Source organism: Tachypleus tridentatus, chromosome 9 (assembly GCF_004210375.1).
Source record: "Tachypleus tridentatus isolate NWPU-2018 chromosome 9, ASM421037v1, whole genome shotgun sequence".
NCBI lineage: Eukaryota > Metazoa > Arthropoda > Merostomata > Xiphosura > Limulidae > Tachypleus > Tachypleus tridentatus.
Window position 1 is genome coordinate 168,852,569 of NC_134833.1, and position 63,445 is coordinate 168,916,013.

Sequence of the window (63,445 nt, forward strand, 5' to 3'; positions counted from 1 at the left end):
CACTTTGTATGAGAAAATGTTACTAAAATCATAAAAGTTCAGCAGGTGTACATCACTTTGTGTGAGAAAATGTAACTAAAATCATGAAAAGTTCAGCAGGTGTACCACACCATGTATGAGAAAATGTAACTAAAATCATATAAAGTTCAGTAGGTGTGCAGCACATTGTATGAGAAAATGTAACTAAATCATATAACGTTCAGCAGGTGTACAGCACTTTGTATGAGAAAATGTAACTAAAATCATAAAATGTTCAGCAGGTGTGCAGCACTTTGTATGAGAAAATGTAACTAAAATCATATGAAAAGTTCAGTAGGTGTGCCACACTTTGTATGAGAAAATGTAACTAAAATCATATAAAGTTCAGCAGGTGTACAGCACTTTGTGTGAGAAAATGTAACTAAAATCATATAAAGTTAAGCAGGTGTACAGCACTTTGTGTGAGAAAATGTAACTAAAATCATATAAAGTTCAGCAGGTGTGCAGCACTTTGTATCAGAAAATGTAACTAAAATCATGAAAAGTTCAGCAGGTGTGCCACACCATGTATGAGAAAATGTAACTAAAATCATATAAAGTTCAGTAGGTGTGGAGCACATTGTATGAGAAAATGTAATTAAATCATATAACGTTCAGCAGGTGTACAGCACTTTGTATGAGAAAATGTAACTAAAATCATAAAATGTTCAGCAGGTGTGCAGCACTTTGTGTGAGAAAATGTAACTAAAATCATGAAAAGTTCAGTAGGTGTGCCGCACTTTGTATGAGAAAATGTAACTAAAATCATATAAAGTTCAGCAGGTGTGCCGCACTTTGTATGAGAAAATGTAACTAAAATCATATAAAATTCAGCAGGTGTGTAGCACTTTGTATGAGAGAATGTAACTAAAATCATAAAAGGTTCAGCAGGTGTGTAGAACTTTGTGTGAGAAAATGTAACTAAAATCATAAAAAGTTCAGCAGGTGTACAGCACTTTGTATGAGAAAATGTAACTAAAATCATAAAAGGTTCAGCAGGTGTACAGCACTTTATGTGAAAAAATGTAACTAAAATCATATAAAGTTCAGCAGGTGTACAGCACTTTGTGTGAGAAAATGTAACTAAAATCATAAAAGGTTCAGCAGGTGTACAACACTTTGTATGAGAAAATGTAACTAAAATCATAAAAGGTTCAACAGGTGTACAGCACTTTATGTGAAAAAATGTAACTAAAATCATAAAAAGTTCAGCAGGTGTACAGCACTTTGTATGAGAAAATGTAACTAAAATCATAAAATGTTCAGCAGGTGTAAAGCACTTTATGTGAAAAAATGTAACTAAACTCATAAAAAGTTCAGCAGGTGTACAGCACTTTGTATGAGAAAATGTAACTAAAATCATAAAAGGTTCAGCAGGTGTACAGCACTTTATGTGAAAAAATGTAACTAAAATCATAAAATGTTCAGCAGGTGTACAGCACTTTGTGTGAGAAAATGTAACTAAAATTATATAAAGTTCAGCAGGTGTACAGCACTTTGTGTGAGAAAATGTAACTAAAATCATAAAATGTTCAGTAGGTGTGCAGCACTTTGTATGAGAAAATGTAACTAAAATCATAAAAAATTCACAGCTGTAGAGCACTTTGTATGAGAAAATATTACTAAAATCATAAAAAGTTCAGCAGGTGTACAGCACTTTGTGTGAGAAAATGTAACTAAAACCATAAAAGTTCAGCAGGTGTACAGCACTTTGTGTGAGAAAATGTAACTAAAATCATATAAAGTTAAGCAGGTGTACAGCACTTTGTGTGAGAAAATGTAACTAAAATCATATAAAGTTCAGCAGGTGTGCAGCACTTTGTATCAGAAAATGTAACTAAAATCATGAAAAGTTCAGCAGGTGTGCCACACCATGTATGAGAAAATGTAACTAAAATCATATAAAGTTCAGTAGGTGTGCAGCACATTGTATGAGAAAATGTAACTAAATCATATAACGTTCAGCAGGTGTACAGCACTTTGTATGAGAAAATGTAACTAAAATCATAAAATGTTCAGCAGGTGTGCAGCACTTTGTATGAGAAAATGTAACTAAAATCATGAAAAGTTCAGTAGGTGTGCCGCACTTTGTATGAGAAAATGTAACTAAAATCATATAAAGTTCAGTAGGTGTACAGCACTTTGTATGAGAAAATGTAACTAAATCATATAACGTTCAGCAGGTGTACAGCACTTTGTATAAGAAAATGTAACTAAAATCATATAAAGTTCAGCAGGTGTGCCGCACTTTGTATGAGAAAATGTAACTAAAATCATAAAATGTTCAGCAGGTGTGCAGCACTTTGTTTGAGAAAATGTACCTAAAGTCATATAAAGTTCAGCAGTTGTGTAGCACTTTGTATGAGAAAATGTAACTAAAATCATAAAATGTTCAGCAGGTGTGCAGCGCTTTGTGTGAGAAAATGTAACTAAAACACATAAAGTTCAGCAGGTGTACAGCACTTTGTGTGAGAAAATGTAACTAAAATCATGAAAAGTTCAGTAGGTGTGCCGCACTTTGTATGAGAAAATGTAACTAAAATCATATAAAGTTCAGCAGGTGTGCCGCACTTTGTATGAGAAAATGTAACTAAAATCATAAAATGTTCAGCAGGTGTGCAGCAATTGGATGAGAAAATGTAACTAAAATCATAAAAATTCACACCTGTAGAGCACTTTGTGTGAGAAAATGTAACTAAAATCATGAAAAGTTCAGCAGGTGTGCCACACCTTGTGTGAGAAAATGTAACTAAAATCATGAAAGTTCAGCAGGTGTGCCACACCATGTATGAGAAAATGTAACTAAAATCATATAAAGTTCAGTAGGTGTGCAGCACATTGTATGAGAAAATGTAACTAAATCATATAACGTTCAGCAGGTGTACAGCACTTTGTATGAGAAAATGTAACTAAAATCATAAAATGTTCAGCAGGTGTGCAGCACTTTGTATGAGAAAATGTAACTAAAATCATGAAAAGTTCAGTAGGTGTGCCGCACTTTGTATGAGAAAATGTAACTAAAATCATATAAAGTTCAGCAGGTGTACAGCACTTTGTGTGAGAAAATGTAACTAAAATCATATAAAGTTAAGCAGGTGTACAGCACTTTGTGTGAGAAAATGTAACTAAAATCATATAAAGTTCAGCAGGTGTGCAGCACTTTGTATCAGAAAATGTAACTAAAATCATGAAAAGTTCAGCAGGTGTGCCACACCATGTATGAGAAAATGTAACTAAAATCATATAAAGTTCAGTAGGTGTGGAGCACATTGTATGAGAAAATGTAATTAAATCATATAACGTTCAGCAGGTGTACAGCACTTTGTATGAGAAAATGTAACTAAAATCATAAAATGTTCAGCAGGTGTGCAGCACTTTGTGTGAGAAAATGTAACTAAAATCATGAAAAGTTCAGTAGGTGTGCCGCACTTTGTATGAGAAAATGTAACTAAAATCATATAAAGTTCAGCAGGTGTGCCGCACTTTGTATGAGAAAATGTAACTAAAATCATAAAATGTTCAGCAGGTGTGCAGCACTTTGTTTGAGAAAATGTACCTAAAGTCATATAAAGTTCAGCAGTTGTGTAGCACTTTGTATGAGAAAATGTAACTAAAATCATAAAATGTTCAGCAGGTGTGCAGCGCTTTGTGTGAGAAAATGTAACTAAAACATATAAAGTTCAGCAGGTGTACAGCACTTTGTGTGAGAAAATGTAACTAAAATCATGAAAAGTTCAGTAGGTGTGCCGCACTTTGTATGAGAAAATGTAACTAAAATTATATAAAGTTCAGCAGGTGTAGAGCACTTTGTGTGAGAAAATGTAACTAAAATCATAAAATGTTCAGTAGGTGTGCAGCAATTGGATGAGAAAATGTAACTAAAATCATAAAAAATTCACAGCTGTAGAGCACTTTGTATGAGAAAATGTTACTAAAATCATAAAAAGTTCAGCAGGTGTACAGCACTTTGTATGAGAAAATATAACTAAAATCATAAAAGGTTCAGCAGGTGTACAGCACTTTATGTGAAAAAATGTAACTAAAATCATAAAATGTTCAGCAGGTGTACAGCACTTTGTGTGAGAAAATGTAACTAAAATCATATAAAGTTCAGCAGCTGTACAGCACTTTGTGTGAGAAAATGTAACTAAAATTATATAAAGTTCAGCAGGTGTACAGCACTTTGTGTGAGAAAATGTAACTAAAATCATAAAATGTTCAGTAGGTGTGCAGCACTTTGTATGAGAAAATGTAACTAAAATCATAAAAAATTCACAGCTGTAGAGCACTTTGTATGAGAAATTGTTACTAAAATCATAAAAAGTTCAGCAGGTGTACAGCACTTTGTGTGAGAAAATGTAACTAAAATCATAAAAAGTTCAGCAGGTGTACAGCACTTTGTGTGAGAAAATGTAACTAAAATCATATAAAGTTAAGCAGGTGTACAGCACTTTGTGTGAGAAAATGTAACTAAAATCATATAAAGTTCAGCAGGTGTGCAGCACTTTGTATCAGAAAATGTAACTAAAATCATGAAAAGTTCAGCAGGTGTGCCACACCATGTATGAGAAAATGTAACTAAAATCGTATAAAGTTCAGCAGGTGTGCAGCACATTGTATGAGAAAATGTAACTAAATCATATAACGTTCAGCAGGTGTACAGCACTTTGTATGAGAAAATGTAACTAAAATCATAAAATGTTCAGCAGGTGTGCAGCACTTTGTATGAGAAAATGTAACTAAAATCATGAAAAGTTCAGTAGGTGTGCCGCACTTTGTATGAGAAAATGTAACTAAAATCATATAAAGTTCAGTAGGTGTGCAGCATTTTGTATGAGAAAATGTAACTAAAATCATATAAAGTTCAGTAGGTGTGCAGCACTTTGTATGAGAAAATGTAACTAAATCATATAACGTTCAGCAGGTGTACAGCACTTTGTATAAGAAAATGTAACTAAAATCATATAAAGTTCAGCAGGTGTGCCGCACTTTGTATGAGAAAATGTAACTAAAATCATAAAATGTTCAGCAGGTGTGCAGCACTTTGTTTGAGAAAATGTAACCTAAAGTCATATAAAGTTCAGCAGTTGTGTAGCACTTTGTATGAGAAAATGTAACTAAAATCATAAAATGTTCAGCAGGTGTGCAGCGCTTTGTGTGAGAAAATGTAACTAAAACACATAAAGTTCAGCAGGTGTACAGCACTTTGTGTGAGAAAATGTAACTAAAATCATGAAAAGTTCAGTAGGTGTGCCGCACTTTGTATGAGAAAATGTAACTAAAATCATATAAAGTTCAGCAGGTGTGCCGCACTTTGTATGAGAAAATGTAACTAAAATCATAAAATGTTCAGCAGGTGTGCAGCACTTTGTTTGAGAAAATGTACCTAAAGTCATATAAAGTTCAGCAGTTGTGTAGCACTTTGTATGAGAAAATGTAACTAAAATCATAAAATGTTCAGCAGGTGTGCAGCGCTTTGTGTGAGAAAATGTAACTAAAACATATAAAGTTCAGCAGGTGTACAGCACTTTGTGTGAGAAAATGTAACTAAAATCATGAAAAGTTCAGTAGGTGTGCCGCACTTTGTATGAGAAAATGTAACTAAAATTATATAAAGTTCAGCAGGTGTAGAGCACTTTGTGTGAGAAAATGTAACTAAAATCATAAAATGTTCAGTAGGTGTGCAGCAATTGGATGAGAAAATGTAACTAAAATCATAAAAAATTCACAGCTGTAGAGCACTTTGTATGAGAAAATGTTACTAAAATCATAAAAAGTTCAGCAGTTGTACAGCACTTTGTGTGAGAAAATGTAACTAAAATCATATAAAGTTCAGCAGGTGTGCCGCACTTTGTATGAGAAAATGTAACTAAAATCATAAAATGTTCAGCAGGTGTGCAGCACTTTGTTTGAGAAAATGTACCTAAAGTCATATAAAGTTCAGCAGTTGTGTAGCACTTTGAATGAGAAAATGTAACTAAAATCATAAAATGTTCAGCAGGTGTGCAGCACTTTGTATAAGAAAATGTAACTAAAATCATAAAATGTTCAGCAGGTGTGAAGCACTTTGTGTGAGAAAATGTAACTAAAATCATATAAAGTTAAGCAGGTGTACAGCACTTTGTGTGAGAAAATGTAACTAAAATCATATAAAGTTCAGCAGGTGTACAGCACTTTGTATGAGAAAATGTAACTAAAATCATGAAAAGTTCAGTAGGTGTGCCGCACTTTGTATGAGAAAATGTAACTAAAATCATATAAAGTTCAGTAGGTGTGCAGCGCTTTGTGTGAGAAAATGTAACTAAAATCATGAAAAGTTCAGTAGGTGTGCCGCACTTTGTATGAGAAAATGTAACTAAAATCATAAAATGTTCAGCAGGTGTGCAGCACTTTGTGTGAGAAAATGTAACTAAAACACATAAAGTTCAGCAGGTGTACAGCACTTTGTGTGAGAAAATGTAACTAAAATCATGAAAAGTTCAGTAGGTGTGCCGCACTTTGTATGAGAAAATGTAACTAAAATCATATAAAGTTCAGCAGGTGTGCCGCACTTTGTATGAGAAAATGTAACTAAAATCATAAAATGTTCAGCAGGTGTGCAGCACTTTGTTTGAGAAAATGTACCTAAAGTCATATAAAGTTCAGCAGTTGTGTAGCACTTTGTATGAGAAAATGTAACTAAAATCATAAAATGTTCAGCAGGTGTGCAGCGCTTTGTGTGAGAAAATGTAACTAAAACATATAAAGTTCAGCAGGTGTACAGCACTTTGTGTGAGAAAATGTAACTAAAATCATAAAATGTTCAGTAGGTGTGCAGCAATTGGATGAGAAAATGTAACTAAAATCATAAAAAATTCACAGCTGTAGAGCACTTTGTATGAGAAAATGTTACTAAAATCATAAAAAGTTCAGTAGTTGTACAGCACTTTGTGTGAGAAAATGTAACTAAAATCATATAAAGTTCAGCAGGTGTGCCGCACTTTGTATGAGAAAATGTAACTAAAATCATAAAATGTTCAGCAGGTGTGCAGCACTTTGTGTGAGAAAATGTAACTAAAATCATAAAATGTTCAGCAGGTGTGCAGCGCTTTGTGTGAGAAAATGTAACTAAAACACATAAAGTTCAGCAGGTGTACAGCACTTTGTATAAGAAAATGTAACTAAAATCATAAAATGTTCAGCAGGTGTGCAGCACTTTGTGTGAGAAAATGTAACTAAAATCATATAAAGTTCAGCAGGTGTACAGCACTTTGTGTGAGAAAATGTAACTAAAATCATATAAAGTTCAGCAGGTGTACAGCACTTTGTATGAGAAAATGTAACTAAAATCATGAAAAGTTCAGTAGGTGTGCCGCACTTTGTATGAGAAAATGTAACTAAAATCATATAAAGTTCAGTAGGTGTGCAGCACTTTGTATCAGAAAATGTAACTAAATCATATAACGTTCAGCAGGTGTACAGCACTTTGTGTGAGAAAATGTAACTAAAATCATATAAAGTTCAGCAGGTGTACAGCACTTTGTATAAGAAAATGTAACTAAAATCATAAAAGGTTCAGCAGGTGTACAGCACTTTGTGTGAGAAAATGTAACTAAAATCATAAAAAGTTCAGCAGCTGTATAGCACTTTGTATGAGAAAATGTAACTAAAATCATATAAAGTTCAGCAGGTGTGTCGCACTTTGTATGAGAAAATGTAACTAAAATCATAAAATGTTCAGCAGGTGTGCAGCACTTTGTTTGAGAAAATGTACCTAAAGTCATATAAAGTTCAGCAGTTGTGTAGCACTTTGTATGAGAAAATGTAACTAAAATCATAAAATGTTCAGCAGGTGTGCAGCGCTTTGTGTGAGAAAATGTAACTAAAAGATATAAAGTTCAGCAGGTGTACAGCACTTTGTGTGAGAAAATGTAACTAAAATCATATAAAGTTCAGCAGGTGTGCCGCACTTTGTATGAGAAAATGTAACTAAAATCATAAAATGTTCAGCAGGTGTGAAGCACTTTGTTTGAGAAAATGTACCTAAAGTCATATAAAGTTCAGCAGTTGTGCAGCACTTTGTATGAGAAAATGTAACTAAAATCATAAAATGTTCAGCAGGTGTGCAGCGCTTTCTGTGAGAAAATGTAACTAAAACATATAAAGTTCAGCAGGTGTACAGCACTTTGTGTGAGAAAATGTAACTAAAATCATAAAATGTTCAGTAGGTGTGCAGCAATTGGATGAGAAAATGTAACTAAAATCATAAAAAGTTCACAGGTGTAGAGCACTTTGTATGAGAAAATGTTACTAAAATCATAAAAAGTTCAGTAGTTGTACAGCACTTTGTGTGAGAAAATGTAACTAAAATCATATAAAGTTCAGCAGGTGTGCCGCACTTTGTATGAGAAAATGTAACTAAAATCATAAAATGTTCAGCAGGTGTGCAGCACTTTGTTTGAGAAAATGTAACTAAAGTCATATAAAGTTCAGCAGTTGTGTAGCACTTTGTATGAGAAAATGTAACTAAAATCATAAAATGTTCAGCAGGTGCAGCACTTTGTGTGAGAAAATGTAACTAAAACACATAAAGTTCAGCAGGTGTACAGCACTTTGTATAAGAAAATGTAACTAAAATCATAAAATGTTCAGCAGGTGTGCAGCACTTGTGTGAGAAAATGTAACTAAAATCATATAAAGTTAAGCAGGTGTGTAGCACTTTGTGTGAGAAAATGTAACTAAAATCATAAAAAGTTCAGCAGCTGTACAGCACTTTGTATGAGAAAATGTAACTAAAATCATAAAATGTTCAGCAGGTGTGCAGCACTTTGTATGAGAAAATGTAACTAAAATCATCAAAAGTTCAGTAGGTGTGCCGCACTTTGTATGAGAAAATGTAACTAAAATCATATAAAGTTCAGTAGGTGTGCAGCATTTTGTATGAGAAAATGTAACTAAATCATATAACGTTCAGCAGTTGTACAGCACTTTGTGTGAGAAAATGTAACTAAAATCATATAAAGTTCAGCAGGTGTACAGCACTTTGTATGAGAAAATGTAACTAAAATCATAAAAGGTTCAGCAGGTGTACAGCACTTTGTGTGAGAAAATGTAACTAAAATCATAAAAAGTTCAGCAGCTGTACAGCACTTTGTATGAGAAAATGTAACTAAAATCATATAAAGTTCAGCAGGTGTGTCGCACTTTGTATGAGAAAATGTAACTAAAATCATAAAATGTTCAGCAGGTGTGCAGCACTTTGTTTGAGAAAATGTAACTAAAATCATATAAAGTTCAGCAGTTGTGTAGCACTTTGTATGAGAAAATGTAACTAAAATCATAAAATGTTCAGCAGGTGTGCAGCACTTTGTGTGAGAAAATGTAACTAAAATCATATAAAGTTCAGCAGGTGTACAGCACTTTGTGTGAGAAAATGTAACTAAAATCATATAAAGTTCAGCAGGTGTACAGCACTTTGTATGAGAAAATGTAACTAAAATCATAAAATGTTCAGCAGGTGTGAAGCACTTTGTTTGAGAAAATGTAACTAAAATCATATAAAGTTCAGCAGTTGTGCAGCACTTTGTATGAGAAAATGTAACTAAAATCATAAAATGTTCAGCAGGTGTGCAGCGCTTTTGTGAGAAAATGTAACTAAAACATATAAAGTTCAGCAGGTGTACAGCACTTTGTGTGAGAAAATGTAACTAAAATCATAAAAGTTCAGTAGGTGTGCCGCAATTTGTATGAGAAAATGTAACTAAAATCATATAAAGTTCAGCAGGTGTAGAGCACTTTGTGTGAGAAAATGTAACTAAAATCATAAAATGTTCAGTAGGTGTGCAGCAATTGATGAGAAAATGTAACTAAAATCATAAAAAGTTCACAGGTGTAGAGCACTTTGTATGAGAAAATGTAACTAAAATCATAAAAGTTCAGTAGGTGTACAGCACTTTGTGAGAAAATGTAACTAAAATCATATAAAGTTCAGCAGGTGTGCAGCACTTTGTATGAGAAAATGTAACTAAAATCATAAAATGTTCAGCAGGTGTGCAGCACTTTGTTTGAGAAAATGTACCTAAAGTCATATAAAGTTCAGCAGTTGTGTAGCACTTTGTATGAGAAAATGTAACTAAAATCATAAAATGTTCAGCAGGTGTGCAGCAGCTTTGTGTGAGAAAATGTAACTAAAACACATAAAGTTCAGCAGGTGTACAGCACTTTGTATAAGAAAATATAACTAAAATCATAAAATGTTCAGCAGGTGTGCAGCACTTTGTGTGAGAAAATGTAACTAAAATTATATAAAGTTCAGCAGGTGTAGAGCACTTTGTGTGAGAAAATGTAACTAAAATCATAAAAGGTTCAGCATGTGTACAGCACTTTGTGTGAGAAAATGTAACTAAAATCATAAAAAGTTCAGCAGCTGTATAGCACTTTGTATGAGAAAATGTAACTAAAATCATATAAAGTTCAGCAGGTGTGTCGCACTTTGTATGAGAAAATGTAACTAAAATCATAAAATGTTCAGCAGGTGTGCAGCACTTTGTTTGAGAAAATGTACCTAAAGTCATATAAAGTTCAGCAGTTGTGTAGCACTTTGTATGAGAAAATGTAACTAAAATCATAAAATGTTCAGCAGGTGTGCAGCGCTTTGTGTGAGAAAATGTAACTAAAATCATATAAAGTTCAGCAGGTGTACAGCACTTTTTGTGAGAAAATGTAACTAAAATCATATAAAGTTCAGCAGGTGTGCCGCACTTTGTATGAGAAAATGTAACTAAAATCATAAAATGTTCAGCAGGTGTGAAGCACTTTGTTTGAGAAAATGTACCTAAAGTCATATAAAGTTCAGCAGTTGTGCAGCACTTTGTATGAGAAAATGTAACTAAAATCATAAAATGTTCAGCAGGTGTGCAGCACTTTGTGTGAGAAAATGTAACTAAAACATATAAAGTTCAGCAGGTGTACAGCACTTTGTGTGAGAAAATGTAACTAAAATCATGAAAAGTTCAGTAGGTGTGCCGCACTTTGTATGAGAAAATGTAACTAAAATTATATAAAGTTCAGCAGGTGTAGAGCACTTTGTGTGAGAAAATGTAACTAAAATCATAAATGTTCAGTAGGTGTGCAGCAATTGGATGAGAAAATGTAACTAAAATCATAAAATTCACAGCTGTAGAGCACTTTGTATGAGAAAATGTAACTAAAATCATAAAAGTTCAGTAGTTGTACAGCACTTTGTGTGAGAAAATGTAACTAAAATCATATAAAGTTCAGCAGGTGTGCCGCACTTTGTATGAGAAAATGTAACTAAAATCATAAAATGTTCAGCAGGTGTGCAGCACTTTGTTTGAGAAAATGTACCTAAAGTCATATAAAGTTCAGCAGTTGTGTAGCACTTTGTATGAGAAAATGTAACTAAAATCATAAAATGTTCAGCAGGTGTGCAGCGCTTTGTGTGAGAAAATGTAACTAAAACACATAAAGTTCAGCAGGTGTACAGCACTTTGTATAAGAAAATGTAACTAAAATCATAAAATGTTCAGCAGGTGTGCAGCACTTTGTGTGAGAAAATGTAACTAAAATCATATAAAGTTCAGCAGGTGTGTAGCACTTTGTGTGAGAAAATGTAACTAAAATCATAAAAGTTCAGCAGGTGTATAGCACTTTGTATGAGAAAATGTAACTAAAATCATATAAAGTTCAGTAGGTGTGCAGCACTTTGTATCAGAAAATGTAACTAAATCATATAACGTTCAGCAGGTGTACAGCACTTTGTGTGAGAAAATGTAACTAAAATCATATAAAGTTCAGCAGGTGTACAGCACTTTGTATGAGAAAATGTAACTAAAATCATAAAATGTTCAGCAGGTGTGCAGCACTTTGTATGAGAAAATGTAACTAAAATCATAAAAAGTTCAGTAGGTGTGCCGCACTTTGTATGAGAAAATGTAACTAAAATCATATAAAGTTCAGTAGGTGTGCAGCATTTTGTATGAGAAAATGTAACTAAATCATATAACGTTCAGCAGTTGTACAGCACTTTGTGTGAGAAAATGTAACTAAAATCATATAAAGTTCAGCAGGTGTACAGCACTTTGTATAAGAAAATGTAACTAAAATCATAAAAGGTTCAGCAGGTGGACAGCACTTTGTGTGAGAAAATGTAACTAAAATCATAAAAAGTTCAGCAGCTGTATAGCACTTTGTATGAGAAAATGTAACTAAAATCATAAAATGTTCAGCAGGTGTGCAGCGCTTTGTGTGAGAAAATGTAACTAAAAAATCATAAAGTTCAGCAGGTGTACAGCACTTTGTGTGAGAAAATGTAACTAAAATCATAAAAGTTCAGCAGGTGTGCCGCACTTTGTATGAGAAAATGTAACTAAAATCATATAAAGTTCAGCAGGTGTGCAGCACTTTGTATGAGAAAATGTAACTAAAATCATAAAATGTTCAGCAGTGTGCAGCACTTTGTTTGAGAAAATGTAACTAAAATCATATAAAGTTCAGCAGGTGTGTAGCACTTTGTATGAGAAAATGTAACTAAAATCATAAAATGTTCAGCAGGTGTGCAGCACTTTGTGTGAGAAAATGTAACTAAAATCATATAAAGTTCAGCAGGTGTAGAGCACTTTGTGTGAGAAAATGTAACTAAAATCATAAAATGTTCAGTAGGTGTGCAGCACTTGATGAGAAAATGTAACTAAAATCATAAAAAATTCACAGCTGTACAGCACTTTGTATGAGAAAATGTAACTAAAATCATAAAAGTTCAGTAGGTTGTACAGCACTTTGTGTGAGAAAATGTAACTAAAATCATATAAAGTTCAGCAGGTGTGCAGCACTTTGTATGAGAAAATGTAACTAAAATCATAAAATGTTCAGCAGGTGTGCAGCACTTTGTTTGAGAAAATGTAACTAAAATCATATAAAGTTCAGCAGGTGTGTAGCACTTTGTATGAGAAAATGTAACTAAAATCATAAAATGTTCAGCAGGTGTGCAGCACTTTGTTTGAGAAAATGTACCTAAAGTCATATAAAGTTCAGCAGTTGTGTAGCACTTTGTATGAGAAAATGTAACTAAAATCATAAAATGTTCAGCAGGTGTGCAGCGCTTTGTGTGAGAAAATGTAACTAAAAGATATAAAGTTCAGCAGGTGTACAGCACCTTTGTGAGAAAATGTAACTAAAATCATATAAAGTTCAGCAGGTGTGCCGCACTTTGTATGAGAAAATGTAACTAAAATCATAAAATGTTCAGCAGGTGTGAAGCACTTTGTTTGAGAAAATGTACCTAAAGTCATATAAAGTTCAGCAGTTGTGCAGCACTTTGTATGAGAAAATGTAACTAAAATCATAAAATGTTCAGCAGGTGTGCAGCGCTTTCTGTGAGAAAATGTAACTAAAACATATAAAGTTCAGCAGGTGTACAGCACTTTGTGTGAGAAAATGTAACTAAAATCATGAAAAGTTCAGTAGGTGTGCCGCAATTTGTATGAGAAAATGTAAATAAAATTATATAAAGTTCAGCAGGTGTAGAGCACTTTGTGTGAGAAAATGTAACTAAAATCATAAAATGTTCAGTAGGTGTGCAGCAATTGATGAGAAAATGTAACTAAAATCATAAAAAATTCACAGCTGTAGAGCACTTTGTATGAGAAAATGTTACTAAAATCATAAAAAGTTCAGTAGTTGTACAGCACTTTGTGTGAGAAAATGTAACTAAAATCATATAAAGTTCAGCAGGTGTGCCGCACTTTGTATGAGAAAATGTAACTAAAATCATAAAATGTTCAGCAGGTGTGCAGCACTTTGTTTGAGAAAATGTACCTAAAGTCATATAAAGTTCAGCAGTTGTGTAGCACTTTGTATGAGAAAATGTAACTAAAATCATAAAATGTTCAGCAGGCGTGCAGCGCTTTGTGTGAGAAAATGTAACTAAAACACATAAAGTTCAGCAGGTGTACAGCACTTTGTATAAGAAAATGTAACTAAAATCATAAAATGTTCAGCAGGTGTGCAGCACTTTGTGTGAGAAAATGTAACTAAAATCATATAAAGTTCAGCAGGTGTGTAGCACTTTGTGTGAGAAAATGTAACTAAAATCATAAAAGTTCAGCAGCTGTATAGCACTTTGTATGAGAAAATGTAACTAAAATCATATAAAGTTCAGTAGGTGTGCAGCACTTTGTATGAGAAAATGTAATTAAATCATATAACGTTCAGCAGGTGTACAGCACTTTGTGTGAGAAAATGTAACTAAAATCATATAAAGTTCAGCAGGTGTACAGCACTTTGTATGAGAAAATGTAACTAAAATCATAAAATGTTCAGCAGGTGTGCAGCACTTTGTATGAGAAAATGTAACTAAAATCATCAAAAGTTCAGTAGGTGTGCCGCACTTTGTATGAGAAAATGTAACTAAAATCATATAAAGTTCAGTATGTGTGCAGCATTTTGTATGAGAAAATGTAACTAAATCATATAACGTTCAGCAGTTCTACAGCACTTGTGTGAGAAAATGTAACTAAAATCATATAAAGTTCAGCAGGTGTACAGCACTTTGTATAAGAAAATGTAACTAAAATCATAAAAGGTTCAGCAGGTGGACAGCACTTTGTGTGAGAAAATGTAACTAAAATCATAAAAAGTTCAGCAGCTGTATAGCACTTTGTATGAGAAAATGTAACTAAAATCATAAAATGTTCAGCAGGTGTGCAGCGCTTTGTGTGAGAAAATGTAACTAAAACACATAAAGTTCAGCAGGTGTACAGCACTTTGTGTGAGAAAATGTAACTAAAATCATGAAAAGTTCAGTAGGTGTGCCGCACTTTGTATGAGAAAATGTAACTAAAATCATATAAAGTTCAGCAGGTGTGCCGCACTTTGTATGAGAAAATGTAACTAAAATCATAAAATGTTCAGCAGGTGTGCAGCACTTTGTTTGAGAAAATGTACCTAAAGTCATATAAAGTTCAGCAGTTGTGTAGCACTTTGTATGAGAAAATGTAACTAAAATCATAAAATGTTCAGCAGGTGTGCAGCGCTTTGTGTGAGAAAATGTAACTAAAATTATATAAAGTTCAGCAGGTGTAGAGCACTTTGTGTGAGAAAATGTAACTAAAATCATAAAATGTTCAGTAGGTGTGCAGCAATTGGATGAGAAAATGTAACTAAAATCATAAAAAATTCACAGCTGTACAGCACTTTGTATGAGAAAATGTTACTAAAATCATAAAAAGTTCAGTAGTTGTACAGCACTTTGTGTGAGAAAATGTAACTAAAATCATATAAAGTTCAGCAGGTGTGCCGCACTTTGTATGAGAAAATGTAACTAAAATCATAAAATGTTCAGCAGGTGTGCAGCACTTTGTTTGAGAAAATGTACCTAAAGTCATATAAAGTTCAGCAGTTGTGTAGCACTTTGTATGAGAAAATGTAACTAAAATCATAAAATGTTCAGCAGGTGTGCAGCGCTTTGTGTGAGAAAATGTAACTAAAACACATAAAGTTCAGCAGGTGTACAGCACTTTGTATAAGAAAATGTAACTAAAATCATAAAATGTTCAGCAGGTGTGCAGCACTTTGTGTGAGAAAATGTAACTAAAATCATATAAAGTTAAGCAGGTGTACAGCACTTTGTGAGAAAATGTAACTAAAATCATATAAAGTTCAGCAGGTGTACAGCACTTTGTATGAGAAAATGTAACTAAAATCATGAAAAGTTCAGTAGGTGTGCCGCACTTTGTATGAGAAAATGTAACTAAAATCATATAAAGTTCAGTAGGTGTGCAGCACTTTGTGTGAGAAAATGTAACTAAATCATAAAACGTTCAGCAGGTGTACAGCACTTTGTGTGAGAAAATGTAACTAAAATCATATAAAGTTCAGCAGGTGTACAGCACTTTGTATGAGAAAATGTAACTAAAATCATAAAATGTTCAGCAGGTGTGCAGCGCTTTGTGTGAGAAAATGTAACTAAAAAGATATAAAGTTCAGCAGGTGTACAGCACTTTGTGTGAGAAAATGTAACTAAAATCATGAAAAGTTCAGTAGGTGTGCCGCACTTTGTATGAGAAAATGTAACTAAAATCATATAAAGTTCAGCAGGTGTGCCGCACTTTGTATGAGAAAATGTAACTAAAATCATAAAATGTTCAGCAGGTGTGCAGCACTTTGTTTGAGAAAATGTACCTAAAGTCATATAAAGTTCAGCAGTTGTGCAGCACTTTGTATGAGAAAATGTAACTAAAATCATAAAATGTTCAGCAGGTGTGCAGCGCTTTGTTTGAAAATGTAACTAAAACATATAAAGTTCAGCAGGTGTACAGCACTTTGTGTGAGAAAATGTAACTAAAATCATGAAAAGTTCAGTAGGTGTGCCGCACTTTGTATGAGAAAATGTAAATAAAATTATATAAAGTTCAGCAGGTGTAGAGCACTTTGTGTGAGAAAATGTAACTAAAATCATAAAATGTTCAGTAGGTGTGCAGCAATTGGATGAGAAAATGTAACTAAAATCATAAAAATTCACAGCTGTAGAGCACTTTGTATGAGAAAATGTTACTAAAATCATAAAAGTTCAGCAGGTGTGCCGCACTTTGTATGAGAAAATGTAACTAAAATCATAAAATGTTCAGCAGGTGTGCAGCACTTTGTTTGAGAAAATGTACCTAAAGTCATATAAAGTTCAGCAGTTGTGTAGCACTTTGTATGAGAAAATGTAACTAAAATCATAAAATGTTCAGCAGGTGTGCAGCGCTTTGTGTGAGAAAATGTAACTAAAACACATAAAGTTCAGCAGGTGTACAGCACTTTGTATAAGAAAATGTAACTAAAATCATAAAATGTTCAGCAGGTGTGCAGCACTTTGTGTGAGAAAATGTAACTAAAATCATATAAAGTTAAGCAGGTGTGTAGCACTTTGTGTGAGAAAATGTAACTAAAATCATAAAAAGTTCAGCAGCTGTATAGCACTTTGTATGAGAAAATGTAACTAAAATCATATAAAGTTCAGTAGGTGTGCAGCACTTTGTATGAGAAAATGTAATTAAATCATATAACGTTCAGCAGGTGTACAGCACTTTGTGTGAGAAAATGTAACTAAAATCATATAAAGTTCAGCAGGTGTACAGCACTTTGTATGAGAAAATGTAACTAAAATCATAAAATGTTCAGCAGGTGTGCAGCACTTTGTATGAGAAAATGTAACTAAAATCATCAAAAGTTCAGTAGGTGTGCCGCACTTTGTATGAGAAAATGTAACTAAAATCATATAAAGTTCAGTATGTGTGCAGCATTTTGTATGAGAAAATGTAACTAAATCATATAACGTTCAGCAGTTGTACAGCACTTTGTGTGAGAAAATGTAACTAAAATCATATAAAGTTCAGCAGGTGTACAGCACTTTGTATAAGAAAATGTAACTAAAATCATAAAAGGTTCAGCAGGTGGACAGCACTTTGTGTGAGAAAATGTAACTAAAATCATAAAAAGTTCAGCAGCTGTATAGCACTTTGTATGAGAAAATGTAATTAAAGTCATATAAAGTTCAGCAGGTGTGTCGCACTTTGTATGAGAAAATGTAACTAAAATCATAAAATGTTCAGCAGGTGTGCAGCACTTTGTTTGAGAAAATGTACCTAAAGTCATATAAAGTTCAGCAGTTGTGTAGCACTTTGTATGAGAAAATGTAACTAAAATCATAAAATGTTCAGCAGGTGTGCAGCGCTTTGTGTGAGAAAATGTAACTAAAACATATAAAGTTCAGCAGGTGTACAGCACTTTGTGTGAGAAAATGTAACTAAAATCATATAAAGTTCAGCAGGTGTGCCGCACTTTGTATGAGAAAATGTAACTAAAATCATAAAATGTTCAGCAGGTGTGCAGCACTTTGTTTGAGAAAATGTACCTAAAGTCATATAAAGTTCAGCAGTTGTGCAGCACTTTGTATGAGAAAATGTAACTAAAATCATAAAATGTTCAGCAGGTGTGCAGCGCTTTCTGTGAGAAAATGTAACTAAAACATATAAAGTTCAGCAGGTGTACAGCACTTTGTGTGAGAAAATGTAACTAAAATCATGAAAAGTTCAGTAGGTGTGTCGCACTTTGTATGAGAAAATGTAACTAAAATCATAAAAATTCAGCAGGTGTACAGCACTTTGTATGAGAAAATGTAACTAAAATCATATAAAGTTCAGCAGGTGTGCCGCACTTTGTATGAGAAAATGTAACTAAAATCATAAAATGTTCAGCAGGTGTGCAGCACTTTGTTTGAGAAAATGTACCTAAAGTCATATAAAGTTCAGCAGTTGTGCAGCACTTTGTATGAGAAAATGTAACTAAAATCATAAAATGTTCAGCAGGTGTGCAGCGCTTTGTGTGAGAAAATGTAACTAAAACATATAAAGTTCAGCAGGTGTACAGCACTTTGTGTGAGAAAATGTAACTAAAATCATGAAAAGTTCAGTAGGTGTGTCGCACTTTGTATGAGAAAATGTAACTAAAATCATATAAAGTTCAGCAGGTGTACAGCACTTTGTATGAGAAAATGTAACTAAAATCATAAAGAATTCAACAGGTGTACAACACTTTGTATGAGAAAATGTTACTAAAATCATAAAAGTTCAGCAGGTGTACAGCACTTTGTGTGAGAAAATGTAACTAAAATCATATAAAGTTCAGCAGGTGTACAGCACTTTGTATGAGAAAATGTAACTAAAATCATAAAGAATTCGACAGGTGTACAACACTTTGTATGAGAAAATGTTACTAAAATCATAAAAGTTCAGCAGGTGTACAGCACTTTGTGTGAGAAAATGTAACTAAAATCATATAAAGTTCAGGAGGTGTACAGCACTTTGTGTGAGAAAATGTAACTAAAATCATAAAAGTTCAGCAGGTGTACAGCTCTTTGTGTGAGAAAATGTTACTAAAATCATAAAAGTTCAGCAGGTGTACAGCTCTTTGTGTGAGAAAATGTAACTAAAATCATATAAAGTTAAGCAGCTGTACAGCACTTTGTGTGAGAAAATGTAACTAAAATCATATAAAGTTCAGCAGGTGTACAGCACTTTGTGTGAGAAAATGTAACTAAAATCATATAAAGTTCAGCAGGTGTGCCGCACTTTGTGTGAGAAAATGTAACTAAAACATATAAAGTTCAGCAGGTGTACAGCACTTTGTGTGAGAAAATGTAACTAAAATCATATAAAGTTCAGCAGGTGTACAGCACTTTGTATGAGAAAATGTAACTAAAATCATAAAAAATTCAGCAGGTGTACAGCACTTTGTATGAGAAAATGTTACTAAAATCATAAAAAGTTCAGCAGGTGTACAGCACTTTGTGTGAGAAAATGTAACTAAAATCATAAAAGTTCAGCAGGTGTACAGCACTTTGTGTGAGAAAATGTAACTAAAATCATATAAAGTTAAGCAGGTGTACAGCACTTTGTGTGAGAAAATGTAACTAAATCATATAAAGTTCAGCAGGTGTGCAGCACTTTGTATGAGAAAATGTAACTAAAATCATGAGAAGTTCAGAAGGTGTGCCGCACTTTGTATGAGAAAATGTAACTAAAATCACAAAATGTTCAGCAGGTGTGCAGGACTTTGTTTGAGAAAATGTACTTAAAGTCATATAAAGTTCAGCAGTTGTGCAGCACTTTGTATGAGAAAATGTAACTAAAATCATAAAATGTTCAGCAGGTGTGCAGCGCTTTGTGTGAGAAAATGTAACTAAAACATATAAAGTTCAGCAGGTGTACAGCACTTTGTGTGAGAAAATGTAACTAAAATCATGAAAAGTTCAGTAGGTGTGTCGCACTTTGTATGAGAAAATGTAACTAAAATCATATAAAGTTCAGCAGGTGTACAGCACTTTGTATGAGAAAATGTAACTAAAATCATAAAGAATTCAACAGGTGTACAACACTTTGTATGAGAAAATGTTACTAAAATCATAAAAAGTTCAGCAGGTGTACAGCACTTTGTGTGAGAAAATGTAACTAAAATCATATAAAGTTCAGCAGGTGTACAGCACTTTGTATGAGAAAATGTAACTAAAATCATAAAGAATTCGACAGGTGTACAACACTTTGTATGAGAAAATGTTACTAAAATCATATAAAGTTCAGGAGGTGTACAGCACTTTGTGTGAGAAAATGTAACTAAATTCATAATTAGTTCAGCAGATGTACAGCACTTTGTGTGAGAAAATGTAACTAAAATCATATAAAGTTCAGCAGGTGTACAGCACTTTGTGTGAGAAAATGTAACTAAAATCATATAAAGTTCAGCAGGTGTATAGCACTTTGTGTGAGAAAATGTAACTAAAATCATAAAATGTTCAGTAGGTGTGCAGCACTTTGTATGAGAAAATGTAACTAAAATGAAAAAAAAATTCAGCAGCTGTACAGCACTTTGTATGAGAAAATGTTACTAAAATCATAAAAAGTTCAGCAGGTGTACAGCACTTTGTGTGAGAAAATGTAACTAAAATCATAAAAAGTTCAGCAGGTGTACAGCACTTTGTGTGAGAAAATGTAACTAAAATCATATAAAGTTCAGCAGGTGTGCAGCACTTTGTATGAGAAAATGTAACTAAAATCATGAGAAGTTCAGTAGGTGTGCCGCACTTTGTATGAGAAAATGTAACTAAAATCATAAAATGTTCAGCAGGTGTGCAGGACTTTGTTTGAGAAAATGTACTTAAAGTCATATAAAGTTCAGCAGTTGTGCAGCACTTTGTATGAGAAAATGTAACTAAAATCATAAAATGTTCAGCAGGTGTGCAGCGCTTTGTGTGAGAAAATGTAACTAAAACATATAAAGTTCAGCAGGTGTACAGCACTTTGTGTGAGAAAATGTAACTAAAATCATGAAAAGTTCAGTAGGTGTGTCGCACTTTGTATGAGAAAATGTAACTAAAATCATATAAAGTTCAGCAGGTGTACAGCACTTTGTATGAGAAAATGTAACTAAAATCATAAAGAATTCAACAGGTGTACAACACTTTGTATGAGAAAATGTTACTAAAATCATAAAAGTTCAGCAGGTGTACAGCACTTTGTGTGAGAAAATGTAACTAAAATCATATAAAGTTCAGCAGGTGTACAGCACTTTGTATGAGAAAATGTAACTAAAATCATAAAGAATTCGACAGGTGTACAACACTTTGTATGAGAAAATGTTACTAAAATCATAAATAGATGAGCAGGTGTACAGCACTTTGTGTGAGAAAATGTAACTAAAATCATATAAAGTTCAGGAGGTGTACAGCACTTTGTGTGAGAAAATGTAACTAAAATCATAAAAGTTCAGCAGGTGTACAGAACTTTGTGTGAGAAAATGTAACTAAAATCATAAAAAGTTCAGCAGGTGTACAGCACTTTGTGTGAGAAAATGTAACTAAAATCATATAAAGTTCAGCAGGTGTACAGCACTTTGTGTGAGAAAATGTAACTAAAATCATATAAGTTCAGCAGGTGTACAGCACTTTGTGTGAGAAAATGTAACTAAAATTATATAAAGTTCAGCAGGTGTGCCGCACTTTGTGTGAGAAAATGTAACTAAAATCATATAAAGTTCAGCAGGTGTACAGCACTTTGTTTGAGAAAATGTAACTAAAATCATAAAAGTTCAGCAGGTGTACAGCACTTTGTATGAGAAAATGTAACTAAAATCATAAAAGGTTCAGTAGGTGTACAGCACTTTGTGTGAGAAAAATTAACTAAAATCATATAAAGTTCAGCAGGTGTACAGCACTTTGTGTGAGAAAATGTAACTAAAATCATATAAAGTTGAGCAGGTGTACAGCACTTTGTGTGAGAAAATGTAACTAAAATCATAAAATGTTCAGTAGGTGTGCAGCACTTTGTATGAGAAAATGTAACTAAAATTATATAAAGTTAAGCAGGTGTACAGCACTTTGTGTGAGAAAATGTAACTAAAATCATATAAAGTTCAGCAGGTGTACAGCACTTTGTGTGAGAAAATGTAACTAAAATCATAAACTGTTCAGTAGGTTTGCAGCACTTTGTATGAGAAAATGTAACTAAATCATATAACGTTCAGCAGGTGTACAGCACTTTGTGTGAGAAAATGTAACTAAAATCATATAAAGTTCAGCAGGTGTACAGCACTTTGTATGAGAAAATGTAACTAAAATCATAAAATGTTCAGCAGGTGTGCAGCACTTTGTATGAGAAAATGTAACTAAAATCATAAAAGGTTCAGCAGGTGTACAGCACTTTGTGTGAGAAAATGTAACTAAATTCATATAAAGTTCAGCAGGTGTACAGCACTTTGTGTGAGAAAATGTAACTAAAATCATAAAAAGTTCAGCAGCTGTATAGCACTTTGTATGAGAAAATGTAACTAAAATCATAAAAAATTCAGCAGGTGTACAGCACGTTGTATGAGAAAATGTTACTAAAATCATAAAAAGTTCAGCAGGTGTACAGCACTTTGTGTGAGAAAATGTAACTAAAATCATATAAAGTTCAGGAGGTGTACAGCACTTTGTGAGAGAAAATGTAACTAAATTCATAAAAAGTTCAGCAGGTGTATAGCACTTTGTGTGAGAAAATGTAACTAAAATCATATAAAGTTCAGCAGGTGTACAGCACTTTGTGTGAGAAAATGTAACTAAAATCATATAAAGTTCAGCAGGTGTATAGCACTTTGTGTGAGAAAATGTAACTAAAATCATAAAATGTTCAGTAGGTGTGCAGCACTTTGTATGAGAAAATGTAACTAAAATCAAAATAAATTCAGCAGCTGTACAGCACTTTGTATGTGAAAATGTTACTAAAATCATAAAAAGTTCAGCAGGTGTACAGCACTTTGTGTGAGAAAATGTAACTAAAATCATAAAAAGTTCAGCAAGTGTACAGCACTTTGTGTGAGAAAATGTAACTAAAATCATATAAAGTTAAGCAGGTGTACAGCACTTTGTGTGAGAAAATGTAACTAAAATCATATAAAGTTCAGCAGGTGTGCAGCACTTTGTATGAGAAAATGTAACTAAAATCATGAAAAGTTCAGTAGGTGTGCCTCACTTTGTATGAGAAAATGTAACTAAAATCATAAAATGTTCAGCAGGTGTACAGCACTTTGTATGAGAAAATGTAACTAAAACATATAAAGTTCAGCAGGTGTACAGCACTTTGTGTGAGAAAATGTAACTAAAATCATAAAAAGTTCAGCAGGTGTACAGCACTTTGTATGAGAAAATGTAACTAAAACATATAAAGTTCAGCAGGTGTACAGCACTTTGTGTGAGAAAATGTAACTAAAATCATAAAAAGTTCAGCAGCTGTATAGCACTTTGTATGAGAAAATGTAACTAAAATCATAAAAAATTCAGCAAGTGTACAGCACGTTGTATGAGAAAATGTAACTAAATTCATAAAAAGTTCAGCAGGTGTACAGCACTTTGTGTGAGAAAATGTAACTAAAATCATATAAAGTTCAGCAGGTGTACAGCACTTTGTGTGAGAAAATGTAACTAAAATCATATAAAGTTCAGCAGGTGTATAGCACTTTGTGTGAGAAAATGTAACTAAAATCATAAAATGTTCAGTATGTGTGCAGCACTTTGTATGAGAAAATGTAACTAAAATCAAAAAAAATTCAGCAGCTGTACAGCACTTTGTATGTGAAAATGTTACTAAAATCATAAAAAGTTCAGCAGGTGTACAGCACTTTGTGTGAGAAAATGTAACTAAAATCATAAAAAGTTCAGCAGGTGTACAGCACTTTGTGTGAGAAAATGTAACTAAAATCATATAAAGTTAAGCAGGTGTACAGCACTTTGTGTGGGAAAATGTAACTAAAATCATATAAAGTTCAGCAGGTGTGCAGCACTTTGTATGAGAAAATGTAACTAAAATCATAAAATGTTCAGCAGGTGTGCAGCACTTTGTATGAGAAAATGTAACTAAAACATATAAAGTTCAGCAGGTGTACAGCACTTTGTGTGAGAAAATGTAACTAAAATCATAAAAAGTTCAGCAGGTGTACAGCACTTTGTATGAGAAAATGTAACTAAAACATATAAAGTTCAGCAGGTGTACAGCACTTTGTGTGAGAAAATGTAACTAAAATCATAAAATGTTCAGCAGGTGTGCAGCACTTTGTATGAGAAAATGTAACTAAAACATATAAAGTTCAGCAGGTGTACAGCACTTTGTGTGAGAAAATGTAACTAAAATCATAAAAAGTTCAGCAGGTGTACAGCACTTTGTATGAGAAAATGTAACTAAAATCATAAAAGGTTCAGCAGGTGTACAGCACGTTGTGTGAGAAAATGTAACTAAAATCATATAAAGTTCAGCAGGTGTACAGCACTTTGTGTGAGAAAATGTAACTAAAATCATAAAAAGTTCAGCAGCTATATAGCACTTTGTATGAGAGAATGTAACTAAAATCATAAAAGGTTCAGCAGGTGTACAGCACTTTATGTGAAAAAATGTAACTAAAATCATAAAAAGTTCAGCAGGTGTATAGCACTTTGTATGAGAAAATGTAACTAAAATCATAAAAGGTTCAGCAGGTGTACAGCACTTTGTATGAGAAAATGTAACTAAAATCATAAAGAATTCAGCAGGTGTACAGCACTTTGTGTGAGAAAATGTAACTAAAATCATAAAAGGTTCAGCAGGTGTACAGCACTTTGTGTGAGAAAATGTAACTAAAATCATATAAAGTTCAGCAGGTGTACAGCACTTTGTATGAGAAAATGTAACTAAAATCATAAAGGTTCAGCAGGTGTACAGCACTTTGTGTGAGAAAATGTAACTAAAGTCATATAAAGTTCAGCAGGTGTACAGCACTTTGTGTGAGAAAATGTAACTAAAATCATATAAAGTTCAGCAGGTGTGCCACACTTTGTGTGAGAAAATGTAACTAAAACATATAAAGTTCAGCAGGTGTACAGCACTTTGTGTGAGAATATGTAACTAAAATCATAAAAAGTTCAGCAGGTGTACAGCACTTTGTATGAGAAAATGTAACTAAAATCATAAAAAGTTCAGCAGGTGTATAGCACTTTGTATGAGAAAACGTAACTAAAATCATAAAATGTTCAGTATGTGTGCAGCACTTTGTATGAGAAAATGTAACTAAAATCATATAAAGTTAAGCAGGTGTACGGCACTTTATGTGAGAAAATGTAACTAAAATCATATAAAGTTCAGCAGGTGTACAGCACTTTGTGTGAGAAAATGTAACTAAAATCATAAAATGTTCAGTAGGTGTGCAGCACTTTGTATGAGAAAATGTAACTAAAATCATATAAAGTTAAGCAGGTGTACAGCACTTTGTATGAGAAAATGTAACTAAAAGCATATAAAGTTCAGCAGGTGTACAGCACTTTGTATGAGAAAATGTAACTAAAATCATAAAAGGTTCAGCAGGTGTACAACACTTTGTATGAGAAAATGTAACTAAAATCATAAAAAGTTCAGCAGCTGTATAGCACTTTGTATGGGAAAATGTAACTAAAATCATATAAAGTTCAGCAGGTGTGCAGCACTTTGTGTGAGAAAATGTAACTAAATTCATATGTTTCCTTTTTTGTGTGAAGGAAATAGCATATTCTGTAAGTAAAAACATTAATTTTTAAATCTATTGATTGTTATACATCAATAATTCAAAAGTCAGAGATTGATTGCTTCGTCGAACAAAATTAAGTTATTCAGAGTCGAGGTGTATCTGAGGAACATTGTTAAACAACATTTATATAAAAAGCACATTCATGTGGTTGGAACTTAATAACATATTTGTTTCTGTGGGATGGAAGGTTATGACATGTTGTCATGTTTGTTTTTGTGATATAACTTAATGACATGTTCTCATGCTTGTTGTTATGTGATTAGAACATAACATAGAACATATCACATGTCATAATAATTAGCATGGAATTAGAACGCATTAATAAACTGTTAATTCTCAAACTGAAACCACAACAAAACTTGTTCGTCAACTGATGTATTGTTTAAAATGTCGTTAAGACTGTTTGAAATTCGAGCAAAGCTACCCGTTCCTAATTAAACACGACAAGACTAGAGGGAAGGTAGCTAATCATCACCACCTACCGCCAACTGTTGGACTACTCTATTACCAGGAAATATTTGGATTGACCATCACTAATAACGCTCCACGGCTGAAAGGGCGAGCATGTTTGGTATAAAGGGGATTCAAACCCGCGAATCTCTAGTTACTAGTCGAGCGCTCTGACCACCAGTCCATGCTGGGCCATCGTTAAGGTGTAATTTAATTCGGAGATTGAGGAACACATGCTCATATTTTCTAACCAAACAAAATGTGATTAATTCTTTGAAAAATTGTTTAGGCTGAGTATTCATGATGAAACTACGTAGAATGGACGGCAACTGCCTATTGTGGAGACACAACTGTAGAGGACAACGTTTCGAAAGTCTTCTGCCTTTCGTCTCCAGGTCAATGTGTGTGCAAATGCAAACGAACTTGGCAGAGGTTTAGTTTAGAGAGAGAGAGAAGTCTGAAGAACTCTCTCCCCATCAGGGGTGGTCAGGAACGTTGTGGTTCCTCTTCGTCCCCTTACGTGAAAGATTATTTAACTTTACGTGGGAGTTTGTCTTTATTTTGTTTTGACTTGTTGAAGGTGAAGAAGTGAGGTGGAGAGTGAAGTGACGCGTGAGAATGGAGAGCTGGAAATAAGGAAAGTAAGCCAGGCCAGAGCCCGTGGTCAAAATAGCCTGACGACTAGGAAACATTAATTCAAACGGCTCCTTTCAGGACCAGGCAAGAATGTTGCCTTGGCTGGGATCTAGCAATCCAATGCCAGAGACGTAGGTGTGGGGAGAAATGGGTGTACCCAAGAATACCCACTTTCACGTCCTGGGCGCCGACAAATCTACCCAGACCGTGCCCGGAAGTAGCTGGGAAGAAAATCATGGTTATTATTACATATTGGAATGAAAAAGGAAGCAAATGGACAAAGGCAAAAGTATAGAAGTGGCTGGTTGGCTGTAACGAGGAAAACTACCAACTGTGGTTTTGTAGAATTTCAGGTTGAGGTCTAGTTCACACCTGATGCCCAGTGGTGATGGTGAAAAACGTGAGCGTGGTGGTGGTTGTTCTTCATGATGAATTGCTCTTCATCGGTCTGAGATGATTTGTTTCTTCTCGCAATTTCCATTTGTGTCTTCTGAATGATTGTGGACTGGTTCTCTGTTTTAACTGACGCGTCGATAGTTGTTATGTGAATGGTTTGGCTGGTGACTGTTTATATTTATATGTATTTCTTTTCAGATTCGGGCACAAGACAGGTAAAACTTTCGGCACCTGTCTTGTGAAAGTGGGTTTTCTCGGGGCACTCCCGTTTCTCCCTCCCCCACATCCAAATCTCAGGCATTGGATCTTTAGATCCCAGTCAAGACAATATTCTTGAATCGGGCCGTTTTATATCTCATCGGCTTTTCGGACTGCGGGCTCCGGCCTGGTTCACTTCTCTTGTGCCGCCTTTGTCTCACTCCCTCTTTCTCACCAGTCATGTTTATAATACCCCACCGCACTTCATCACCCTAAACAAGTCGAAGAAAAATACAGGTAAACTCCCACGTAAAGTTAAATGATCTTTCACGTGAGGGGACGAAGAGGAACCACAACGTTCCTGACCACCCCTGATGGGGAGAGAATTTTTCAGACTTCTCTCTATCTCTAAACTAAACCCCTGCCAAGTTTGTTTGCGTTTGCACACACATTGACCTGAACACGAAAGGCGGAAGACTTTCGAAACGTTGTCCTCTACACTTGTATCTCCACAATAGGTAGTTGCCATCCATTCTCCGAAGTTTCATCAAAATTTGATTAAGTTTCAACGAGTAGGCCAACCCATGATTAAGTTATATCTGTAGATAGAACATTATATTTTTTAAGTCAATTATTGGAACTAGTTACGTTCGGTTTAACTGTAATTTGCGAATTAACAAAGTGTTCTTAATGACAGTTCTTTATTTTTGTAATGAGGTCAACATTTAATGACGTGATGTCTTATTTATTGGGATGTGGTTAACACTTATTGACATGATGTCTTATTTATTGGGATGTAGTTAACACTTAATGACGTGATGTCTTATTTATTGGGATGTAGTTAACACTTATTGACATGATGTCTTATTTATTGGGATGTGGTTAACACTTATTGACATGATGTCTTATTTATTGGGATGTGGTTAACACTTATTGACATGATGTCTTATTTATTGGGATGTAGTTAACACTTATTGACATGATGTCTTATTTATTGGGATGTAGTTAACACTTATTGACATGATGTCTTATTTATTGGGATGTGGTTAACACTTATTGACATGATGTCTTATTTATTGGGATGTAGTTAACACTTATTGACATGATGTCTTATTTATTGGGATGTGGTTAACACTTATTGACATGATGTCTTATTTATTGGGATGTAGTTAACACTTATTGACATGATGTCTTATTTATTGGGATGTGGTTAACACTTATTGACATGATGTCTTATTTATTGGGATGTAGTTAACACTTAATGACGTGATGTCTTATTTATTGGGATGTGGTTAACACTTATTGACATGGCGTCTTATTTGTTGTAATGAGGTCAACACTTTCTGAAACGGTGTTTTATGTATTGGGATGATGTTAACACTTACTGAATTGGTGTCTTATTTGTTAGAATAATGTAAACACTTAATGACTCGCATTGTTGGAATAAGGCTGTATTAGATACATACCAGAGAGGATATAAATACCATAAGCTGTTAAATGTTTCAACTGATTGAAATAGTTAGTTGTACTCATCAACTGGTATCTAACCCTAAGTATGTGTAGCTGAGTTTATGCTGTTCTTTCATTTATAGCACGAAAACGACCTTTACCAGAATTCAGGGTAAAGAGTTATATGTTTCAGCTCTTCAAGTCTCTGGATTATATTCACAGGTAACCAGCGTTACCTTTTGGAACCTTTTATTAATACAGAAGTTTACATGCCAATAATTTTATAACAAAAGGACAGTAAAGGATTAATGTAGTTTTAATTTATTCGTTCGTAGCTAATTTGATTCTAGTGAGAAAAAATAGTCCAAGCAATTTTTTAAACCTTCACAAAAAATGGACAATATACAATTAATGATAAATGAACACAATTTTTATTAACTCTCTTTCTTGAGGTACTCCAGTGTATGGAATGTGAAATAAAATGTTCTTGGAATAGACCTTAGATTTATAATCTACCTATATTTAAGTAATTTCAAAACAAAAATTTGATTTATCTATCTTTTATTGTTACCGTTATTTGTATATCGTTACAGCAATGGGATCTTTCATAGAGATATCAAGCCTGAAAATATTTTAATTAGGGTAAGGAAAGAAACACTTTTTGAAATTATACTCAATATCTGTTATCTAATACAATCATTTTTATTCTTTTTTCAGACATTTGTACCATCAATGTATTTTATAAATTCCTACCATTATTGAAGTGAATATTTTCAACTACTCGACCTTATTAGTAAACCTTATTAGCAGGGACATAGATCCTGGGGGGATGGGGGGTATACATTCCCCCTTCATTTTAGGTGGGGGTATGGTGCATACAATCATTCTCCCCTACAGTTTGGTCTGTTGAATTGTTTTATTGCATCACAGGTCTACAAATTATGTGTTTGTTCTTGTGATTCTCGTGTTCTTACCAATAGAATTACATAATTAGGCCTAGATGTAGGCTTTTTCAGTAACCGAAATGTTCATCTTTAATTAGGCGTGCTTCTAAGCTTTTCGATCTAGATCTAAGCGATAGTTCGTAAGTATCAGTCAGTAGGCCTAAATATACATGCAAGTATCGTGGCAACAACATTACTCTGTGACTGCATGTTTACAGCTTTCAGGTTCACGTAATCAGAGATTACCAATTTGCAAATTGAACAGTCCACATAGGTGGTTGCAAAAATCATCCCCCCCATCGGGTGTAAAAAATCTACGCCCCTGCTTATTAGTAACATTACAGTAATGGTTACTTTCTCCGGAGGCCTGTTATCTTAATATCATAGTAATGGTTACTTTCTCTACAGGCCTATTATTTTAACATTATGGTAATGGTTACTTTCTGTGCAGGCCTGTTATCTTAATATCATAGTAATGGTTACTTTCTCTACAGGCCTATTATTTTAACATTATGATAGTGGTTATTTTCTCTGCAGGCCTGTTATCTTAACATCACAGTAATAGTTACTTTTTGATTATCTTACAGGACAGCCTTCTCAAGTTGGCTGACTTCGGTAGCTGTCGCTCAATGTACACTACTCCTCCATACACAGAGTATATAGCTACAAGGTGGTGAGTTAGAACACGTAGTTACAAGGTGGTGAGTCAGAACACCTAGTTGTAAGTTGGTGAGTCAGAGCAAGTAGTTACAAGGCGGTGAGTCAAAACACGTAGTTACGAGGTTGTGAGTCAAAACAAGTAGCTACTTTGACTGAAACGTTAGGTCAGTGAGTATCTTGTTATTAAAGGTCAGGATTTTTATTGAAACTTAGATCAGTATCTTGCTATTAAAGGTCAGGATTTTATTGAAACTTAGATCAGTATCTTGTTATTAAAGGTCAGAATTTTATTGAAACTTAGATCAGTATCTTGCTATTAAAGGCCTGGATTTGTCTTGAAACATTAACTCATTAAGTATTTGTTTTTAAAGTGTAGGACTTTCAAGGAAATATTAAATCATTCTTATCATTCTTGTTTCTGGACAACCTAACGCAGCAGCGATACAATGTATTGTCAGAGGAATTAGATGATGGTTTTATTTGAAAAATACTAAAATTAAAAGGTAACCTTCCAGAAACTCGTATGTTTCTATTTAACAGTCGCCATCCTACCTTACTGCCCACCAGTAATACCATGGAGTTTCTTTGAACTAATTACACTAGATACCAGATTTGATACCTTTAGTTGACAGAACACATACAGCCTATTGTATAGTTTTGTGCTTACATCGAAACTAGCAAGCAAACTTATTTTATTTCCCAAATAAATCACTAAAGATAAAATATGTATGTTCCTAAAGAACATGGTTTATATCGGTACCCAGAACATAATATAACTTCATGAAATATAGTCTGGGAAAGCAGATGATATTCTGGTTGGAGTCAGGCTATAGTATATTAAATATTAAGAGACAGCAAGAGAGATATTCAACTGAGCGATGAAGTTAACAGGTGACAATGTCGACAACATAACCCCTTTACCTCAAAACACAAGTCTTTCAAAATTGTCCATTTTGTTCTGTTATTATTTATAGGTACCGCCCACCTGAATGCCTGCTGACCAACGGCTACTACACTTACAAAATGGACATCTGGGCAGCGGGATGCGTGTTCTTTGAAATTTTAACGTAAGAAAATAGAAGTAAAAAATTAAGTTTTCATTTGTTAATTAACAATATATTCCTGAAATTATGAAACATAGTCACTTGTTGTTTGCGTATTTTCCATACTAACCTCTCCTACGCAGCCTAATAACTTGTATAATGTCGTCTGTACCTCTGGTGTATTTATCTCTTCCTTAAGCCTAATAAGTTGTATAATGTCGTCTGTACCTCTGGTGTATTTATCTCTTCTTTAAGCCTAATAACTGGTTGTACGAAATATTCCATACTTATGGCGTAATTGATTCTTCTGTATATTTGTCTCTCATTTCTTCTTTTTAGTTATGGTTGATTATAATTGAATTGTATAACAATATTCACTTTAACAACTTATTTGTGGGAGAGTTTTGAAAGTTGGAGAAACTGAAATAAAATTATCTGCCCCTATATTTTTTCTTGTGTTCATCTTGTATAATACATATATACCTAATGTATGTATTTATTCAGAAATTCTACTTGTTGTTTATAGAGATATAGCTCGAGAAAGAAAGAAAGAAGCAAAAACGACTTCACAGGGACAATAAAAACCTTTCCACTAACCATATCTAGTACTGAAAACTAGTGTACGTGAAGTTTTGGAAAATTTAGCTTCGTCAGCTTTAGTTTCGTCTGTAAAACGAAAAAGAAAAAAAAAGAACAAATATCATGCATAAAACACCTACGGTTGCTTTTAGGAAACATGACTGTTGTTATAGCAACAACGTCAATAAATCACTTCACTGGAAATAACGTCTAACCCGTTCAAACAAACAAACATATTATTTGTCTAATTTTTTAAAACGATTCAATGGAACTGATACGTTCTATATATCGTTAAATATGTATTAGATTTAAGATAACAAGGAAATAAAGTAATACGTTATTGTAATACTGATAAAAGTAAAGATATCCCTTCATTGGCAAACTATCATGGTTTACAGTTATTCTTCTCAGTGTTTAGTTGTCTACTGTACACAACTCTTGTACCTGGTATTTACTGTCTACTTACACAACTCTTGGACTTGGTGTTTAGTGTATACTGTACACAGCTCTTGTATGTGGTGTTTAGTGTCTACTGTACACAGCTCTTGTACTTGGTGTTTAGTGTCGGCTGTACACAGCTCCTGTATTTGGTGTTTAGTGTCTACTGTGCACAGATCTTGTACTTGGTGTTCAGTGTCTACTGTGCACAGATCTTGTACTTGGTGTTTAGTGTCTACCGTACACAGATCTTGTACTTGGTGTTTAGTGTCTACTGTACACAGCTCTTGTACTTGGTGTTTAGTGTCTACTGTGCACAGATCTTGTACTTGGTGTTTAGTGTCTACTGTGCACAGATCTTGTACCTGGTGTTTAGTGTCTACTGTACACAGATCTTGTACTTGGTGTTTAGTGTCTACTGTGCACAGCTCTTGTACTTGGCATTTAGTGTCTACTGTACACAGCTCTTGTACTTGGTGTTTAGTGTCTACTGTGCACAGATCTTGTACGTGGTGTTTAGTGTCTACTGTACACAGCTCTTGTATTTGGTGTTTAGTGTCTACTGTACACAGCTCTTGTACTTGGTGTTTAGTGTCTACTGTACACAGCTCTTGTACTTGGTGTTTAGTGTCTACTGTACACAGCTCTTGTACTTGGTGTTTAGTGTCTACTGTGCACAGATCTTGTACGTGGTGTTTAGTGTCTACTGTAAACAGATCTTGTACATGGTGTTTAGTGTCTACTGTACACAGCTCCTGTATGTGGTGTTTAGTGTCTACTGTGCACAGATCTTGTACATGGTGTTTAGTGTCTACTGTACACAGCTCTTGTACTTGGTGTTTAGTGTCTACTGTACACAGTTCTTGTACTTGGTGTTTAGTGTCTACTGTGCACAGATCTTGTACGTGGTGTTTAGTGTCTACTGTACACAGCTCTTGTACTTGGTGTTTAGTGTCTACTGTACACAGCATCTGTATGTGGTGTTTAATGTCTACTGTACACAGCTCCTGTATGTGGTGTTTAGTGTCTACTGTGCACAGATCTTGTACATGGTGTTTAGTGTCTACTGTACACAGCTCTTGTACTTGGTGTTTAGTGTCTACTGTACACAGTTCTTGTACTTGGTGTTTAGTGTCTACTGTGCACAGATATGTACGTGGTGTTTAGTGTCTACTGTACACAGCTCTTGTACTTGGTGTTTAGTGTCTACTGTACACAGCTCCTGTATGTGGTGTTTAGTGTCTACTGTACACAGCTCCTGTATGTGGTGTTTAGTGTCTACTGTGCACAGATCTTGTACATGGTGTTTAGTGTTTACTGTACACAGCTCTTGTACTTGGTGTTTAGTGTCTACTATACACAGTTCTTGTACTTGGTGTTTAGTGTCTACTGTGCACAGATCTTGTACATGGTGTTTAGTGTCTACTGTACACAGCTCTTGTACTTGGTGTTTAGTGTCTACTGTACACAGCTCTTGTACTTGGTGTTTAGTGTCTACTGTGCACAGATCTTGTACGTGGTGTTTAGTGTCTACTGTACACAGATCTTGTACTTGGTGTTCAGTGTCTACTGTGCACAGCTCTTGTACTTGGCATTTAGTGTCTACTGTACACAGCTCTTGTACTTGGTGTTTAGTGTCTACAGTACACAGCTCTTGTACTTGGTGTTTAGTGTCTACTGTACACAGCTCCTGTATGTGATGTTTAGTGTACACTGTACACAGCTCTTGTACTTGGTGTTTAGTGTCTACTGTGCACAGATCTTGTACATGGTGTTTAGTGTCTACTGTCCACAGCTCTTGTACTTGGTGTTTAGAGTCAACTGTACACAGCTCTTGTACTTGGTGTTTAGTGTCTACTGTGCACAGATCTTGTACGTGGTGTTTAGTGTCTACTGTACACAGATCTTTTACTTGGTGTTTAGTGTCTACTGTACACAGCTCTTGTACTTGGCATTTAGTGTCTACTGTACACCGCTCTTGTACTTGGTATTTAGTGTCTACTGTGCACAGATCTTGTACGTGGTGTTTAGTGTCTACTGTGCACAGATCTTGTACGTGGTGTTTAGTGTCTACTGTGCACAGATCTTGTACTTGGTGTTTAGTGTCTACTGTGCACAACTTTTGTATGTGGTGTTTAGTGTCTACTGTACACAACTCTTGTACTTGGTGTTTAGTGTCTACTGTACACAGCTCTTGTACGTGGTGATTAGTGTCTACTGTACACAGCTCTTGTATGTGGTGTTTAGTGTCTACTGTGCACAGATCTTGTACGTGGTGTTTAGTGTCTACTGTACACAGCTCTTGTACTTGGTGTTTAGTGTCTACTGTACACAGCTCTTGTATCTGATGTTTAGTGTCTACTGTACAAAACTCTTGTACTTGGTTTTTAGTGTCTACTGTACACAGCTCTTGTACTTGATGTTTAGTGTCTACTGTGCACAACTTTTGTACTTGGTGTTTAGTGTCTACTGTGCACAGATCTTGTACTTGGTGTTTAGTGTCTACTGTACACAGCTCTTGTACTTGGTGTTTAGTGTCTACTGTGCACAGATCTTGTACGTGGTGTTTAGTGTCTACTGTACACAGCTCTTGTACTTGGTGTTTAGTGTCTACTGTACACAGCTCTTGTACTTGGTGTTTACTGTCTACTGTACACAGCTCTTGTACTTGGTGTTTAGTGTCTACTGTGCACAGATCTTGTACTTGGTGTTTAGTGTTTACTGTACACAGCTCTTGCACGTGCTGTTTAGTGTCTACTGTGCACAGATCTTGTACTTGGTGTTTAGTTTTTACTGTACACAGCTCTTGTACTTGGTGTTTAGTGTCTACTGTACACAGCTCTTGTACTTGGTGTGTAATGTCTACTGTACACAGCTCTTGCACGTGCTGTTTAGTGTCTATTGAGTGTAGTGACTACTGTTGGATTTCATCTTGAAATTAAATTTTCTGCACTTTCTGACAAAATAAATAATAATAATAAAACAGATTTGGATAGTGTTGTAAATCATCTCAACACACAGAATATGGATAACAGATTTGGATAGTGTTGTAAATCATCTCAACACACAGAATATGAATAACAGATTTGGATAGTGTTGTAAATCATCTCAACACACAGAATATGAATATGTAAGTTCTAAATAGAAATATGTTTTGTAGAAACAAACCTTTATTTCCCGGAAGTAGTGAAATGGACCAAATAGCGAAAATACATGACGTGATTGGATCACCTCGACCTCGTGTTTTGGCTAAATTAAGAAAACGGTATGTTTTGAGTTCCTTGTAAAATAGAGGATTAGCTGCATTAATGTTTAACGTGTTGCTTGTAACTTATTTATATTTTTTGCTTGTACTTTACTCTAAAGAACAGAAATAATTGGATATCTGTTTTCTGTTTTGTTTGTATTTGGAGAAAGGGCAAGCTACTCTCGAATATTGAGAGATTCGTTGTTAGGTTTACGAGAATGGGTTTCTTCATGTATCTGGTTACGTTTGAATTACAGTAGAACTTGGAATAAGAATATTGTTATCTCTACTACCTTAAGAAGAAATTGGTTCTTGACCTTATGTTACAGAAGTAAGTTTATTAAACAGCATCTGCCCTTAATACATTTTGATCATATTAAAGTTATTTGATTGGTTCTGAGAATAGCATGAGACACTCTACTGCTATTAGCTTAACTTGATTTGTAAAGAATTAAAATGAATAATATTTATTCCAGGAAGCCACCTGTTCGTGTGAAGTTCCCCAAGAAAACAGGGTGGGTCTACATACTCATACCCCACGTGTCTCCTAATGCACGTGATCTTCTGATGTTATTATTAATTTATGATGAAGAGGAGAGGATTTCCACAGCAGAGGCTCTACGTAATCCATTCTTTACAGACCTTCGGTACTGACAACATACACTGTGATTTATATAGACCACTGATAACAGTAGTTTATATCTTGGCTTAAAATAGTAGTGTTTATTTTGTTTTATATAGGTGGTTGATACAAATAGTATTTATTCTGTTTTGTATAGGTGGCTGATACAGATAGTGTTTATTCTGTTTTGTATAGGTGGCTGATACAGATAGTGTTTATTTTGTTTTGTATAGGTGGCTGATACAGATAGTGTTTATTCTGTTTTATATAGGTGGTTGATACAAATAGTATTTATTCTGTTTTGTATAGGTGGCTGATACAGATGGTGTTTATTCTGTTTTGTATAGGTGGCTGATACAGATAGTGTTTATTTTGTTTTGTATAGGTGGCTGATACAAATAGTATTTATTCTGTTTTGTATAGGTGGCTGATACAGATAAAGTGTTTATTCTGTTTTGTATAGGTGGCTGATACAGATAGTGTTTATTTTGTTTTGTATAGGTGGCTGATACAGATAGTGTTTATTCTGTTTTGTATAGGTGGCTGATACAAATAGTATTTATTCTGTTTTGTATAGGTGGTTGATACAGATAGTGTTTATTCTGTTTTGTATAGGTGACTGATACAGATAGTGTTTATTCTGTTTTGTATAGGTGGCTGATACAGATGGTCTTTATTCTGTTTTGTATAGGTGGCTGATACAGATGGTGTTTATTTTGTTTTGTATAGGTGGCTGATACAAATAGTATTTATTCTGTTTTGTATAGGTGGCTGATACAGATAGTGTTTATTCTGTTTTGTATAGGTGGCTGATACAGATAGTGTTTATTTTGTTTTGTATAGGTGGCTGATACAGATAGTGTTTATTCTGTTTTGTATAGGTGGCTGATACAAATAGTATTTATTCTGTTTTGTATAGGTGGTTGATACAGATAGTGTTTATTCTGTTTTGTATAGGTGACTGATACAGATAGTGTTTATTCTGTTTTGTATAGGTGGCTGATACAGATGGTCTTTATTCTGTTTTGTATAGGTGGCTGATACAGATGGTGTTTATTTTGTTTTGTATAGGTGGCTGATACAGATAGTGTTTATTCTGTTTTGTATAGGTGGCTGATACAAATAGTATTTATTCTGTTTTGTATAGGTGGTTGATACAGATAGTGTTTATTCTGTTTTGTATAGGTGACTGATACAGATAGTGTTTATTCTGTTTTGTATAGGTGGCTGATACAAATAGTATTTATTCTGTTTTGTATAGGTGGTTGATACAGATAGTGTTTATTCCTGTTTTGTATAGGTGACTGATACAGATAGTGTTTATTCTGTTTTGTATAGGTGGCTGATACAGATGGTCTTTATTCTGTTTTGTATAGGTGGCTGATACAGATGGTGTTTATTTTGTTTTGTATAGGTGGCTGATACAGATAGTGTTTATTCTGTTTTGTATAGGTGGCTGATACAAATAGTATTTATTCTGTTTTGTATAGGTGGCTGATACAGATAGTGTTTATTTTGTTTTGTATAGGTGGCTGATACAGATAGTGTTTATTCTGTTTTATATAGGTGGTTGATACAAATAGTATTTATTCTGTTTTGTATAGGTGGCTGATACAGATGGTGTTTATTCTGTTTTGTATAGGTGGCTGATACAGATAGTGTTTATTTTGTTTTGTATAGGTGGCTGATACAAATAGTATTTATTCTGTTTTGTATAGGTGGCTGATACAGATAGTGTTTATTCTGTTTTGTATAGGTGGCTGATACAGATAGTGTTTATTTTGTTTTGTATAGGTGGCTGATACAGATAGTGTTTATTCTGTTTTGTATAGGTGGCTGATACAAATAGTATTTATTCTGTTTTGTATAGGTGGTTGATACAGATAGTGTTTATTCTGTTTTGTATAGGTGACTGATACAGATAGTGTTTATTCTGTTTTGTATAGGTGGCTGATACAGATGGTCTTTATTCTGTTTTGTATAGGTGGCTGATACAGATGGTGTTTATTTTGTTTTGTATAGGTGGCTGATACAAATAGTATTTATTCTGTTTTGTATAGGTGGCTGATACAGATAGTGTTTATTCTGTTTTGTATAGGTGGCTGATACAGATAGTGTTTATTTTGTTTTGTATAGGTGGCTGATACAGATAGTGTTTATTCTGTTTTGTATAGGTGGCTGATACAAATAGTATTTATTCTGTTTTGTATAGGTGGTTGATACAGATAGTGTTTATTCTGTTTTGTATAGGTGACTGATACAGATAGTGTTTATTCTGTTTTGTATAGGTGGCTGATACAGATGGTCTTTATTCTGTTTTGTATAGGTGGCTGATACAGATGGTGTTTATTTTGTTTTGTATAGGTGGCTGATACAGATAGTGTTTATTCTGTTTTGTATAGGTGGCTGATACAAATAGTATTTATTCTGTTTTGTATAGGTGGTTGATACAGATAGTGTTTATTCTGTTTTGTATAGGTGACTGATACAGATGGTCTTTATTCTGTTTTGTATAGGTGACTGATACAGATGGTGTTTATTCTGTTTTGTACAGGTGGCTGATACAGATGGTCTTTATTCTGTTTTGTACAGGTGGCTGATACAGATGGTCTTTGTTCTGTTTTGTATAGGTGGCTGATACAGATGGTCTTTATTCTGTTTTGTATAGGTGACTGATACAGATGGTGTTTATTCTGTTTTGTATAGGTGGCTGATACAGATGGTGTTTATTCTGTTTTGTATAGGTGACTGATACAGATGGTGTTTATTCTGTTTTGTACAGGTGGCTGATACAGATGGTCTTTATTCTGTTTTGTACAGGTGGCTGATACAGATGGTCTTTATTCTGTTTTGTACAGGTGGCTGATACAGATAGTGTTTATTCTGTTTTGTACAGGTGGCTGATACAGATGGTCTTTATTCTGTTTTGTACAGGTGGCTGATACAGATGGTGTTTATTTTGTTTTGTACAGGTGGCTGATACAGATGGTGTTTACTGTATATTTTCAGATTTAATTATTTTGTAAAGCTAGTCTTACACATGTAATGTTCACTTCATTTGTGATGATAAGAAATTCTCTTGAAGTAAAAATGTATACTCAGGATGACTGGTATGAGTACTAACACCAATAATAACCTTAGAAAGTCAAAATATTGTTACTTGCTAATTTGGGTAAAAGTATTAATACCCATAACAGCCATCCTGAGATACAATATTCTTTTCAATCTTACATTTGACTTTTTACTGTTGTCTACAGTTTAAACTATACATGCACTTCTGAACTATTGCTAAAAATAACCAATAACTGCTCTATACAGTTGACAGTATAAACACTCTTCAGAACTATTGCTACAAATAACCATGTACTGTTATCTACAGCTTACAATATAATCACACACCTATGAACATTAGAATGTGAGAAAATCTCGTTTTTGCTGAATATTGCTGTTAACAAAAACATTTGTTTTAGTCACAACCATGTTTAGGATATGTAGAGAAACATGAAAATTATAAGTGTAACAAACTTAATATAACTGATAGCTGTTAAGTCTGTTGTATTTATATTTGAATCACATGGCCACAAAAGTTCACTTTAGCTATTACGTCTTTTAGCATATCTGAACGACACCAGGTGTGTCTTCAAGAGTTAAAGGATTCACGGACAAAGGAGAAGGTCCGATATACTGAAGAGACTGACTCCCCGAGAAGCATTGTCCCAACCATTGAACTCAGTATTGACACAGCTGGATCTGATCCTGAAAGACAGTCAAGGGTAAGATTTACCAGTTGATTACATTACTAATTGTTAAACATTACAAAAACAGGTGCAGTTAATGTGGAATTGTCACAGTTGTGGTGCACGATCCAAACATGCTTATTCTGAAGTTAATGAACAACTTTGAAACAGTCAGTTCATGTGATCCAAGTGTTGTAGTTCTTCCCTCTACAGATAACACATCTGTCACATACACAGTAAATGAACAACTTTAAAACAGTCAGTTCGTGTGATCAAAGTGTTGTAGTTCTTCCCTCTACAGATAACACATCTGTCACATACACAGTAAATGAACAACTTTAAAACAGTCAGTTCGTGTGATCAAAGTGTTGTAGTTCTTCCCTCTACAGAAAACACATCTGTCACATACACAGTAAATGAACAACTTTGAAACAGTCAGTTCGTGTGATCAAAGTGTTGTAGTTCTTCCCTCTACAGATAACACATCTGTCACATACACAGTAAATGAACAACTTTAAAACAGTCAGTTCGTGTGAACCAAGTGTTGTTGTTCTTCCCTCTACAGATAACACATCTGTCACATACACAGTAAATGAACAACTTTAAAACAGTTAGTTCGTGTGATCAAAGTGTTGTAGTTCTTCCCTCTACAGATAACACATCTGTCACATACAGAGTAAATGAACAACTTTAAAACAGTCAGTTCGTGTGATCCAAGTGTTGTAGTTCTTCCCTCTACAGATAACACATCTGTCACATATACAGGAAATGAACAACTTTAAAACAGTCAGTTCGTGTGATCAAAGTGTTGTAGTTCTTCCCTCTACAGATAACACATCTGTCACATACACAGTAAATGAACAACTTTAAAGCAGTCAGTTCTGTGTGATCCAAGTGTTGTAGTTCTTCCTCTACAGATAACACATCTGTCACATACACAGTAAATGAACAACTTTAAAACAGTCAGTTCGTGTGATCCAAGTGTTGTAGTTCTTCCCTCTACAGATAACACATCTGTCACATACACAGTAAATGAACAACTTTAAAACAGTCAGTTCGTGTGATCAAAGTGTTGTAGTTCTTCCCTTTACAGATAACACATCTGTCACATACACAGTAAATGAACAACTTTAAAGCAGTCAGTTCGTGTGATCCAAGTGCTGTTGTTCTTCCCTCTACAGATAACACATCTGTCACATACACAGTAAATGAACAACTTTAAAACAGTCAATTCGTGTGATCAAAGTGTTGTAGTTCTTCCCTCTACAGATAACACATCTGTCACATACACAGTAAATGAACAACTTTAAAGCAGTCAGTTCGTGTGATCCAAGTGTTGTAGTTCTTCCCTCTACAGATAACACATCTGTCACATACACAGTAAATGAACAACTTTAAAACAGTCAGTTCGTGTGATCGAAGTGTTGTTGTTCTTCCCTCTACAGATAACACATCTGTCACATACACAGTAAATGAACAACTTTAAAACAGTCAGTTCGTGTGATCGAAGTGTTGTTGTTCTTCCCTCTACAGATAACACATCTGTCACATACACAGTAAATGAACAACTTTAAAACAGTCAGTTCGTGTGATCAAAGTGTTGTAGTTCTTCCTCTACAGATAACACATCTGTCACATACACAGTAAATGAACAACTTTAAAGCAGTCAGTTCGTGTGATCCAAGTGCTGTTGTTCTTCCCTCTACAGATAACACATCTGTCACATACACAGTAAATGAACAACTTTAAAACAGTCAGTTCGTGTGATCAAAGTGTTGTAGTTCTTCCCTCTAAAGATAACACATCTGTCACATACACAGTAAATGAACAACTTTAAAACAGTCAGTTCGTGTGATCCAAGTGCTGTTGTTCTTCCCTCTACAGATAACACATCTGTCACATACACAGTAAATGAACAACTTTAAAACAGTCAGTTCGTGTGATCCAAGTGTTGTAGTTCTTCCCTCTACAGATAACACATCTGTCACATACACAGTAAATGAACAACTTTAAAACAGTCAGTTCGTGTGATCCAAGTGTTGTAGTTCTTCCCTCTACAGATAACACATCTGTCACATACACAGTAAATGAACAACTTTAAAACAGTCAGTTCGTGTGATCAAAGTGTTGTAGTTCTTCCCTCTACAGATAACACATCTGTCACATACACAGTAAATGAACAACTTTAAAACAGTCAGTTCGTGTGATCCAAGTGCTGTTGTTCTTCCCTCTACAGATAACACATCTGTCACATACACAGTAAATGAACAACTTTAAAACAGTCAGTTCGTGTGATCAAAGTGTTGTAGTTCTTCCCTCTAAAGATAACACATCTGTCACATACACAGTAAATGAACAACTTTAAAACAGTCAGTTCGTGTGAACCAAGTGTTGTTGTTCTTCCCTCTACAGATAACACATCTGTCACATACACAGTAAATGAACAACTTTAAAACAGTTAGTTCGTGTGATCAAAGTGTTGTAGTTCTTCCCTCTACAGATAACACATCTGTCACATACAGAGTAAATGAACAACTTTAAAACAGTCAGTTCGTGTGATCCAAGTGTTGTAGTTCTTCCCTCTACAGATAACACATCTGTCACATATACAGGAAATGAACAACTTTAAAACAGTCAGTTCGTGTGATCAAAGTGTTGTAGTTCTTCCCTCTACAGATAACACATCTGTCACATACACAGTAAATGAACAACTTTAAAGCAGTCAGTTCGTGTGATCCAAGTGTTGTAGTTCTTCCCTCTACAGATAACACATCTGTCACATACACAGTAAATGAACAACTTTAAAACAGTCAGTTCGTGTGATCCAAGTGTTGTAGTTCTTCCCTCTACAGATAACACATCTGTCACATACACAGTAAATGAACAACTTTAAAACAGTCAGTTCGTGTGATCAAAGTGTTGTAGTTCTTCCCTTTACAGATAACACATCTGTCACATACACAGTAAATGAACAACTTTAAAGCAGTCAGTTCGTGTGATCCAAGTGTTGTTGTTCTTCCCTCTACAGATAACACATCTGTCACATACACAGTAAATGAACAACTTTAAAACAGTCAGTTCGTGTGATCCAACTGTTGTAGTTCTTCCCTCTAAAGATAACACATCTGTCACATACACAGTAAATGAACAACTTTAAAACAGTCAATTCGTGTGATCAAAGTGTTGTAGTTCTTCTCTCTACAGATAACACATCTGTCACATACACAGTAAATGAACAACTTTAAAGCAGTCAGTTCGTGTGATCCAAGTGTTGTAGTTCTTCCCTCTACAGATAACACATCTGTCACATACACAGTAAATGAACAACTTTAAAACAGTCAGTTCGTGTGATCGAAGTGTTGTTGTTCTTCCCTCTACAGATAACACATCTGTCACATACACAGTAAATGAACAACTTTAAAACAGTCAGTTCGTGTGATCAAAGTGTTGTAGTTCTTCCCTCTACAGATAACACATCTGTCACATACACAGTAAATGAACAACTTTAAAGCAGTCAGTTCTGTGTGATCCAAGTGCTGTTGTTCTTCCCTCTACAGATAACACATCTGTCACATACACAGTAAATGAACAACTTTAAAACAGTCAGTTCGTGTGATCAAAGTGTTGTAGTTCTTCCCTCTAAAGATAACACATCTGTCACATACACAGTAAATGAACAACTTTAAAACAGTCAGTTCGTGTGATCCAAGTGTTGTAGTTCTTCCCTCTACAGATAACACATCTGTCACATACACAGTAAATGAACAACTTTAAAACAGTCAGTTCGTGTGATCCAAGTGTTGTAGTTCTTCCCTCTACAGATAACACATCTGTCACATACACAGTAAATGAACAACTTTAAAACAGTCAGTTCGTGTGATCCAAGTGTTGTAGTTCTTCCCTCTACAGATAACACATCTGTCACATACACAGTAAATGAACAACTTTAAAACAGTCAGTTCGTGTGATCAAAGTGTTGTAGTTCTTCCCTCTACAGATAACACATCTGTCACATACACAGTAAATGAACAACTTTAAAACAGTCAGTTCGTGTGATCCAAGTGCTGTTGTTCTTCCCTCTACAGATAACACATCTGTCACATACACAGTAAATGAACAACTTTAAAACAGTCAGTTCGTGTGATCCAAGTGTTGTAGTTCTTCCCTCTACAGATAACACATCTGTCACATACACAGTAAATGAACAACTTTAAAACAGTCAGTTCGTGTGATCCAAGTGTTGTAGTTCTTCCCTCTACAGATAACACATCTGTCACATACACAGTAAATGAACAACTTTAAAACAGTCAGTTCGTGTGATCCAAGTGTTGTAGTTCTTCCCTCTACAGATAACACATCTGTCACATACACAGTAAATGAACAACTTTAAAACAGTCAGTTCGTGTGATCAAAGTGTTGTAGTTCTTCCCTTTACAGATAACACATCTGTCACATACACAGTAAATGAACAACTTTAAAGCAGTCAGTTCGTGTGATCCAAGTGCTGTTGTTCTTCCCTCTACAGATAACACATCTGTCACATACACAGTAAATGAACAACTTTAAAACAGTCAGTTCGTGTGATCCAACTGTTGTAGTTCTTCCCTCTAAAGATAACACATCTGTCACATACACAGTAAATGAACAACTTTAAAACAGTCAATTCGTGTGATCAAAGTGTTGTAGTTCTTCTCTCTACAGATAACACATCTGTCACATACACAGTAAATGAACAACTTTAAAGCAGTCAGTTCGTGTGATCCAAGTGTTGTAGTTCTTCCCTCTACAGATAACACATCTGTCACATACACAGTAAATGAACAACTTTAAAACAGTCAGTTCGTGTGATCGAAGTGTTGTTGTTCTTCCCTCTACAGATAACACATCTGTCACATACACAGTAAATGAACAACTTTAAAACAGTCAGTTCGTGTGATCAAAGTGTTGTAGTTCTTCCCTCTACAGATAACACATCTGTCACATACACAGTAAATGAACAACTTTAAAGCAGTCAGTTCGTGTGATCCAAGTGCTGTTGTTCTTCCCTCTACAGATAACACATCTGTCACATACACAGTAAATGAACAACTTTAAAACAGTCAGTTCGTGTGATCAAAGTGTTGTAGTTCTTCCCTCTAAAGATAACACATCTGTCACATACACAGTAAATGAACAACTTTAAAACAGTCAGTTCGTGTGATCCAAGTGTTGTAGTTCTTCCCTCTACAGATAACACATCTGTCACATACACAGTAAATGAACAACTTTAAAACAGTCAGTTCGTGTGATCCAAGTGTTGTAGTTCTTCCCTCTACAGATAACACATCTGTCACATACACAGTAAATGAACAACTTTAAAACAGTCAGTTCGTGTGATCCAAGTGTTGTAGTTCTTCCCTCTACAGATAACACATCTGTCACATACACAGTAAATGAACAACTTTAAAACAGTCAGTTCGTGTGATCAAAGTGTTGTAGTTCTTCCCTCTACAGATAACACATCTGTCACATACACAGTAAATGAACAACTTTAAAACAGTCAGTTCGTGTGATCCAAGTGCTGTTGTTCTTCCCTCTACAGATAACACATCTGTCACATACACAGTAAATGAACAACTTTAAAACAGTCAGTTCGTGTGATCCAAGTGTTGTAGTTCTTCCCTCTACAGATAACACATCTGTCACATACACAGTAAATGAACAACTTTAAAACAGTCAGTTCGTGTGATCCAAGTGTTGTAGTTCTTCCCTCTACAGATAACACATCTGTCACATACACAGTAAATGAACAACTTTAAAACAGTCAGTTCGTGTGATCCAAGTGTTGTAGTTCTTCCCTCTACAGATAACACATCTGTCACATACACAGTAAATGAACAACTTTAAAACAGTCAGTTCGTGTGATCCAAGTGTTGTAGTTCTTCCCTCTACAGATAACACATCTGTCACATACACAGTAAATGAACAACTTTAAAACAGTCAGTTCGTGTGATCAAAGTGTTGTAGTTCTTCCCTCTACAGATAACACATCTGTCACATACACAGTAAATGAACAACTTTAAAACTGTCAGTTCGTGTGATCCAAATGTCGTAGTTCTTCCCTCTACAGGTAACACATTTGTCACATACACAGTAAATGAACAACTTTGAAACAGTCAGTTCGTGTGATCCAAGTGTTGTAGTTCTTCCCTCTACAGATGACACATCTGTCACATACACAGTAAATGAACAACTTTAAAACAGTCAGTTCGTGTGATCGAAGTGTTGTTGTTCTTCCCTCTACAGATAACACATCTCTCACATACACAGTAAGTGAACAACTTTAAAACAGTCAGTTCGTGTGATCCAAGTGTTGTAGTTCTTCCCTCTACAGATAACACATCTGTCACATACACAGTAAATGAACAACTTTGAAACAGTCAGTTCGTGTGATCAAAGTGTTGTAGTTCTTCCCTCTACAGATAACACATCTGTCACATACACAGTAAATGAACAACTTTAAAACAGTCAGTTCGTGTGATCCAAGTGTTGTAGTTCTTCCCTCTACAGATAACACATCTGTCACATACACAGTAAATGAACAACTTTAAAACAGTCAGTTTGTGTGATCCAAGTGTTGTTGTTCTTCCCTCTACAGATAACACATCTGTCACATACACAGTAAATGAACAACTTTAAAACAGTCAGTTCGTGTGATCCAAGTGTTGTTGTTCTTCCCTGTGTAGTTAGTCGTGCAGCACATACAATGGATTCATGATGGAATGAATGAAGTCTGAATTTTTAAGATGAAAACATCTGAAGAAACTTAAAATGAGGATCATCCCTTTTTGAATTCTCTTATTTTCAGTTTTTAGTGAAATTTAAAATTAATATTACAAACATATTTATAAACGAGCTAATAATACGTGGAATGTGCAAATGTATGGAGGCAAGTTTAGTCAGATGAACAAATTATAATTTGAAGTCTTCAACTAGAGCTGCGTATAAAGTTTGACGCAGATGGTTTTGCCATTTTTGATGTAGGCTTCGGTGCTTGAATGGCTATGAAAAGGATTTGTATAGTTGCAATAAAAACTGTTAAATTCTATTGTTATCTTTCAAAATTCGAAATAAAATTTGTCCTTTGACCTGCATGGTAGATGTTTAATAGGCCTGTCTAGGTTTGACAGTATTTATAGTCGTATTTTCTGTAGTATTGTGAAAGCATAATAATAACAGGAAAACAAAATGAATTAATTTTTAATTTTGTATTTCAGCAGCCACTGAGATAGATGGTTTTGTATTTCAAGAACAAGTCTGTTTTTTTTTGTTTTTTTCAAACGTTCTATTTGAAATTTTGAGAACCACTATCGTTATTAAGGACTAGTGTTCCGCCATCATTAATAACTAGTTTACTTGAATATTGAGTGAAGTGGTAAAACTAAAAGTATCATAAATTATATTACAAATTCTTTTAATTGTGTAAATTTAGAATAATTTTAGGTCAAGAGAGCTTTGCAAGTCATCAATTTTAAGGTTAAGTTTAAGGTGTGTTATTAAAGCATAATCTTCTCTGAATCATAAGATGTCAGTGGTTGCTAGACAACTAACTTACTGTAGTTTCATGTTCAATATTTGTAAAACTACATCCTAAAGATACATGCATGCTGTAGTGATGGTAAAATACCCACCATCTAATTAAAGTAACCAGAGATATGGCGGTGGGTGCTGTTAAGTTGGTGTTTTCTCAACATTTCTTTTTTAACCTTTTGATAGAATAAAATTAAAACAACGAACCAATTACAAAAGAAACTTCATCTTCCTCATCTGGGCACTGCTGACCAGATGGAAGAGGCGAGCTCCGATAGTGACCCTTCTCAAGGTGAATGTTTGTCCATGCATTTGCCATCTCTACAAGCGAGAAGTTTTTTGAGAAAAGTAAGTTACTACTTCCAACAGTAAACATTGTCAGAAGTTTTCAATCCATTTATTTGAACATGAGAATTATTCAGTAGTTCATCTTGTTGGACATTTTGTATAAATTCAAAATGAATTTCTTTTAATGATAAAAACCATCTCATGGTCTATCCCTGATAAAGTTTCATAGAAATACCAAAAATCGTTTAAACATATGAAAAATTTCCTTGAAGTGGTCTCTTTGAGTTAATATTTCACAGAAGTTAGAAATTCGTTTATTGTTTGTACATCTCACTATTCTATGGTCATGATGTTAGAAAAACATGTAGGTTCAAGTGATAGAAATGAAATAAAAACTATAATGTTATTAATAACAGTCACTAACCCACAGTGTGCTGTTAATAACAGCTAATATCTCATATTGTGTTATTAATAACAGTCACTAACCCACAGTGTGCTGTTAATAACAGCTAATATCTCATATTGTGTTATTAATAACAGTCACTAACCCACAGTGTGCTGTTAATAACAGCTAATATCTCTTGTTGTGTTGTTGATAACAGCTAATATCTCATATTGTGTTGTTAATAACAGCCAATATATCGTGTTGTTAATAGCAGCCACTATATTGTGTTGTGTTGTTCATAACAGCTAATATCTCTTATTGTGTTGTTGATAACAGCCACTATATTGTGTTGTGTTGATCATAACAGCCACTATATCATGTTGTATTGTTCATAACAGCCACTATATCGTGTTGTGTTGTTCATAACAGCCACTATATCGTGTTGTGTTGTTCATAACAGCCACTATATCGTGTTGTGTTGTTCATAACAGCCACTATATTGTGTTGTGTTGTTCATAACAGCCACTATATTGTGTTGTGTTGTTCATAACAGCCACTATATAGTGTTGTGTTGTTCATAACAGCCACTATATCGTGTTGTGTTGTTCATAACAGCCACTATATTGTGTTGTGTTGTTCATAACAGCCACTATATTGTGTTGTGTTGTTGATAACAGCCACTATATTGTGTTGTGTTGTTCATAACAGCCACTATATTGTGTTGTGTTGTTCATAACAGCCACTATATAGTGTTGTGTTGTTCATAACAGCCACTATATTGTGTTGTGTTGTTCATAACAGCCACTATATTGTGTTGTGTTGTTGATAACAGCTACTATCTCGTGTTGTTTTAATGTGAATTGTTGCTATTTTACAGTCCTACCGCCAACCTTCAACTCTTCACGACACAGACCGTCTCCCTTCCATTCATCGTCACAAGCGTCACTAGAATCTAAAGTACACTTAGCTCTCTTCACTTTAATTACATCCAAACTGAAACATTACTAATACTGATGGATTTTGGAGGTGAACGCTGAAGGTCAACCACTATTTCCAACATTTATGGTAGTGGATTCTGGACAACCATAAAGTGTTCAGATAACTTCAAGTGGTTTCTACACTATGATATACCATATTTATGGATCCTACAGGTCACTTTGTTCAATAAACGATTGTTTTGTAGTTCGGTATTTTTACAAAATCCAGATTAACGTAAACATTAAATTCAGCCTTACCTTAAATATATAAAAACTCTCTAGCACGTGCATATACGCTAACAAAACTGTTAACAAAGCTTCATTAACACTGTTAAGCAGGTTTAATATACTGACGGAGCTTATTACACGTTGTTAAACAGGTTTCATACACTGACAGAGCTTATTACACGTTGTTAAACAGGTTTCATACACTGACAGAGCTTATTACACGTTGTTAAACAGGTTTCATATACTGACGGAGCTTATTACACGTTGTTAAACAGGTTTCATACACTGACGGAGCTTATTACACGTTGTTAAACAGGTTTCATATATTGACGGAGCTTATTACACGTTGTTAAACAGGTTCCATATACTGACGGAGCTTATTACACGTTGTTAAACAGGTTTCATACACTGACAGAGCTTATTACACGTTGTTAAACAGGTTTCATACACTGACAGAGCTTATTACACGTTGTTAAACAGGTTTCATACACTGACAGAGCTTATTACACGTTGTTAAACAGGTTTCATATACTGACGGAGCTTATTACACGTTGTTAAACAGGTTTCATATACTGACGGAGCTTATTACACGTTGTTAAACAGGTTTCATATACTGACGGAGCTTATTACACGTTGTTAAACAGGTTTCATATACTGACGGAGCTTATTACACGTTGTTAAACAGGTTTCATATACTGACGGAGCTTATTACACGTTGTTAAACAGGTTTCATATACTGACGGAGCTTATTACACGTTGTTAAACAGGTTTCATACACTGACGGAGCTTATTACACGTTGTTAAACAGGTTTCATATATTGACGGAGCTTATTACACGTTGTTAAACAGGTTCCATATACTGACGGAGCTTATTACACGTTGTTAAACAGGTTTCATACACTGACAGAGCTTATTACACGTTGTTAAACAGGTTTCATACACTGACAGAGCTTATTACACGTTGTTAAACAGGTTTCATACACTGACAGAGCTTATTACACGTTGTTAAACAGGTTTCATACACTGACAGAGCTTATTACACGTTGTTAAACAGGTTTCATATATTGACGGAGCTTATTACACGTTGTTAAACAGGTTCCATATACTGACGGAGCTTATTACACGTTGTTAAACAGGTTTCATACACTGACAGAGCTTATTACACGTTGTTAAACAGGTTTCATATATTGACGGAGCTTATTACACGTTGTTAAACAGGTTTCATACACTGACAGAGCTTATTACACGTTGTTAAACAGGTTTCATATATTGACGGAGCTTATTACACGTTGTTAAACAGGTTTCATACACTGACAGAGCTTATTACACGTTGTTAAACAGGTTTAATATATTGACGGAGCTTATTACACGTTGTTAAACAGGTTTCATACACTGACAGAGCTTATTACACGTTGTTAAACAGGTTTCATACACTGACAGAGCTTATTACACGTTGTTAAACAGGTTTCATATATTGACGGAGCTTATTACACGTTGTTAAACAGGTTTCATACACTGACAGAGCTTATTACACGTTGTTAAACAGGTTTCATATATTGACGGAGCTTATTACACGTTGTTAAACAGGTTTCATACACTGACAGAGCTTATTACACGTTGTTAAACAGGTTTAATATACTGACGGAGCTTATTACACGTTGTTAAACAGGTTTCATACACTGACAGAGCTTATTACACGTTGTTAAACAGGTTTCATATATTGACGGAGCTTATTACACGTTGTTAAACAGGTTTCATATACTGACGGAGCTTATTACACGTTGTTAAACAGGTTTCATACACTGACGGAGCTTATTACACGTTGTTAAACAGGTTTCATACACTGACGGAGCTTATTACACGTTGTTAAACAGGTTTCATACACTGACAGAGCTTATTACACGTTGTTAAACAGGTTTCATATACTGACGGAGCTTATTACACGTTGTTAAACAGGTTTCATATACTGACGGAGCTTATTACACGTTGTTAAACAGGTTTCATATACTGACGGAGCTTATTACACGTTGTTAAACAGGTTTCATATATTGACGGAGCTTATTACACGTTGTTAAACAGGTTTCATACACTGACAGAGCTTATTACACGTTGTTAAACAGGTTTAATATACTGACGGAGCTTATTACACGTTGTTAAACAGGTTCCATATACTGACGGAGCTTATTACACGTTGTTAAACAGGTTTCATATACTGACGGAGCTTATTACACGTTGTTAAACAGGTTTCATACACTGACAGAGCTTATTACACGTTGTTAAACAGGTTTCATACACTGACAGAGCTTATTACACGTTGTTAAACAGGTTTCATATACTGACGGAGCTTATTACACGTTGTTAAACAGGTTTCATACACTGACGGAGCTTATTACACGTTGTTAAACAGGTTTCATATACTGACGGAGCTTATTACACGTTGTTAAACAGGTTTCATACACTGACGGAGCTTATTACACGTTGTTAAACAGGTTTCATACACTGACAGAGCTTATTACACGTTGTTAAACAGGTTTCATATACTGACGGAGCTTATTACACGTTGTTAAACAGGTTTCATATACTGACAGAGCTTATTACACGTTGTTAATAATAGATTTAATATACTGACGGAGCTTATTACACGTTGTTAGTAATAAAATATTTTAAACAAATTTGAATTTAGAAACCTTTATATAGAATCTCAAAATATTGCAATAAAAGTTGAATTTCAAACGTTTTGTACATTTTCCAAAAAAAAAAGAAAATAAGTTAAATGTGATTCGTTTTGTACACGATCTCAAAAATATTCAAACTTTGAAACATTTTTACATCATCTACATGAAATTAAACACAAAGTTGAATTTAAATATATTTGTAAATAAAGTTTGGTTTGAAGTTCGCGGAAAGCTACTCGAGGGCTATTTGCGCCACCCGTTTCTAAGTGAGCAGTGTAAGACTAGAGTAAAGGCAGCTAATCATCACCACCCGCCGCCAACTTTTTGAGTATTAATATACCAACGAGCATTTTTGGTGTGACGGGGATTGAAACCCGGGATCCTCGGATCAGGAGTCGATTGTCTTAACCACTTGACCATGCCGGGTCTTACATTAAAAAAAAATTTAAAGTCGAATTTAGAAAGTTTTGCACGTGATCTCAAAAAATTATAAAATTGAAATTAGAAAGTTTTGTACATAGTCTCCAAGAAACGTCAAACAATGTTGACTTTAGAAGGTTTTGTACATAGTCTCCAAGAAACGTCAAACAATGTTGACTTTAGAAGGTTTTGTACATAGTCTCCAAGAAACGTCAAACAATGTTGACTTTAGAAGGTTTGTACATAGTCTCAAGAAACGTCAAATAATGTTGACTTTAGAAGGTTCTGTACATGGTCTCAAGAAACGTCAAACAATGTTGACTTTAGAAGGTTTTGTACATAGTCTCAAGAAACGTCAAACAATGTTGACTTTAGAAGGTTTTGTACGTAGTCTCAAGAAACGTCAAACAATGTTGACTTTAGAAGGTTTTGTACATAGTCTCAAGAAACGTCAAACAATGTTGACTTTAGAAGGTTTTGTACATGGTCTCAAGAAACGTCAAACAATGTTGACTTTAGAAGGTTTTGTACATAGTCTCAAGAAACGTCAAACAATGTTGACTTTAGAAGGTTTTGTACATAGTCTCAAGAAACGTCAAACAATATTGACTTTAGAAGGTTTTGTACATAGTCTCAAGAAACGTCAAACAATGTTGACTTTAGAAGGTTTTGTACATAGTCTCAAGAAACGTCAAACAATGTTGACTTTAGAAGGTTTTGTACATGGTCTCCAAGAAACGTCAAACAATGTTGACTTTAAAAGGTTTTGTACATAGTCTCCAAGAAACGTCAAACAATGTTGACTTTAGAAGGTTTTGTACATGGTCTCCAAGAAACGTCAAACAATGTTGACTTTAGAAGGTTTTGTACATAGTCTCCAAGAAACGTCAAACAATTTTGACTTTAGAAGGTTTTGTACATAGTCTCCAAGAAACGTCAAACAATGTTGACTTTAGAAGGTTTTGCACATATTCTCCAAGAAACGTCAAACAATGTTGACTTTAGAAGGTTTTGTACATAGTCTCCAAGAAACGTCAAACAATGTTGACTTTAGAAGGTTTTGTACATGGTCTCCAAGAAACGTCAAACAATGTTGACTTTAGAAGGTTTTGTACATGGTCTCAAAATATAACAAAGTTGAATATAGAAAGTCTAGAATAGGATCTGTAATCTGTACCACTAGTCTACATAGTAGTTGTATATATTATCTCAGACAACTCTAGAACGTTCTACATCGTGAACAAGTGGACTTCAGATTACGTTATTCATTACTATGATTTATCCACATATTGCAAGCTTCTAGCATTTACCTCAGGTTGTTTAGTATTACTATTGATTTAGCGGGTCAGAAAGACTACGGTTCAAGGATATACAGCTTTCCTTAGTCTAAGTAGGCCTAATCTCACTACGTCATTTGTTTATACTGGTGTCAACTGATAAGTGCAACTGGCACTCAACGTGTGAGAATTTGACACATTCTTAGATCTTTATTGTGGCTTTACGATTCTCTATTTACAAAAATTTCTTGACTGTTCCAGTTATAAGAACTTTAGGAGTCAAACAAATATAAATACAATGATTGTATGTTAAGGAACATATAATAAAATCACCAGTGAATATAACTCATGAGATTTATGTACAGTATTTCATGTAAAGTTGAGAAGCTTTGGAATATTCAATTATCTTTTTGCTTCAAAGCAAAATATTTAATGATACACTGTAAGTAAAATTGTGAAGATAATAAGTTACATTCAGTGGAACAATCATGACGACAAGAGAAGGTAAGAAGTTACATTCAGTGGAACAATCATGAGAACAAGAGAAGGTAAGAAGTTACATTCAGTGGAACAATCATGAGAACAAGAGAAGGTAAGAAGTTACATTCAGTGGAACAATCATGACAACCAGAGACGGTAAGAAGTTACATTCAGTGGAACAATCATGACTACAAGAGACGGTAAGAAGTTACATTCAGTGGAACAATCATGACGACAAGAGAAGGTAAGAAGTTACATTCAGTGGAACAATCATGAGAACAAGAGAAGGTAAGAAGTTACATTCAGTAAAACAATCATGATGACAAGAGACGGCAATAAGTTACATTCAGTGGAACAGTCATGACGACAAGATAAGGTAAGAAGTTACATTCAATCGAACAATCATGACAACAAGAGAAGGTAAGAAGTTACATTCAATCGAACAATCATTTACGACAAGAAAAGGTAAGAAGTTACATTGAATCAAACATTCATGACGACAAGAGAAGGTAAGAAGTTGCATTCAGTGGAACAATCACGATGACAAGAGAAGGTAAGAAGTTACATTCAATCGAACAATCATGAAGACAAGAGACGGCAATAAGTTACATTCAGTGGAAAAATCATGACGACAAGAGAATGTAAGAAGTTACATTCAATCGGACAATCATGACGACAAGAGAAGGTAAGAAGTTACATTCAGTGGAACAATCATGACAACCAGAGACGGTAAGAAGTTACATTCAGTGAAACAATCATGACAACAAGAGAAGGTAAGAAGTTACTTTCAGTGGAACAATCACGACGACAAGAGAAGGTAAGAAGTTAGATTCAATCGAACAATCATGACGACAAGAGAAGGTAAGAAGTTGCATTCAGTGGAACAATCATGACGACAAGATAAGGTAAGAAGTTACATTCAGTGGAACAATCATGACGACAAGATAAGGTAAGAAGTTTCATTCAATCGAACAATCATGACAACAAGAGAAGGTAAGAAGTTACATTCAATCAAACAGTCATGACAATAAGAGAAGGTTAGAAGTAACATTCAGTTAACAAATAAGACATGACTTGAAGTCTCAGGAAATGTTCCTGAAACTCAAGTGAGATAAAAATAGAACTGAGTGATGTCGAAAACCCACTTGTGGAGCAAAATATAAGTAAAAATATATGCTTGGCTCGTTTGTGTTTAGAAAATTTTTTTACGTAGAGGACCGAACAACGTTTCGACTTTCTTCGGTCATCGTCAGGTTCATCTAGAACTGTATAAAGTAATAATAACAGTATAAAACAATATAGAGATGATAAAAGTGGGTGAATAAAGTTAACAGGCTAAATAGTTAAAAATACTTTAATATCTGGAGATGGGTTGTACAAGATGGCTACTGCAGTATATCTACATTATAAGATGCTTAGTAATATCTTGTAAAGTCGAAGTTAAGCCTCATTTGAGTGACTAATAATCATTACTGAGTGTTCTACACTTTGTATGGTTTCAAATATAATTGAAATGTGTTGCTAAAGCGGGGGTCTGGTAACTAATTAAGAAGTCAAAGTGTTCATATTTGTCTTTCTTCACTCACACTTTCCATACAATGCATTTAGTAGGACATAAAAGTATTTAAGAGTGTTTTGAAACAGACTATATCTAAGTACGATAGTGTTTAGTATAAGCTAAAAACTTAATTCTAGTGCAAATGGTGTTATTATAACTAAACGTAACACTCATGTTATTAATTAAAATCGTAACACTTGTATTAAATTTAAACTGAAACAGTGATTATATCTTAAGAATATCCCATCGTAACACTTGTATTAAATTTAAACTGAAACAGTGAACATATCTTAAGAATATCCCATCGTAACACTTGTATTAAATTTAAACTGAAACAGTGAACATATCTTAAGAATATCCCATCGTAACACTTGTATTAAATTTAAACTGAAACAGTGAACATATCTTAAGAATATCCCATCGTAACACTTGTATTAAATTTAAACTGAAACAGTGAACATATCTTAAGAATATCCCATCGTAACACTTGTATTAAATTTAAACTGAAACAGTGAACATATCTTAAGAATATCCCATCGTAACACTTGTATTAAATTTAAACTGAAACAGTAAACATATCTTAAGAATATCCCATCGTAACACTTGTATTAAATTTAAACTGAAACAGTGAATATATCTTAAGAATATCCCAATTCTAAAGTACATTAATTTTATCATCAAACTAAAATGATTAAGAAACAGCAGATACTTAAAACTAGCTAAAATTGTTGTCCCTAGGGACAAAGAATGACCTTTACGTACAAACTACACACACGGTGTCATAGCTCAGTTTAAAAGTACTTTAATAGAAGAAATGTTACAGGTAATTAATGATACAAAGGTACATTCAGAGATTAATGAATAGAAGAAAGTGAACATTTACACCATAACCATTCAGGGTTTACCATTAAAAGAAAACTTGCGAGTTACAAGAGAAAGAACAGGTTGAATCAGTGGAAGTTACCCAATTCTGTGCTTATAACATAGTGATACTAATAAACATACTGTTTTACAAAGTACGTGATGAACTAGCTCTGATTTAGATTTATAAACTATATGTAATAAGGAAATTGAGAAACAAATCGAAACCAGACATAACTAAAAATATGTCGTACTCAGAAGTTAATCAAAGATGTTTGGACGTTATTGAAACATTAAGTTTAGATTAGGGTATATTGAAAACAAACTAGGGCTAGCGTACTGCCGAGTTGATGAGGTTAGTGGCTCACAAAAAATAATCTAGACAAAATTAATAGGTTAAAGTAGTAGGATTAGTTTAGTTATTGATGAAGACGAGTGATGGGGATTGAAATGACAATATTTATATAACAACGTAATCGAAGTCACGACGTGAGTAGATGTTACAAATATTAACAGAGAAATAACAAAGTAAAGCAAAGTGTTGTAGATCTAGAAATAACCTAAGATCGAACGTGGACATGCCAGAATGATGAGTAAGAAAACGTGAACTGGAAGTAATGTTACAAGTTTCTGTAATTATTGGCAATACATTATTTTGAATGAACTGTGTATGAAAACTTTGAGACTTTCAAAGAACAAGAGTGCTATAATAGAGGTGTGGAAGGTTTCAAGGTGGTAGATATTATATGTAATAATAGATTTACGTTCTATACTGTGTAGTATGAAGACTATACATTTAAACCACTTTTCCTACAAAATCATGTTACCCGACGAAAATCGTCAACACGTCAAATGAGCGACGACACATTTTAAAAGGAGTTTCAGTTAGATTATCAAAACTGAACCATTTCTGATTGTATTTTGTGTCATGTGTTTTTTTATATTTTGTTTGGTGTAGTGTCAGTCTTGATGAATATTACTGAGGGTATATTTAAAGAACAGTGGCACACTCAGAATCTAACACTCCTAACGTAGTTTTGGTATTGCAGACTTGAATGTGTGTTTATATATGAGTGAAAGTGTTTCATGTTATTTGATATCAGTTATTGTAACTTTGAACTTCCTTGGATTCGTTGATGACTTCTACACTGCAAACATGGATATTATAAATTTTATTTGTAATTGGTGTAAATTACTAACTTCAAACGACTAGCCTACAGATCTACTGTTAGATTAATGTCTCTAATAGCAAGATTGTGGATGGCATAGGTAAATTTAAGGGAATACGATCAGGCTATAACCAACGGGCTCTCATAGAAATAATACTGTGACAGTTACCAGAAATTACTAAGTTGACGTGTAATATCATGACCAGGTGGTTAAGGCACTCGACTCGTAATCTGATGGTCGCGAGTTCGAATTCCTGTCATACCAAACATGCTCGTCCTTTCAGCCGTGGGGGCGTTATAATGTAACGGTCAATCCCACTATTCATTTGTAAAAGAGTAGCCTAAAGGTTGGCGGTGGGTGATGATGACTAGCTGCCTTCCCTCTAGTCTTCACTGCTAAATGAGGGACGGCTAGCGCTGATAGCTCTCGTGTAGCTTTGCGCGACATTCGAAACAAAGCAAAAGCTGAACAAAGAAAGCAAAATGAAAATAGATAAACCCATGTAAACTAGTTTCACTAACTGATTCCCACAATATGTTAATAGGTTTTTGCTAGACAATCACTAATTGTCCACACAGTAAGGGATGCGAAAATGGTGCTCTTATCTACGTAAATGTTATTCTGAAAATATGTGTAGAGTCAAGGGGATAATTTCAATGAATATTAGGGTGCAAGGAAGAGAATGTGTGGAACAGCAGAGAGAAAAGCTGTTTATGACATTGTATACGAACGGTTTGATTTCCTAAGTCATCTGGAAGATCTGTATGCATCTAACCTGTGCTCTGACACAGCATATCAGGTCAGCATATACAAGGCAGACTTCGAGTATATCTTTGGTAATGAATTAATACAGATTACTGTTACTGTGAAGCTTTACAAAGAAGATTACAGGGAAATATGTCAATAAAACTGTTCTTCTCCAAAGTTATGTTTTGAGAAAGATTTCAAATCAGTAATTCGAAATGTTAAAATTGTTATAAATATGTACTTGGCACTGATGGTGTTCCATTACAGCGATGAAAGATCCCTTAACAAGATGAAGATCACAAATAACAGACCAAGAACAAGATGCATCATGATCGTCTCTCATGTTCTGTATTATTGAGTATCGAGTATGATTTGATACGCGAAGTGGATTTCAAGGTTGTGATTAATATATTTATATACTTTATGTACACTGTATATATTTATATACTTTATGTACACTGTATATATTTTATATACTTTATGTACACTGTATATATTTATATACTTTATGTACACTGTATATATTTATATACTTTTATGTACACTGTGTATATTTATATACTTTATGTGCACTGTATATATATTTATATACTTTATGTACACTGTATATATATATTACTTTATGTACACTGTATATATTTATATAATTTTATGTGCACTCGTATATATTTATATATGCTTTATGTACACTTGTATATACTTTTATATACTTTATGTACACTGCGTATTGTATGCCTTTTTTATACTGTGTACTTTATTATGTTACACTGTATATATTTATATACTTTTATGTGCACTGTATATATTTATATACTTTATGTACACTGTGTATATTTATAATATTTATGTACACTGTATATCTTATATACTTTATGTACACTGTGTATATTTATATACCCCTTATGTACACTGTGTATATTTATATACTTTATGTACACTACATTTGAGATAAATTTTATGTACACTGTGTATATTTATATAATTTTTATGTACACTGTATATATTTATACTGTATATATTTTATACCCTTTATGTCACACTGTGCATATTTATATTAATTTATGTTAACACTGTATATACATTTTATACTGCGGTGTACACTGTGTATATGCCGTATACCTTATGCACTGTGTATATTTATATAATATTATGTACACGTGTGTATATTTATATTAGTTTGTATACTCTTATATATTATACTTTTGTATAATACTGATATATTTATATACTTATGCACAATACATTCATTGCAATTATATAATTTATGTATACTGTATATATTTATATACTTTATGCATACAAGCGCACTGTATATTTATATAATTTTTATGTTACACTGTATATTTATATACCTGCACCACTGTCGTATATTTATATACCTATGTTACCGTAGCTGATGTACATAATTTTATACACTTATGTACACTGTGGTGTATATTTATATAACTTTATGTTACACATGTGATATATTTATATACTTTATGCAATACTGTTATATATTTATGCATACCTTATGGTACTTTACTTTGTGTATATTTTTATACTTAGCGCAGTGTGCACTTTGATAATGTTGCACCACCATACTTTATAATTGCACACTGTATATATTTTATATAAACTTTATGTACACTGTGTATGTTTATATACTTTATGTACACGCTGTATATATTTATATGGCGCTGTTATTTACCCTTTATATCTAATATTGTAATCTTTAACGGCTGCATATTAATATACGTTATGTACACTGTGTGCTTTATCGTTCTTTATGTACACTGTTAAGATATTGCTTATGTGCACTGTATGTATCTTTATATACTTATGTACACTGTGTATATTTATATAATTTTATGTAACACTGTGTATATTTATATACTTTATGGTACGCTCTGTATATGTATATTTAGTAATACACTGTTCTATGTATATACTATAAACATATCTGTTGTTTATATACTTTATGTAACACTGTTAATGATTTGTATAACACTATGTGTACTTTCGTAAGTGTTGTAACTAATTTGCTGATGGTAATGTTGTAATGCTTCAATGTTACGTCAGCCGTAATGTTCATGTGGCTTTTATGTTGTAACAGTAATAAATATTTTTGTAACGCTTTGTGTATGCTGCAAAGGTGTTACATGATTTGTAAAGCATCGGCATGATGATGTCGTTTGGCCCCAGGTTGCGTTGTGTCATGTTGTAATAGGTGCTAAGTATTGCACTTCGTATGTTGTTTATACAATGCTTTTGTATTGGTAATTGACGTAGTTTATCGCGCTGTGTTGCTATCGGTGGTTGTAATGCTGGTGTTACTTGCTTTCGTATGGTTTTGTAAACCGGCTGTATCCAGTATTTGCTGATTTGTTCAATGTGCTTTATGGTAACTCAAACAACAACTTATATGCTTTTATGTTACCCTTTCATAATAATGTTTAATATGCTTTAATATTGACTGGTCAATTTTACTAATAGCACTGTATTACATATTGTATGTTCATATGCTTTGTATGTTGCACTGTGTATCAATTTATACTAAGCACTTGCGTCACATATGTTATATATCTCCTATTTACAGTTATGTGTTATCAACTTTTCTCTTATATTACCCTTTTCGTACACTGCATATTTATATATACTTTAATGTGCTGTGTGTAATACATAATTTTATTTACGGTGTATGAGCATGTATATGCTTTATGTGTGATTAATAACTGTATATGTTATGTAATTAACTTTTATGGCTACACTGTGGGAAGTTCAAACTGTGCGTTATATATCAACATATATCTTTGTGATATGCTACAGAACATTTGTTTTTATTTTTCTTACCAGTGCATACCGGTGTAATGTAAATGGAAGTAAGAAGAGAGGGAATTACAGTTTAACTGGATAAGGTCAAAGTTTACTAGGTATCAACCCACACACACACACACACACACACATGTATATATGAACAAAAAACGTGTTTACTAGGTACACACATAACATATACAAACAAACCGTTACTAGGGTACCACACCACGTACATACGTAAAATATTATGTACAACAAAACTTGCTTTATTAGGAAAATCCCATAACTACACGTTGTGCTCGGCAACTATGCATGTTATGGCGTTCGACTCGTAATCTGAAGATCGCGGGTTCAAATTCCGGTAACATTCAAACATGCTCAAAGGCCCTTTCAGCCGTGGGGCGTTATAATGTGACAGTCAATGCACTGTTCGTTGGTAAAATAGTAGCCCAAGAGGTTGGAGGTGGGTAGTGATGACTAACGAACTTCCCATAGTCTTGGGTCTTACACTGATAATTATGGGGACAGCTAGCACAGATAGCCCCTCAGGTAGCTTTGTGTGAAATTCAAAACAAAACAAACCCACTCACACGAATATATACATATATAAACAAACATGTTTACTAAATTTTACACATATACTCTTTTCCTGGACCTAAAACCAAACATTACTTAAATGACCTGAAAGTTAAGGCAAACTAAGGTTACGTTGTGTTGTTCAACCTCCACGCAATGATGGGTAAAACAAAGGTGTATCTAACTGGCTAACTATCAGGTTACGTTGTGTTGTTCAACTTGACTATAATGATGGGTAAAACAGGTGTATCTACGTGGCTAACTATCAGGTTACGTTGTGTTGTTCAACTTTCCATAATGATGGGTAAAAAACAAAGGTGTATCTAACTGGCTGCTAACTATCAGGTTACGTTGTGTTGTCTCAACTTGCTACATAATGATGGGTAAAACAGAGGTGTATCTAACGTGGCTAACTATCAGGTTACGTTGTAAGCATTCAACTCTTCCATAATGATGGGTAAAAACAAAGGTGTATCTAACTGGCTAACTATCAGGTTACGTTGTGTTGTTCAACTTTACGTAATGATGGGTAAAACAAAGGTGTATCTAACTGGCTAACTATCAGGTTACGTTGTGTTGTTCAACTTTCCATAATGATGGGTAAAACAAAGGTGTATCTAACTGGCTAACTATCAGGTTACGTTGTGTTGTTCAACTTTCCATAATGATGGGTAAAACAAAGGTGTATCTAACTGGCTAACTATCAGGTTACGTTGTGTTGTTCAACTTTCCATAATGATGGGTAAAACAAAGGTGTATCTAACTGGCTAACTATCAGGTTACGTTGTGTTGTTCAACTTGACGTAATGATGGGTAAAACAAAGGTGTATCTAAGTGGCTAACTATCAGGTTTTACGTTGTGTTGTTCAACTTGACGTAATGATGGGTAAAACAGAGGTGTATCTAAGTGGCTAACTATCAGGTTACGTTATGTTGTTCAACTTGACATAATGATGGGTAAAACAAAGGTGTATCTAACGGCTAACTATCAGGTTACGTTATGTTGTTCAACTTGACATAATGATGGGTAAAACAAAGGTGTATTTAACTGGCTAACTATCAGGTTACGTTGTGTTGTTCAACTTTCCATAATGATGGGTAAAACAAAGGTGTATCTAACTGGCTAACTATCAGGTTACGTTGTGTTGTTCAACTTTCCATAATGATGGGTAAAAAAGGTGTATCTAACTGGCTAACTATCAGGTTACGTTGTGTTGTTCAACTTGACGACGCTAATGATGGGTAAAACAAAGGTGTATCTAAGTGGCTAACTATCAGGTTACGTTGTGTTGTTCAACATTCCATAATGATGGGTAAAACAAAGGTGTATCTAACTGGCTAACTATCAGGTTACGTTGTGTTGTTCAACTTGACCAATAATGGGTAAAACAAGGTCATACATCTAACTGGCTAACTATC

The 63,445-nt window shown here is 34.2% G+C and overlaps 1 protein-coding gene across 1 annotated transcript; it reads left to right on the forward strand.

Moving 5' to 3' along the window:
* Positions 1-28,830: 28,830 nt before the first annotated feature.
* On the forward strand, positions 28,831-49,443 carry LOC143226913 (MAPK/MAK/MRK overlapping kinase-like). The gene is made up of 9 exons (XM_076458464.1): positions 28,831-28,971; positions 29,343-29,391; positions 30,281-30,366; positions 31,328-31,420; positions 35,574-35,678; positions 36,137-36,307; positions 39,896-40,055; positions 47,775-47,936; positions 49,139-49,443. The coding sequence occupies exons 1-9, from the start codon at positions 28,934-28,936 to the stop codon at positions 49,208-49,210; spliced, it is 936 nt and encodes a 311-aa protein (XP_076314579.1). The 5' UTR covers positions 28,831-28,933; the 3' UTR covers positions 49,211-49,443.
* The last annotated feature ends 14,002 nt before the right edge of the window (positions 49,444-63,445 follow it).

Bases quoted from the DNA above. Each gene is read 5' to 3' on its own strand.
- LOC143226913 (XM_076458464.1), top strand. From the start codon at position 28,934: ATGTTTCAGCTCTTCAAGTCTCTGGATTATATTCACAG. The intron at 28,972-29,342 runs GTAACCAGCGTT...ATATCGTTACAG, and splicing joins TCTCTGGATTATATTCACAG to CAATGGGATCTTTCATAGAG. The intron at 36,308-39,895 runs GTACTGACAACA...TACGTCTTTTAG, and splicing joins CCATTCTTTACAGACCTTCG to CATATCTGAACGACACCAGG.